Here is a 71,215-nt window from a genome sequence, read left to right as displayed (position 1 = left end):
TCAAATATTTACAATTTAACGATTATTTTATGAAATAAAGAGTTATTTATCAATATTTATATTTTAAAGGACATCATTTTATAAGAATAAACATCATTTCTTTGTTTATATGAATCATATTAAATTTTTAACATTTTTTCATAAAAAATAATAAATATTCTTTGTTATATGTAACAAAAATTCAAAAAATTTAAATTTTATTTCGTCGACACTTTCGATAACTAAGATCTAATTATTGTAATTATTAATGACATAAAACGATTCTTTTTCTTCAAAAAAAATAATTCGTTTCAATATGAATTTAATAATTTGGTGTACCGGTAGATAGAATTTGCCTTAAAAGAAAAAATGAAGAAAATAAAAGTCAAAATGGAAAAAAAATCTTCAATTTTTAATTTTTTTAGATAAAAAAAATAAAAATCCTTCCACTTGTTTCCCTCATTTTCAGCTTTGTCAGATTAATCTCAATCTGATACACTAGAATACAAAATACAAAGACAGCATCATCACCAAAGCACTAGAAAATCCCTGTTTGTTCAAAACTCAAAACCAAAAAGCGATTTTCAAAAAAGTACTTTTCCAATGCAGAAATCAGGTTACGGTTCAGATGGAATATACAGGTCCTTAAGACCTTCCCTTATCTTACCAAAAAATCCAAACCTCTCTCTCGTAACACACCTCTTCAACAAAGTCACTTCTTCCCCAAACAAAACCGCTCTTATAGATGCCGATTCTTCTCAAACACTAACCTTCGCTCAATTAAAATCCCTTACAATTAAACTCGCTCACTCTTTAATTAAAATCGGTTTAACCAAAAACGACGTCGTTCTCTTCCTCGCTCCTAATAGTTATCTCTACCCTGTTTTCTTCCTCGCCGTTGCTTCCATCGGTGCCGTCGCTTCCACCGTAAATCCACAATACACCACCGTTGAAGTTTCTAAACAAGCTAAAGATTCAAATCCGAAACTCATTATCACCGTCGCTGAATTATGGGAGAAAGTAAATCACCTCAATATCCCCGCCGTTTTTCTCAATTCCTCCGGCGTTGCAACGCCGGATACAGTTACGAGTTTCGAATCGTTTGTCAAACTCGGTGAATCAGCAACCGAATTTCCAAAAATTGACGTGAAACAAACCGATACGGCGGCGTTGTTGTATTCCTCGGGTACTACAGGTGTAAGCAAAGGAGTGATTCTAACTCACCAGAATTTCATTGCTTCTGCTGCAATGATTTCAATGGATGATGAATTGAACGGTGAAATCAACGATGTGTATCTCGTTGTTCTACCAATGTTTCATGTGTTTGGACTTGCGGTGATAACGTATTCGCAGCTTCAGAGAGGGAATGCGATTGTTTCGTTGAAGCGGTTTGAGTTTGAAGTGGTTTTGAAAACGATTGAGAAGTTTAGGGTTACGAGATTATGGATTGTGCCACCGATTGTACTCGCTCTAGCGAAACATGGTTTGGTTGATAAGTATGATCTTTCGAGTTTGAAGTATATTGGTTCTGGTGCTGCTCCTCTTGGGAAAGAGTTGATGGAAGAGTGTGCTAAGCGTTTTCCTCATGCTACTGTTTCTCAGGTCCATTCTCTTAAAAGTTAAATCATAAGTTTAAGATGGATTAATGTCATTGAATAGTTAGTTTTTGTATCGAAATTTAGGTAATTAATGCTTTGTTTGGCAAAAATAAATAAATAACGGATAGCTGATAAACTAGCTTAAGGCGAATGAGCTTATAGCGTACTATAAACTAGATTATAACATACTCTCTCCGTCTTGAAATATAAGCAAAAAAAAACTTATTTTCTTTGTCCCAAAATATAAGCAAAAAAGACAAATTTTTATTCTATTTAATCTCGTTTTTTAAAAAAAATCATCTTTTCCAATAAAAACTTTTTTCTTATTCTCATGAAATTAAATGCATTTAATTTTCTCTCTTTTATTTTTTCCCTAACCAATTGCTAATGAAAATTGTTTTTACATCTTCCATGAAACTTATTCCAAAGAAAACACAAAAAACTATGCTACAAATTCTTATGCTTTAGTTTTCTTAATAAGTGTGATTTTTGTTTTTTTTTTGCTTATAATTTAGGACGGAGGGAGTACATGCTAGCTTATAGCAGGTTAGCGGTTGAATTAGCTTGAAAATATAAAATGACATAAAAATAATATGTTTTTAATTGTTTTTTTTTCTTCTACCAGTAAGATGATATGGGTAAAATTGAGATTAAATGTTAAGCTATAAGCTTTAAGCAGTAAGCTAATTGAATTAGCTTATCAAAATAAGATATAAGGTAGTAAGAATAAGCTATAAGCTCATGAGAATAAAATGTTATTGGATGGGTCTTTTTTGTCATATGAATTTATAAGCTATAAATAATAAATCTGCCATTGCCAAACAAAACCTAAACTTCAAATAAATGCTTATGATACAAGTGCTTATGAATAAGTTATTTATTTCTATTACACAAGATAAAATAAAGTCAAATTGTTTTTGTATAATCTATGATGAATAATCCTTTTTCATAAGACATCTGAAACAGTATCACAAGTGTTTATGCTGATAGATATACTCATGCCATGCAAATCTTATTAGGCATTGATCCTACAATTTGAGAGGCTCAATTGGTGATGTACTCGATTGATTATTTTGTGCATCTATGGTTTTGGATAAAAAAAATTGATTTTGTTTTGTGCAATATTATGATTGGAAGTGATTTGAACATAAAATAAGCTAGTTATGTGTGATTTTTGTGGTTTCAGGGCTATGGTATGACTGAAACGTGTGGGATTGTTTCTGTGGAGAATACTAGAATGGGGATTCGGCATACTGGCTCAGCTGGAATGCTTGTTGCGGGAGTGGAAGCCCAAATTGTCAGTGTGGATACACTGAAGCCACTCCCTCCTGGACAGCTCGGGGAGATATGGGTGCGGGGTCCTAATATGATGCCAGGTACACTGCAATGTAGCATCTGTGCATGAAATTTCCTCCATATGAATAGGAAGTGGTTTGTTTTTTGGTACATTGCAAATGATAATTGAATTCCCTAGACTAGACAGGTTGAACATAACTGGAATAATATTTTACTCTGGTTCGATTCTTCCGATTTTGTTCTTAGCTGATTCAGCTTAACTTGGTCTGCTTTGACAACTCTTGTTCTAAATTACTTGTTTGACTTGTTTTGGGCAATTCTGCTGACAGAATCTATCCCTCTTTTGACAGAAATGCTAAGAGTTATATTGGCAAGATTAAGCATCAGATGTTTGAATAATAGTTCTGCTTAGTGCTTTGCCTTTTCTTCCTGATGTGCATAGATGCATGGTGTGATTAAATAACCTTGCTTCCATTCCATATTTTTGCCTTCTGAATGTAAAAAGTGTGACACAGCTGTTGATACATGTTATACTCATCCCCCGATGTTATCATCAATTGAATGATGCTTTTTCTCAAGTAGTTTGCTCGTGCTGCTATAGAGCTGGCATATAGAGCATTTAAGCTCTGTTTAGGAAATTCAATATATATTTACAAGTAATTTTCTTTTGAACACCGCATACGGATTTAACAGATATCAAATTTAAAATATATAAAAAAAAAATTAAAAAAAAATCAAAATATGTCACCACTGAAGTTTCTGTTTGAAGAAGATAAAGGCTTTGTTATTACCGGTGACTGGAAGGAGATTTCTTATGTGATGTATGGAAATGCATCCCAATGGCTTTGTGGTGTTTCCCATACTTTAAACTGTTTATAGTATGGCTGCGCTTCCTTTCTTTACTTCATATATAGTTTGTCATTGATTCATATTCTGTAGGCTCATTTTCAAAATGCAATTTATTGAACTAACACTTAATTTTTCAGGTTATTACAACAATCCACAGGCCTCAAGATTGACTATAGATAAAAAAGGGTGGGTACATACGGGAGATCTTGGATATTTTGATGAGGATGGAAATCTTTTTGTCGTTGACCGTATCAAAGAACTGATCAAGTATAAAGGGTTCCAGGTATGTAATTCGAATGCCATGTCAAATGATGATAGATGAATGTAAAATGTGTAACATGTCATACATACATGCCAATTTCAACTGAAATCACTGTCAGGTTTAATGTGATATTCTGGGATTGAGGTGCATTTAACATATGTTAAATACCAAACTAATTGTATCTGAAAGTCGAGTATTGTAACTTAAGACCAGCATAATATGTATGCTGCTCTGTTTGGTTAATTATTTTGTTTATAACCCTTGTGGTCATACTTGATGAAGAATATTTATGATCAGAAGCTGTAATCAGACTGAATTGTTTTCCATTTTCTTCATCACTGTCTTAGGTTGCACCAGCAGAACTTGAAGGTCTTCTTGTTTCTCATCCTGAAATACTTGATGCTGTTGTCATTCCGTAAGTCTCCCCTATATTATCGTTGTTCCATTTTACAAATGCATGAAACACATCGCATGTTTTCGATAATTGGGATTCTTAGTTAAGCTACTTCTGTTCTGTAGATTTCCTGATGCCGAAGCTGGTGAGGTTCCGGTTGCCTATGTTGTGCGATCACCCAATAGCTCACTAACCGAGGAAGATATCCAAAAGTTTATTGCTGATCAGGTAAGATAATGGACAAACTTGGTCTCTGACCTCTCATGACATTATGATAGTGATAAACTAACACAAAATCGCAAGAAAAAGCCAGTTAGGTAAAATTTAAAATTGGCATGAAATTCATACATAAGCCTTTTTAGCTTAACATAATCTTGTTTGCATGTTTCCACTGCTGGCCAATTATCTCATCTGACCTACTTGTCTCTGCGTTTTTTCGGCTGTCACTTATGTTTGTATTTGTTTGCAGGTAGCACCTTTCAAAAGACTGCGAAGGGTGACATTTATCAACACTGTTCCAAAAACAGCATCAGGAAAAATTCTGAGAAGAGAGCTTATTGACAAAGCACGATCCAAAATATAAGATCACATATCTTTTCTATTTCTAATCACAGTTTAAGGGTCCACTAAAAAGCCCATTTTAATAAGTTCTGTGATAGAACGCAAATTGTAAATCGTATAGGTATAATAAAAAGCAGAAGTTTGGACCACTGTGTGGAACAAAACAACTATTAATCAATTGAAGAGATTAATGAAAATTTGAATGACACTCGTGTGGTGAAGAAAATTATGGACCACTTTAAAATTTGATATTGTCGTGGTTATTGAACAGTCTCATGATTTAGAAGCCATGAATATTAAGGAGAACAAGAATATCTACAAGTTTATGAGAAATGACATCACATAGTCTTGTTCTTGTTCTCTAAACCCAAAGTAACTCAACGTATAAAATTAATTTTGACATATTAAAATGAGATCGAATATAAAAACTACTTTTAAAGGTAATATTTTTCTTTAAATTTATTGCTCATATCACATTCACATGGATTTCTTGTGCAATCTTTGTTGGAATTGTACAAAAATTATCAAGTAGTTTTACTAGATGATCATCAAATGACAATGCTCATGCACAAGATAGAGCATTTATCTCTTAGGTTATTTGCAGTACTTTTGATTGCATTTATGATTGTATCTCTTCTATAATCATTAAGCAATTGCCTTAAGCTTTTTTGAGTATAAAAATGTACCCAACCAACCATGAATATTTTCCTTTTAATGCATTTTTTTAATCAAATATAATTTTACAATATCAAATTTATGTGTGGGAAATCGTCAATTGTGTCTCTAAATTATAATACCTCTCTGATTTAGTCTCTACAATATTACAAACAAAAATTAGTATAAATTTTTTCATTTTGTCTATAAAGTAGTAAATTGTATTGAGTAAAAAGTATTTCATAATGAGTACTTATTATTTATAAATATTATTTTTAAGAGAATATGACAATTTATGGCTTTGTTTGGTTAGACCATCTTTCCGGAGAGTTTCACTTAACTGATTTTGGTTGGGTGACTTTGGTGCTTTTGTTTTTATTTTTTTGTCAAGTAGTTTAGTTGATAGAAATTCTGCATTTTAAGAAGAATAAGTGGGGTGTTCACTAAGCTAAATTCGAAGGAACTTGTGACTTTATTCTATCTCTCTTAATTAATTAGTCTCTTTTATCTAACTAATTTATTCTAATTCATCATTTAAATGCACTAAAATCATCAAAGTCACAAAATTTCAATGTCATCTAAGCGCAATCCCTTTTTAGATTATAATGGATAACATATAGTTAAACACTAATATGTAAGGGGTGGTCACGGATACTAGTAAACTCGCGAACCTGATCACCCAAACCTGCTCAACCCGCATTTTAAACAAATCAAATTAAATTGAGATCCTACTTGAACCAACCTATTCAAATTCAATGTTGTTTAGTTCGCATAGCGGGTTTGATATTTTAAATCCATGAACTCAACCCGTTTACATGCCTTTTAATGTATAAATTGTAAAGCATAATTCTTACCATAAATCTATTTTTTTTAATTACAATTATAGTTTTTATTAATTAAAAAAAAAAAAACAAAGTCTAAATCTAATTTAAGAGAATTCCTCCATTCATTTAAATTGAGAGATCTCTAGACCCTTTCACTTTTTTTTAGATAATATGCATTTATTTTTAGATTTAATTCAAATTGTAGAAGAATTTTTAAGCATTGAATAATGTGTTTTATTTCAATTGATCTTTCATTTGTGTTGACTCAAATTGCTCGATTGAATGATTTGTATCATGGTTTTTATCCCTCACTTCATCTTGCGTGATATCTTCCTTTATAATTTAATCTCTCGTTATGATCGTCTTCGTTCTCCATTGATAAAAGAAAAATTGGACTGCAAAGACGTGAGTCGTATTAGCAAGACTGTCATAGTGATTATGAAAAACAAACAAAAAAAACTCGCATAGTGTAGGAGAGAAAATCTTGTTACATAAATCCATTTATATTTACATTAACCTAGTGTAAAATTGTTGGTATTCTATTCTTGAGCCAAGAATCAAATCCACACTTAACTAGAATAGAATACAAGGAATAGTGGGGATTAGTTGAACGGCGTACGATTTTGAAAGAATAGCTGTACTAGAAGACAAATTATATACGACGAATATTAGCAATAGAATATAATTGACTACTCATTAGCTTGTTTCTAGTATGAAACACTTTTTTCCCCATCTGATTCTAAATTGAGTTGCACACATTTCTTTTTCTTTATTTGAATGGAGTTGCACATTTCTTTGATTAGCCCTAGATAATTGTTACTAGATCACGATTTTATATATAATTATCATTTAAAATAAAAGATTGCAATTTATAAGGTTTTTTAATTAATATCTTGCCAGATACTACGTACTAAACCAGTTCCATAATAAACTACTTGTTTCTTTTTGAAGGAATAATAAACTACATGTTTCATCATTTCATAAAGGATACAAAAAACGTAACAATAAATAAATATTGCAAATATGTCAATTATTATGAGATAAAGGAAGTAGTATGTTAGTTTGGGACGCAAATTCAACATCAAAATCTAATAACAATTTAGATATTCTGTATAATTCTAATTTTAGCATTTTTATCTAGTGAGCCAAGACTTGTCGATAAGTCACAATAATTTTGTCTCCATAACTTGCGTTCAAGTATACTTATGATTAATAACATTTAAAATGATGGTTAACTATATTGACTTAGTGATTAATGAATTACAACATCTTATTATATTTATTAATTATTTCATTAATATAATTAACAAAATATGTCTCCGTGAGCTTACCTCAGTTGATAGGAATATTGCATAATTTATGTAGAGGTCGGAGTCCGAACCCGGGACATCTCACTTCTCCACATATAATTGTGTGAGCTCTACTCACTAGACAACTAGAAGAAAAAAAATAATTAACAAAAGATTAAACTACATTAAACATCTAAATTATTGTTAAATATTATTTTTCAGTTGCTTCGAGATTGTTAATTTCTAAAATTTTAGAAGCTTCTAAAAAATGTTCAATTTTTTTTGGTAAAAAAATATGATCAAAATTCCAAACAAAACGTGGAAATCATTCTGACAAAGCGGCAATATTTTCAGTAGGTTACTTTTTTGAGGAAATTTATCAGTAGGTTACAACTTACAATTAAACCGTTCACATAAAAGCAGGAGCAATCAAACTAAAGTTATTAGGAAAAAGCTATTTACAGCAAAAACCTGTCTCATGATAATACCACGATCTGTACTGTATAAAGTTATCAGATAAATGTACCTTACACTATTTGTAGGGGTCGAGATTTAAATCTCAGATTCTTTACTTCCTTATATTTAAAATGTGTAAATCTATCTACTAAACTATTAAAAAAAAAAAAGAATAAAAAGTAAATTATCATGTGTTAACTGTGGTTCACTAATTTTAGGACATCATCAATGGGTTTTTTTATCGGTTAGGGACCACCACCTAATAGCTACCCCGATATTGAGATGAAAATAGTGGGAGGTTGTTAAGAAGGGGAAGCTATACGTACAAGACCCCTCTCTCTTCTCATTTTTAAGGGTATTATCTAAAAAACTTGTATTAAAAAAGTTGGTCGTAGCATTCAATGTAACGAGTTTAGGTTCTTTGAACATCATAAAGTTTTCGAGAAATGAGTCATATTTGTTAAGAAGCTAGGACTGTCCTTGAACATGCACAATTGCTTATACATTATACATACACAAACTATAGGCTGAGAAACAAACAAACAAACAAAAAACAAAAACTTTAGATCTTGAGAGAGTAATTTTCTCAACTTAGATCTAACTCTCTCCACCTTGTTGCACGTACCAATACCATACAGCTGTTATAGAGAATCCAAGTCCATTATATTGATGTTAAAAATGAGAGAGATCGATAAGTTATATATATTAGAGCAAAGCTAGTGATCTTACCCTTTGATCGGCGTCGGGGCAGCCAACAAGACTGGTTACATTACATTCGTACAAACAGCTTCAATGAAGTTTATCATAATAACCAACATGGCATTCATCTGCATATGCATCTGCACCTAGCCCTTGGTCCTTCCTCATACTAAATATTATAAATTTATTTTATTTTATATATAAAACAAATTAATTCACATGTTTATATGTTACAGACGCAGCCAGGGAAAGTGCAGGTGCAAATGCAGATAAAAGCTACATATTGGAATCAACATATTTATTTATGTGAATGAGTTCCACATGAATGAAGGGGATATATATATATATATATATATAGTGAGAAAAAGTTCAAAGGGATGTGAGAATGATTCATTACAAATCTCTAAAGATTTGGCACCAATTAAATGAGAGGCTAAAATATCTCGAAATATTATGGACCATTAATTCAATAAGACAATGGTCTTTCTGTATAGCATATGTCCAAATACTAGGAAAAGATTAAGTCGCTGTACCAACTAACCAAGGTTGTTCCAAGGTGTAAGCAGCATCTCGACCCTAGTTGAAAAGTTTTTTGGTTGTTTCTTTGATGATAAATTAATGTTAATTAATTGTTACCGTTGCTATTTTTGTTACTTAGAGCCTTGGTTTTTTTTTTTAAAATGAAGTATAAGTGATTATGTCTCACATCGATTAGAAATTGAGAAAACGTTTGATATATAAGAGAGAAGATTTATATACCTAATGTCTTAATGTTTTTGGTAATAGTGTGATGTCTCTCTTACCTAGACGTTTAATCCATTTTCGCTCCACAGACTCTCCGACAAATTTCTTATATCTCATTTTCAAGGTAGTAAACCAAAATACGACCAATTTGAGATAATTTTTGGGATAATTTAGACCGGACGTTATGACCGGATTCGAACCCCAACACATCTACCTTATGTGTGTGAGCTTACGATGACTATGTCATTTCGTCTATCTGCAAAAATCATATTTATTACATAAATATAATTTTAAGATTGATTTAAACAAATTGAAAATTAACTTTAATCGATTAATATATTTTACATATAGAGTTACTTTTGTCGGTTGATCACTCAGATATTTAATCTCTTTAATTATTTTATTTACTCTTGGTGTTCTTCTAACAAATTTTAGAAAGAACACTCCAAAAAGAAAAGAACAGAAAGAATAAGAAAGAGATATTTTAATAACTAATAGAAGATTGCTTTAGTAGTTGGGAATTTGGGATGATGATGTTAAAGCAGGGTGATAAGACCATTTTTAATCTTTGTCCTAGCGTGTGTCTAAAACACTTTTCTTATCTCAAAATGAGAAGCTTCAATACTTAACTTATATAAAAACTTGAAAATCCATTGCAAATATGGTAAAAATCATCGGTTCAATAAAAAACATGTTTAGTTTTATAAGTTTTATAACGAAGTATTTTGGACTGGTTAAAGAGTCAATCCTATAACAACATGTGGATAAAAACTTTTTGAGCAAAATGCAAATGTCTTGAGTGAGCATGCTAATTCCGGTGCACATCACTGCATTGAAGCACACCCCTGCACTTCCTGCACCGTACATGTGGCTTCCAACGACTCACTGATAAGACACCACATTTCACGGAAGTCGTTAGCATCTCCTTCTCCTATATAAGGGTGATTTCGCGTCACCCTCAAGGTACGATTCATTTCCTCCACACTTTTACACAATCAACATCATTTCTACACTAATTTGAACGTTGAAGTGCTAACGTGCCTACATTCACCTTTCGTTCCACCGTGAAGATCACACCGCCACCGTGCCGAAGAATCTCACCGCCACCATTGCCTTCGTCCGTTCATTGACAAATCACTAAATAAGTCTTGTCATTGGGAAAAATTAGTAAAGAGATGTGTTATATTAAGTCATGGATTAGGATTCCTGCTCTAAATATCACACGCAGTTGCACGCTATAACACATCTCAACCGTAGATATGAATTCAGTCGGTCCAGATTTAATCAAAGTTTCACAAAGTAAAATGATCTCATCCATCAATTTAAAATTGAATGGCCTGGATTAGTTACAGCACCCTGATGTAACAACAGGGAATCTGATTCCATCAAGTCATCTCTCTTTCTACAAATCTCACACAGTTATAATATTAAAATATTAACGTTTAATTATAATTTTGGCTACCATATTTTATTAAAGTCACAAATCGGAAACAAACATAAAAATAAATATCTCCATGAACTTAGTTCGGTTGATAAGGACAATGCATAATATATGCAAGTTCCGAAGTTCAAATTTCAGAAGGAAAAAAAGCATAAAAATAAATGGACCAAAAAGTTGTTATATTTTGTAAAACGAAAAAAAAAAAGCTATATATGTGAGTTTGATAAAATAAGGGACTAAAAAGACAATTATGTCAATTATTAAAATATAATAATAGAGTAATATGTTGATATATAATATACAAATATTTATTAGATATATTTAATAACATCTTTTATGTATCTCTTAAAAAAAAAAAACATCTTTTATGTATTGTGTTTGAAGATTTAAGCATTTATGAAGTATTATCATTAAAAAATTATGAATAAATTATGTTAATATGTGTGACTAAAATAAAATGGGTTTGTCAGTTGAAAATGCTCTAGAGATTTAATATTCAAAACAAACGTTGATATATATATTTAACCTAACATCTATCACTTTCACAATACAATAACATATTTATACAAGTTAAGAAGTTTAATATATCTTAAAATTGTACATTTTATATCTTAAATGATTTTAAATATTTATCTTTTCAATATAAATCTTGATATTTTATTAATTGTTAAGCTCCTTAATATATACCCTTATGATAGAAGTTAACATCACTCATAAGATATCAGTATTTTAATATGCAAATAATATACTCTTGAAAAAAGCATTAAGTATATTGATAATTTATTCATTAGGTTATTTTTTTATTACGTGTCACTTTGTGACTTTTACACATATTAAAAATTTTAATTAATTTAGTATGAAAAAAATTATGAATGATTTACGAAATTAACATTCTTTAAAGACGTGAGAAAGAGAAATAAAAAGAATTGAAAAATGATAAGTAATGAATAGTAAAAGTATGATTGAAAAACAACATTAACGTTTCATTTGAAAAACAACATTAACGTTTCATTGTTCTTTTAATGTAGCATATAATTTGTCGCAATTTATCGCAAGTATGTTTCCTTTAAATGACATAATAAAATGAAAAAGGATTGTTGTACACTCAAAACCATTTGACATCTCAAGAGAACACGAGATATAGAGATAAGATGTGATATCTTGTTGATGTGATAGAAAGAGAAAGATATAGAAAATATTAGATGTCAAATAGGTGTATGAAAATAAGGGTGTGTGGATACCATTGTTCTAATAAGGGTCTTGCTAATCATTGCCCTTATAGGAAACCAAAAGTGGTATACTTACATTGAATTCAACAATGTTTTGACTTTTAAAAAGTTAAATCCTTCACTTTTCAATTTTCCAATACAATGTTTCTATTTTTATCATCTTTACCAATAACCTAATGTCACTATTTAGCATTTTCCTTCTAATAAAATAGGGAATCAATAGTACCAAAAGCATCGAAAGGAAACCACTCTTAATAATTGCAAGACTGTTTCTTTTCACATTCTATGAGTTTTCCATGCGTCTTATGTAGTTTGAATTTTAGAATCTAATCTATATAAAAAACTATATAAAATCTCCAAAAGTAAGTTGAAATATTTTGAATTTTAAAATTTGAATAGAGCGTGCGACAAACTTATAGGATGGAAAAAATAATAGTCTAATTTATGATTTGAAGTTGGATTATGAGAAGATAAGATCTCACTTAAACTTTAAGTTTTGTCTTGTAATGGAAAAAGCTTGAAAGTGGTGTGCACCCGGCTGTCCGCCACAAACAAACTGGTCATAAGGCCACGTGATACAAACCATGTCAAGCACGTGGGATTGGATGATTCAACTAATAGAAAATTGACACGTAATATAAAGTACTATAGGCATCACTTGATATGAATATATGTCTGTTCTGCCTGTGAGTATTCGGTGGGTGTAAGTAAACAGTGAGGAAAACGACCCTTGCATTCCAAACAAGTACCATAATACAACGTTGCTTTCATATTTCTTGAAGTAGAATGGGGTCAATAATGTAACTCACTACACAACTTTAATCTTTGGTGTAGATAGTTATGTGTTAAAAAAAAACATTGAGCGGTTGAGATTGTCATTGGATCCTTTCCAATTAAATTTTCATGGGAGAGAATCATGGTTGGTAAAATTTAACTTAATGACAATATCATTATCGTTAGATTAAACATATATTCATAGTCGGAAAATGTACTTGTGTGTGTCAATGTGCTTAGTGGTATTACTACTTCGTCAAATAACAAGAATAAAATAAGTATTTTTTTTTGTGGTGTTCGGAATTCGAACCTTAGACCTTGTATATATTATGCATTGTCCTTACCAATTAAGTTAAGTTCAAGCAGACAAAAAAGTATTTAATTCAACAAAAAACATACATCTCAAAATTGTAAAATATAATTCAAAATGAGTTCTCTATATTAAGTTTTGTGAGTTAGTATGTGACACGCTTAATGGCACATCATTTTTGCATCATGATCTCACATCAATGTTAAGTTCTAACAACTAATTTGATTATGAAATTTAAGTTAACTCAATTAAGAAATTATTGGTTATTGCAATTTAGGATGGATTAATTTTTGACAAATTATTTCACGTGATACTTAAATTTCATAGGAAAATTAATCCTTAGTACCTATAGTGGTATCGACGTGACATTAACGAAAAATATCATATATTTATTTAATGTGTCACATCACGGTTTATAATGATAAAAATTTACAGAAAAATTACATACATAGATACTGTAATTTATAGAAATCAATGACTATTTTGACCGATGTTTATATTTTGGAGAAGTAATTCGCTTGCTCTACTCCAACTTAACCCTTTTTCCTTCTTTGATATATTTTTTAAAATTACTAAATACTCGTTAAAATGTTAGAATAATTAATATTAATGTGATAATTCAAAAATCTCAATAGAGACATTTTTTTTTGGTTACAAAAAGTCAGTAAAAGAAAAAAAAAAATGCTTAATGAAAGGCAATTTGCATATTTGCATCCACCGGAGGATAAAAGTCACCGTCAATGGTGGTTCATGAATAACTTCAAGTTTCACATCACTTGTAGGTTGTACCTCCCATTCTTGCTAAAAGTCAACAAAAGAATTATCTTCTCTAAGGTCGTTAATATATTGACAATCTCAATCATACTGCAATATACCCTTTGATAGCAATAACATAATTGTAAGACCACGATGAATATGAAAACCTCCTTTAACCAAGTCAAGACCTCAAAGAGGACCATAATAACACATTGTATACCTATATTATGTGTTCTAACTGTGGTGGAAACTGGTTAGGTCGTTTGACGGAGTCATACAATCTAGCCTATTTAAAGTTTAACTCAGCCCAGCTCATTTAATAAGAAGATTATGCTCAAATTTTTTACGGAACCTATGTAATTAAATAGGCTAGACTAATGCTTACAAAAAAGCTTATTAAATCTATCATACCGGTCTATTTCGCTTTTTATATATAATATCTCTTCTATTGTTAATATTATTGATATTTTTTAATAAATTCAATTCTTCATATGATTTGGTTATTTAGTAGCAAATATATTGATGTGATTAGACCTTCATAAGGCTTCGTTATCTAGTAGCAGACTTAATTGTGTTCTTTAGGCATTCATAAGATTTGACCTATTTATTAGAAGACTTATAGGTTTTTAAGCTTTTAAATAGGCTTTCAGGCTTCATCAAACTTTTAAAATGGTCGGACCAGGTCATAAAAATCAACCTATGACAAGTAATAGGTCAAACTCAGACATGTAGTTTTTGAAGTAGGTTAGACTCAGTCCTTACAAAATTCGGTCTGACCTCGCTCCTTTCCACCCCTAATTCCAACGCATTTGAAGACCATAGAACAAGTGACAGCAACATAAAAGGACATAATTTCATTGTAAATCATGCAATTTATAACAATGCTTCCAAAAAAAAAAAACATAAATGAAAGTGTCAACATGATCTCAAGGCATACAAACCTTAACTCCCACCGAATGAATTGTTGGAGGCTGTTATCACGATTTTCGGGTGTCAAGTCATTAATTAGGCTTGAACCTTTCAATCTTTGATATTCTCTATTTTTTCTTGGGAAGGGCAAAATTGAGAAAAAAACCCTTAGAGTCTAAGTTCGGGGGTCGTTTTCGCTACGGGAAGGTGTTAGGCACCCGGAACGATTATGGTATTCCATAAGAACCGTTCTCCTAAGTTTCTTTCTACGCTTTACTTTTATTGCCTACTTATTGAAAAAGAAGTTTTATTTGAGTGAAGAATGGGGGGAGAGAAGATGATTGAGACTTTATTTTATTTGGCTTGGAGGAGTTTTGACTCATTGCCTACATACCCTTTTAAGGGATCAAAACCAAACGTAGTTCATTCTCGAAAATTGTTTTTTCGTTTTTATTGGTTGATTTTAAGTTTGAAAAAAAAGAATTTTGAAGAATGGAGATGAGAGGCCTCAAGGGCATGAGATTTGGAAAATGTGAGGGGGAATTAGCTATTTTGCAAAATAAAGTCTAAGTATGATTAAAATTCATTAAGATTTTTACTTAAGAAAATAAAAGGAAAATGAGGAGTTTTGACTCCTATTTTGGAAAAAAGGTTTTCAAGTGAGGTTATTCACATTTTTTTTGGAAAAATGATTTTTGTCTAAGTGTTATAAAACCTAAGCATACATCCCCTAATCATGCATCTAGAATATCCATGTGGGGTGTGTGCATGTGTCGGTGCTTGTGTCGGTGTACATCACTTATAGTGTCCATAGTCCTTTACATCGAGTCCTAAATACATGCTATGGTCTTGCAAGAATTTAAAAGATGAATTTAAACTAGCCTAAAATATTACATAACCATTGGAAATACAAAAAATTGCAAGAAATAAAACCTAATCTAATAGAAATGAGAATGATGTGGTAAGATGCTATGAGATGAGTGAAACATGAGTCAACAATGTTAGCAAAACAAGATGAAAAATATAACATGAGTGATAGGAAAAAGCAATCAATTGAATATGAAATGAAATGGTAAAGAAATGATGAGAATAACCAAGACATAATGAGAAGAAAAGTTGCTTAAAATGCAAGAAACACGCAAATCATACCAAAACAGTAGCACAATCATAAAATCAACATCACATTTAACATAAAATTGCATGCTAATTGTTCATAACATGTGCCAAAATTTATGAAGAAAAATATGGCAAGAAATTCACAAAATTAGGCCAAAAAGAACAAATTAATCAAGAAAATAACACCTATATTTTTATCATTTTTTTAACATGTAAAAAGCATCACAAAAGTATCAGAAACATATCAATAAACACATAGAAATTTTAGGAATTTTTATGAGAAAATAAGAGCAAACAGGAGGTTCCCATAGCAAAAACAGGAGGTGCGCATAGCAAAAAAAATAAAAGAACGCAGAAACAAACAAACTGCAAGCCCAAGCCCATAACCCACGGATCTGGATGCACAGGGAGCGTTGGATTGATCCAGAAAGGGAAACCCTAGATCCAACGGCCAGGAATGAAGGGGATCGGACCGGTCTTGGACCGGTCCGGTTCACTGGCTTATATAAAGGTGTTGAGGCTGGTTTTTTTCATTTTTACCAATCCTTTCTCTCTCTTCTCTCGTCTTCTCTCACTAGGTTCTTGCTTCTCTCTTCTCGCCTTTGCCGGTTTCTGAAAGAAACGGCTGAGGAAGATGAAGATCGGTCGGAACCTTCAAGGTTCATCGGAATCTTCATCTTCTCCGGCGAGCAAACCCAGATTCTGACCTAAACCTCCAGAAACCTAAAATTTTTACCCCAATCGATTCGTCTCTCTATTCTAAGCATGATTTTGGCACTGGTTTTCGCATGCAAGGCTTGAATCTTTGTAGATCTACACTTTTTATTTACGGTTTTGAAAAATATTTTAGGTTTTCAATCTTTTTTGAAAGAAACTTTTGAAAACCCTTGGGATCTACATCGATTCGTTCTTGTTGATGCTTTTTGAGAAAGAAAAATGAGATTTAGGTTTTACCTGAGTTTTTCGATTCGAAGGTTCTTGATGAAGATTTTTCTGGAAATTTGATCTGGCTTTTGCTGTTGATTTGGCTTGAGAACCGAAAATAAATCGGTTATTTCACTGGTTTTCTCTCTTCATCTTCTTCGCCAGTTCGAATCTGCTTCTTTTCTTTCTCTTTTCTTCTCACGGATTCTCTGCGATCGTGCTTGGATTTGTCGCCAAACGGTGATGGATTCGCACTTGAATTGTAGAGATTTCAGTTCAATGATGATGATTCTTTGAAGAATCACTGAGAACTGAACAAATTTAGTGGAAATTGTTGATGAATTGTGATTCTGGAATTCTAGGGTTCATGAATGTTCTTGGTGTTCTTGGTGATTTTCTAAGTTTTGATCCAACTGACAAGAGAGAGAAAAAACTGATTCTGTTTTTGGTGATGTGGCGTGGAATGAATGGATCTGTTTGTGATTTCTGACAGTGTGTGTTATTTATAGCCTGCCATGTGTATTCCTGGACCAATGGGGCAATGCCACCTGTTTTTGGACCTAGGGACTTTCCTGCAAAAATAAGAGAAACGGAGGACTGAACTGCAATTAAAAAAGGACCTAAAAATGCAATTTTAAAAAGTTTTGGACTAAAATGCAAATTAAAATAAAATTGGATTAAAATTGGTAATTTGAAAAAACGTAAAGTGAAACAAAAAATAAAATCAACAAAAGGACTAAAACGAACCAATTACTGACATGAGGTATTTTAAAATACCTCCCTGTCGAAATTTTGACAGGAAAAGACCAAAATGCCCCTAGGGACTAAACTGACCCAAACTGACTCAGATGTAATTTTTGAAATGATTTTTTAAACAAAGACTCAACAATGATTTGTACAGACAAATTGAAAAGACTCAGAGGCAAACACAGGGACTAAAATGGGTTCCACTGCAGGAAATGACCAAAATACCCTTTTGTATGATTTTTTGAAATAAAATGCAAGAAAAGGTAATGCGATGTTTCTGAGAGAGTTTAAACGACTTGTAATGCAAGAAAAGACAGACAGAGGCAGTAAAATACGCTTGAAAAGAGAGTAAGGGTTCAGAGTAAAATAACAGAGAATTGACAAATATCAGTGTTAGAAAAGAAATTTGAACGAGTATTTTTAGGTCCAAAATCAGGATATAACAGAGGCCCTTGCTAATTATCTCATTTTTTATAAATATATACCACTGGTGTAATACTGACTTTTAATTTCAGATGGGGTGTACTATAAACTTTTAAAATTATATATTTGATCCTTTATATTTATTTCGGTTTTATGTTAGTCTTCTATATTTAAAAAGTTTTAAGTTGATTTTTTTTATCAATTTAAAATTGAGTTAACTTCGTCTAAAACGTTCCTATGACACCGCCCAAAAATATCCGCATGTGACTCTTTGTTTTTTTTTTTTTTTTTTATAAGGGATGTGACTCTTTGTTGGTTGGGCATGTATGTAATGTTTTATATGGAAATTCGATTAAAAGGATTAACTTACTTTAATAATGTTGGTAACTTAATAACAAACTTAAAGCCTAAAATAAATGTAAGAAATCAAACATACAATTTAACCAACTTAAAATTCTAGTTATTACTTTACCAAATATCATGTGAAGTGTTGTACAAGAACTCTTTTCCATTATTGAGACCTCTGCAAATTGAAAAATACCTCATTTTGAAATTCAAAATGGGTAAACTCAAATGCAAAAGAAGAAACCAAGGGGGTATATTTCAACACAAACTCTATCTCTTTTACAAAGAATAAACTTAGAAATATACAATAAGCTGTTCCATTTCTTTTAGTAGGGCTACAATCTTGTCTTAAGTGTGAGATAATTGTTTTAAAACAATATAGTCCAATCAATAAAAAGAAAATCAAATACCACATATACGAGAACTAAAATTGGCCACGGGACGTAAAATTTGAACATGAAAAATCGTTACAAATAAAAGTAACATAGTGTCACTTGAGTATAGCTAAGTTGATAAAAACGTAGCGGTACGTAGACCGTAGAGGTCAGAGTTCAAAACTTAGATTCCTCATTTATTCATTTTAAGAGGTGGATTATAGTAACTGAGCTACTTAACAAAAAAAAAAACATAGTAACCCATTAGAGTTTGCCTGGTTGTGTAAGCTTGAGATTTGAGAGTGTGCTCCTTCTCAAGGTCTCAAGTTCGATTCTCCCCGATTGAATTTGGATGGACTAATTTAGCTTCTTGAAAAAAAAAACAAAAAAAAACATAATGTAGCCCTAGAGTTGTCAAATATACCTGGCCCAACGAACTTGTATTTTACAGTAGGTTGGAGTTGGACTGCAAAAAAACATGACTAACTCTCGTTGGGTCAAGGGAATAAGCAATTTTGAAAGGGAGAAAAGTAATTTCCTTGATCTTAACCATTGGTTGGTTTATCCTTTATTGTTTTGGGTTTAGTCCTCTAGTTGTTTTTGTTTGTTTTTTTCTTCAGCCTTTTCTATAAGTAATGTTTTGTTTTCTTAATTCTCTTTGTTAAAAAAATATTGAAAACATATGGTTGCTCTTTTGGCCTCCACAAATTTACAGACCTTCTAAAGATAACTTTGAAACAATATTTTTTTTTTTGTTTTTAAAGACTTCGAAAGATATATTCCAAATTTATTTTTAAGGATAAAGAGCAAATAAAGGAGCCTAAAAAGCAAAACTTTGAAGAAAAAAATCAATTGTATCATTTTAGCCCAATCTGTTTGAATATCAAAAAACCATTTTTCTTTAAATAAACTATTCTTTTATTTGGGTTGACCATTATTTTGAAAATAAACTTTCCAATTTATTCAGCTCACTAAAAACCCTAACTCAGAATTTTAGTTACCAGTAATGCTAGTTTTTACGAAAGACAATTCTTCAAAACACACGACTGCGCTCTATTGAGCACCATGGGTGCAATGTTTGAAGATACAAATGAAGCAACCACCGAACTCAATGATTCCATCTTTCAAATTCTCTAAACTAAAAATAATAAACGTCAATTAAATTTTTTAATCCACATATAAGATTGCAGATATTGAAACAAAAGACAAAAATAGGATTTAAAAGAAATTTTGACTGGCTGTCTAGAGAAAAGCAGTTGTTAGCATGTAGAAGTAAAACATTGATACTTCTTTTAATCTTCTCATCGTAATAATGTAGGTATTGGGTGTATGCATTATTAGAGATGAGTATAGTCAATTTTTACTTGCTATTAAAATCGAGCTCACATAGTTTGAACATATCATTAGTAACTGTGCACTTTTTTTTTTTTTTTAATTTTTTATAAAAACTACTAAGCAGATGAGACCGCTCAACTTTTGTGTTAGAGCATACTCATCTTTAGCTTGTGTTTAAGTGTTTCTACATGTGTTCAACATAGAGCAATGCTAAACATGGTGGGTTAGTAGTAAAGATTGGAACACAATAAATGGTGGTGAGTGGAGATCATGCCACTTGTGTCGTGATTTCTTCGTTTTGTGTAATTTTACTGTGAATATCATTTTTCATTTAACATATTATCACTAATGAAATATTATAAATAACTTCGTAAAAAAAAGTACGATCAAATTTGTTTTTAAGGGAGGAACATTTGTTTGGTCATAACCATAAAAAGATTCATTTGAGTACAATCACACAATTGGGAAAAAGGTAAAATAAAAAAACACTTAAATAACATGTTATATCAAATGATTAGTACTTTTATCTTTTGATGCCTAAATGTATTTTATTTATAATTGTGTTTATATAAGTATTTCTTGTTTTCAAGGCTAAATATGCTTTTAGGTAATGCTAGTTCATCTGGTTTTTTTTTTAAGAAAAATGTTAACGAGTGTCTCTAGGACACTCTTTAAGTGCTTTAATTAATAAGTTCTTTATGAAAAATTATCTATTGAGTGTATTGAAAATTATAATAATTGATAATTTTAAAAGAATAATTGTTAAATTTGGTATGCTCAAAGAGTACTTAGGGACACTCGTTAACAAGACAATGTAGGGTGTGTTTGGTAAAAATGAGTTCTAAGTTAACTGATAACTGAAAAGCTAACTAATTAAAAATTAAAGTGTTTGGTAAAATTAGCTGTTGAAATGACTGATAAATATAAAATAACATAAAATTACATATTTGTTTATTTTTATTTATTTATAAATCACATATATGATTTTTTTCCTAATATATTTTTTTAATATTTCAAATTATTTTCATCTCCAAGATGATAAATGTGCTTTATGAACTCAATTGACATTCTATATTCAATAATTTTTTTTATTAACTTTATTTAACTAAACTAGCTTCACAATTTATTTATTATTATATTATATTATAATTAAAATTAAATACTACATTAATTAAAAGCAATGTCATAAAAAAAAAATTAACAGCAAAATAGAAAAAAGTATATCGTGTGGGTAGGGTAGGTTGGTTGCAGTAAACTATAAAAACATGGGAACATGGGTAGTTTATTTTTCTTTTATAAAATATTAAAATTAATATTTAACAAGGTTAAAATTGGAAAAAATTATAAATATAAGCTAAAAAGTTACTACCTCCGTCCCTAATTATAAGACTCTTTTGAAAAAAAAAATTGTCCCTTTTTATAAGACCCCTTTGCTATTTCCAACTACATTAATTATTTCTTTACATACATGCCCCTATTTATTATACATCTTTTTCTTCAATCAACAATAAATAACATGTTGAAAACATAAACCAACTCTCTCTTAAAGGATAAAATTGTAAAAACAATAGTAATTATAAACATATTTAATATAAATATCCATTATCTTAATTCCCGTTATTTTTTCAAAAGGGTCCTATAATTAGGGACGGAAGTAGTATTTGAAATAGTTTTTCAAAAAACGCTATAATCTCGTGAGAAAAACTTATTATCAAATACATCACGTTTTCATCAAGCTAGTCCAACAAACTATAAATTAGCTTAGTTATGTTACCAAAGCCGTAATCTCAGTTGTGAGCTTTATTTTGACATTATAGATTGTATTCATCCTTTAATTTCTAATTAAATTGATTAGAATTATCTTGTATAAAAAGAAAGAGGTTAAGAAGAAGTAGAAAACGTTGAAGGTTGAACGTGGACACGTGGTATATAGTGGGGTCCAGTCATATTCCCACAAATTCTTAACTCTCTGTAACCGTTCCGTTCCACTCCCTCTCCACCACCATCATCAATGTCTAAGGTTCAATAACTCGTTTTCTTATCTTCTTCTTTCATTTCACACTCGCGCATATCAAATTTCATCCATGTCGCAGAAGAAAAAGAACAACGCCCAAAACGACACCAAGCAAAACAATGAAACTCAGAAGAAGCACAACAACAACAACAACGAGAATAAGAATGAAACGCAGAAGAAGCAGAACAACAACACCAACAACATCATCAATAACAACAACAATAAGAAGAACGAGAATAATAAAAATAATGAAACGAAACCAACTAACGTCATTTTGAAGGTCGACATGCATTGTGAAGGTTGTTCTTCCAAAATCGTCAAATTCATCCAAGGTTTCGAAGGTTGCTACTTTTTCTCTCATTCCTAAATTATATTCATCAACATTTCCTATTTTTTAACTGTTTCATTAGTTTTTATTTACTTGTTTTTTTTTATTTTATGAACTGAAGCATTGAACCTTCTTATTGAAGGCTTCGAGAAACTTGATATTGGTAATGGCGGAAAGTTAACCGTCACCGGAACCGTCGATGCTGGAAAACTCAGAGATAACCTTACTATTAAAACGAAGAAGAAAGTTGACTTCATTTCTCCGGTTCCAAAAAAAGACAAGGAAAACAAATCCGAAAATGAGAACAAAAACAAACAGGAAGACAAAAAACCTAAAGAGGTAATTTTATTTTCTCTGTTCTATTATTTACATCTTTTATTCTAATTTAATATTTTTTTAGTTGTTAATTTATCTGGTTTAATTTATGGATGAACATGAAATTGGAATAGCCTCCTGTGACGACGGCGGTTTTGAAGTTGGAGCTGCATTGTCAAGGTTGTACTGAAAAGATTCGCAAAACTGTTTTGAAAACTAAAGGTGATTTATGTTATAGACTTATAATATTTTTTTGTAATTTATTTTAATTATTATTAAAAATGGTGTTGGTTGATGTTTTTTGGAATGAAATTTGGGTGTAGGTGTTCAGCATGTGACTATAGATAAGGAGAAAGAGATAGTGACTGTGAAGGGAACAATGGATATGAAAGTTTTAGTGGAGAAGTTAAAGAAGAGGTTTAAGAGGAAGGTTGAGGTGGTCCCTGCTAAGAAGGAAAAGGAGAAGGAGAAGGAGAAGGAGAATGAGAAAGTGAAAGAGAAAGGAGAGAATGATGGCGGTAACAAGAAGAATAATCAGAAAGGTGGTGAAGGTGGTGGAGGAGGAGGAAAGAAAAAGGGTGAGGGAAATGGTGGTGAAAACATTGCAAAAAAGGAGGTTTTGACACAACCTAGTTACGGTTATGGTAATGGTTATGGATATGGTGGTTTTTTTGGATTTGATGAAGGTTATAACTATGGACAAGTTCAAATGATGCATATGCAGGAAGCACCACAAATGTTTAGTGATGAAAATCCTAATGCTTGTTCTGTTATGTGACTTTGGGCACAAGCAAGGTTTTATTTTCTTTTTAATCTTTTTAGATTGGATAAGAAACAAGTAAATTTTGTGGTTGGTTAACCAATATTGCTTGTTAGGTTATAACAAATTTGAGACTCTGATACTATGATCCATGTGATGCATAAAACCATGCAACTTGTAATCACTACTTTGACTAATTTTCTATTGATTTTTTTTTGTAACATGGTTCCCCTTATTCAGACAGAACTTGTACTAATCAATTTGACTAATGTTAGTTTTGTAACATAAATTCCCCATGTAAAAAATAGGCTAAAATTTAGTTTTAGTCCCTGTAAAAAAAATTTGTTTTTTATCCCTGCACATTTTTTGACTATTTTCAAAAACAAAAATTTTTGCTGGGACCTTTTTTAAAAACAAAATATTTTGCAGGGACCAAAAACTACAAAATTGGTTCAATTATAATGTGTCACGTATGCAAATCATCACAAAAGTGGGGTCATGGACTATTTTCAAAAACAAAAAATTTTGCAGAGATGAAAAACAATATTTTTTTTTACAGGGACTAAAACCAAAACGAGACATATTTGCAGTGAATAAAACCATATTTTAGCCTAAAAAATAATTTGGCTCTTTTTTTGTAATTACATTTTAATTGCATTGAGGCAACAAGAATTCTGCTTCACTCTCACACGATGAATTTGCTCAGTGATTTGTCCCTACATATGAGAATAAAAGTCTAGAAGTCATAACTCAACTGACAAATGCCGAAATTGCAAGGCCGGACGTCGTGACCCTGGTTCGAACCTAAGACCTCGCAGTTGAGTGTGAGTTTAATTTTAGTGAATTATCACTTCTTCTAATGCAAAAATAAAATAAAAAAATAAGAAAAAGCAGAACAATCAAAGATATACAATGGCACGAAAATTGAAATCATACGAACACCCCTAGCCTCTAGGGCTTACTCCAACAACACGTTGTTCCAACCTTTCTATCTTGGATGTTGATTTCTAAAAAATACCATTTTTTTAGTTTGAGTTGCAACAACACTTTCGAAGAAACTTTCAACCTTAGAATTTTGTGGAAAATCGACGGTTGATTGACTAACAATACTACCATATTCATTCAATGCAAAGTTAGAATTATATATGCCCTCATTTGTGGAAGGATAACTTTCATATTACCATTGATATAAATTTTGTGCCATATCTTCAAGGAGGAATAATACATCTTATATGCTTTTATTCATCAAGAAACCTTTGGCAGATGCGTCCACCACCGTTAGCCTAGTTGTGTGAAGCAGTTCATTGTAGAAGATATGAATTATCAACCATTTTTAAACCCATGAGATAGCATAATATTTAAGAAAAATGGATAGATGGAAGTTCGGATTATCCATTTGCAAACCGAAAAATTGTCCTTTTTCTTGTAACATAATGAACAGTTCAAGGTTTTTTGCAAAATTGTTAGCTTCTACATTTGAATGAACAAAACTATAGTGTGGTTCCATAGCATAGGGAGAAGCACAATTTTGCAAAGCATGATCTTCATTAGTTTTCACAACTTTTATTGTTTTCTTCTTTGTAGATGGAATAATCTCTATCCCGGGAAGTTGCTTAACAATTTCCCAAAGAATACTATTTCTTAACATCCAAACAAGAAAATAATACAAAAGCACAAAATTAAAATAGGGGAAACAAATTAGTTTAATCAAGATAAAAAAAGTTATCAATATCAAAACTAGTACCGACCACGGTGCCAAAAACTTGATGAGCTCTCAAGCGCATGGTTTTATCGCGTAATAAAAAAGTATTGGTCCCAAAGAAACTGGTGTTGAGTACCGATTCACTTATCTAATATACAAAAACTTAGATTTGGGTTGAGGTTTTTTATTCTTAGAAAATATACAATTTAGGGTTAAATTAAAAGAGTTTGGTTATTAAGGTGATTTTTGAGGTTGGAGTGAGGTTGATCGGGGGGCAGTGGAAAGGGAGGAGAGACACTAAAGTCGGTTAGTGGGTGATTGTTAGTGGGTGTTGTGAGTTTTCAATGAAGTTTATCTATACTATATATGAAGAAAGTAGTCTGTTTCGAACTGGATTTTTTTTCCTTTTAATTGTACCCTTAAGCAAATTTGACCATAATAATGTTATTTTGTTGGTGTCATTGAAAAAGATAAGTATAGTTTGTTACAAATATAAGAATTTATAGATAAGTATATTGTCGGTATCGAAATGCAGATATTGATAAATTTACATTTAGACGTGTCATTTCTAAAATGGGTTTAAATATATGTGTGAAACTATTTCTCTTTTGTTTTAGATGATTATTTTAATTTAATATAGTTTTATAATATTTAAATTTATTTTAGTTTAATTGCGTTGACGAAATTATTTAGTTTTTTGTTTTCAAAATACCATCCTTTTCTTTTTAATTTATTGACATTAAATCACGTAATAAATTTTTCAAATAAAAATACGAACATTTATTGTAAAAAATACAAAGTCAATTCGACAAAATTACGATATAATATTTTTGTACCATTATCTTTATTATAAATAACTAGGTTGTTTACCATAGTATTGCTTCATATTTTCTTCCATGGATACTTCACTTTCTTTCACTCTTTCCCAAGAGGATTTTCTTCTGTTCCACAAATCGGACAGAGACCTCTACAATATCCTTGTCACCAACCTTTCTCGTGATCCATATAAGTCTGCACAGTTGCTTGCTATGTGGCTTTGGCTGGAAAGAGTTGGTTTTCATGATGTTGTGAAAAAGATTGTGTCTTTGCCTGTTATTTTGATCGATGAAATTGTTGTTGAATCAATGATGTGTCTCAGTTGTATTACCAACAACAATAACACTTCCCAAATCGAAAAATCATATTATGAAGAAAATGATATTCCACTTCTTCAAAGCCTGATGGACAAAGAAATCTCTCTAAAATTCTTTCTTGAGAATCGTGTGGAAGCAATTCGAGGGGTTGAGAAGACAGAAAAAGAAGTTTGTATGAGAGCATTGAGTGACATCATGCAACAGGCGATAATGAGAAACATGACACATAGAATGATGAATAACAACAATTTTTGGTTTGGTTCAATTGGACCGGCGAATCTGCAGTTCGGTCCAGTTAGGATTGATGGTGCAATTGTGCAACAACAAAACAACAACAATGAAGGAAGAGGAGGAGAAATCATACCGGCAGAAGATAGGACATTGTTTGTGACATTTTCGAAAGGGTGTCATGTTGAAGAATGGGAAGTTAAGAACTTTTTCACTATGGTTTATGGAGATTGTATTGAAGCTTTGTTTATGCAAAAAACTGCACCAAATGAACAAGCACTTTTCGCTAGAATTGTTTTACATAAGGTGGATACTATTGATATGATTCTGAGAGGGCATTCTAAAGCCAAATTTTTTATCAATGGAAAACATATATGGGCCCGTAAGTTTGTTCCAAAAAGAGTAAACATTAGCAAAACAATGTTTCCTGGAGAGACTTCTGGTTTTGGTTCTGGATTTGGGATGTAGAGGAAATTATATGATGTTTATGTTTCGTGTTGTCCTGTTTAAGGTGGTTTCTGAAGATGTTGTTTTCAATATTAATGTTCTCATGAATAAAATTATGTACTCATATTGATTTGCATGAATAAAATTGTTCGCTTAAAAAAAATCAATTACCTGATAATTATTAAGACACTAGCATCAAGATGAACACTAACTTGCATGTCTTTTCGCTTTTCTATTGTGATTAATTATATATTTATTATATCGCATTTGATTGTATTATTTTTTTTTGCATTTTATGATGAAGACGATGAAGGAATGATGAATGTTAATGTTTTTTCATAATATTTAACGGAATGGATTTATTTGGTGGACGGAGAAAACTTATAGGATCAAATTGAAACGAATATTAATTATGGGACCACCATCAAAACTCATAATTAGTTAAGGGACTAGTTATGTAATTTAGCCAATAAATAGCTAGATCAAAAAGGTGATTTTGAAAACTGAGGAATCATAACTTAATTTTTTGAAAATAAGGGAACCAAAAATGCATTTATTCCAAATATATTTGATCATAATAGATGTTGACATTGTGTTGGAACAAAATGTGTTTAACATTACCCTTTGAGAGTTTTGATGATAACAAGGTATTAAAAATTGTCAATTGGATATGCTAATATTTGTTCAAGTGTACATGACCATAGACAAAAATTTGATATCATTATTAGGTTCTGAAAGAGCAAATTAGGGGCTAAGGAATCAACAAAAAGGAAGCTTGAAGCATCTGAAGAGAAGTGCTCCTGAAAGTCAAAGTGCTCCTGAAGTGATGACGTCATCAGAAGCAAGTTCACCAGAAGCATTTCATCAGAAGCAAGATCACCAGAAGCTAAATTTCATCAGGAGATGCAAGACTTAGAGCTAAATTTCAATGGATTCAATCTCGTCCAAGCATTGCAAAAGACCAGAGGAGTGAAGCAACGACTATTTTGAAAGGATTTGAAAGCATTGGATGTTTGTTCTTTGAAGAGCGTTGACATAGTACAATTGTACGAAGTGTACAACCACTATCTCCAATACTTAGTTTGTGTCTCTGCTACAAGACAAGGATAACAGCTCTACCTGCAACAATGTTCCTACATACTGGGAATGAATTTGAAATTGATCCTTCATAGGACAATAACCATATCAGGCAAAAGATCATTGATGATTGATCAAAGTTTCAAACGACTCTATTTTGATGTGTTGGCAATTCACAACGTCTCTTTCACACCTCTATATAAAGGAGTGAATACTTAGAGAATGACAAGACTATACAACAATTTGAAAGCGCCAAAACTCTGCTAAAATTGTTCTGCATCAAAAGTTCACTTAGAATTTCTTATCAAAGTTCATATCTTAGAAATTCTAGAGTTTTAAAGAGTCTGTATCTGATTTGTATTGTGAACACTAGTGATTGTATATCAAGTGTTCAACCTCAAATAATTTTTTGTGTAATTCTGTTTGAATTCATAAGTCTCTTGCAGTTGTGCTTGAGCATTAGAAGTCTCTTGATTGTGTTCAGGAGCATATGAAGTCTCTTGCAGTTGTGCTTGAGCATTGGAAGTCTCTTGCTAGTTTTAGGAGTGAGCAGTTGTAATCAGATATTACATTTTAGTGAACTCTTATTGGAAGTGCAAGGGGGACAAGACTACTTCCGGTTTGTGGAAGGAACCTGTATAATTGCTTTGTGTCTTTATTCTTGATAGATATTTTTAGCAAGTGTACTAAAAACGTATCGAAGTAATAAAAAATATCGTTCCCACAAGGACTGTGTTAATCTCAATTTAGAAATAAAGTAAATATTTAGGATGTATAAATTATTTTGTTTATATTTTATTTGATTGCATAAAATTAAATAACATAAAATAAAGATTGAGTAAGAAAATATAGATTTGGTTAGAAAATATGAAGAGAGATGAGATCAGGTCTTTCGAATCATCTATGTTCCCCTAATTGGTATACTGCACCTATTCTTATGAATGATTTTCTAGTTCCACGATAGTTAACAAAATAGTCCTAATCAATCCCTTGAGTTAGGACCCTCTTCTCAAACTACAGCCCCTAATTTCTTAGGTGGTCTAATAATCTTTGAAGGTTTAAGCACGTTGACCTAATATTACTAACAAACGATTATCCATTCCTAGACTAACCCTGTTTATTAGAACAATTCAATTCTGTCTAAGTAGAAAGCTGTGGTCAGTAGTCATTCATTCTCACTAAATCTTGTTTATATTTGATCAGGATATAAAAAGCATTAAGAACAATTGAATTGAATAAAAACTAGATTGTCATTCACAATAAATAGAGTTTCAGAGCAACATGGTTCAATTAGGGTTACAAAGAATCATCTCAGACCTAATCTCTAAGAGATTTAGCTACTCATAATTGAGTTTACAAATAGCATAATCAATAGTGGAATCAAAACATACATGAATTGATAGAAGGTTGAAGAAATCGTCCTCCTAGCCGTCTTTAGGTCTCAAAATCGCACTTTGCTCACTCCAAATCGTAACCCTTGTTAGTGGAATAGACTTCAACTTAAATAGGCACATAATTCCGCCTAAAATCGTGCCACGATTTAAGTAAATCGTGGCACGATTCTCCTTGAATCGCAAATCACTGAATTAGGGTTTCCTCAGATCGTGCCACGATTATGCCACCGTGACACAATTTCTTCAATGTCGAAGCTTGATTTTGGTCTTCTAAAATCGTGTCACGTTTTTACCAAATCGTGACACGATTCTCTTCTTTGTATTTTCTTCAGTTTTCTACTCCTTTGCTGCATAAGTTGCCTTGTGAACTCCAATTTGTGATCAAAATACATATAAAAAGACTCTAAAAATAGCGAATGATTGACTGTCATCAATTCTCTCTCTGTGTTTTATGCGCTGCATTTAGTCTTGAACATCACTTCAGAAGCAGAACTCTATTTGCTTCTGATCAGTGTTTTCAGCTTAGGAGAAAACGAAGAAAAAACTAACACAATTCAACCCTCCTTCTTGTGTTTTTCTCACCTTCAATTGGTATCTAGAGTCTTGGTCTGTTGTCAAAACAATTAACAGTGTAACAGAAAAAAATCGGAGAAAAACATGTTTGGTGATGCATCTAGTATACTAAACATATTCTATAAACATAATTAATTTGAAGAAAAAAAAATACCAAACACATTTTTTATGGATTGAAATTGCTTCAGGCACTTGAAACGTGCATCCGGTGATATTGATGAGAGATTTTCATAGATGTCCAAAATTTATACTTTCTACAACCATAACTAATCCTCTTACGTAAGGGCAGTTTTAAGGCCCAGCGAGTCTGGGCATTTGCTCCGGCTCCGGTCCAATTTTTTTTTGTAATTTCTTATGTAAATTCCTCTGAATTTCTTATATAAACACCCTATAAATTTGACAATTTTTTTAAATTTTTTAATTATTTGCTTGCAATTTCTTATGTAAACCGCTATAAATATGTTGCAATTTTTTTTTTCCCAAACCTTATAATAATCTTGCTCCGCTACTGCTCTTACCCCTTAATGAAGCTAAATGTTGTTTTTTACTCCTTTCCACCATGGATGAAAAACATGATATTTACCCGTTCCCAGCACCACTTGAACTCCTATAATCCCAAGGATTAAATTTTGCACCGGCAATTGCACATTTCTACTACAAAATATTTGGGCTTTGAAAGACTAGTTGCTTGCCTGAATGCAGCTTCATACGTAGTATCTGCTTCATCGTCTGGTGAGAAATAATGGGGGCTTTCAGACAAATATTGATAAGACGGATATTGATTCCATTCAAATATCCACGACCTTCTGCTTGTTGGATAAGACCCAATAGACCCTCCCTACAAACAATGAAGACTTAGATACACTTTTGGTCCTCCTGTTTTTAAAAATTAGCTTTTCGGCCACCTATTTCAACTTTTTTGAGTTATGGTCCCTCCACTCCATTTTGAGGTCAATTTTGATGACATGGAAGCGCGCTTTGGTGGACACATTTAATATCCATGTCATTATTAATTTATTTTTTTCAATAATTATTAATTTATAAAAAAAATATATTAAACTAATATATTGAATTCTAGATGTGATTGAAAATGATAATTTATATATTTTTTATAAAAGATTTTAATTATTAAAATAATATACTCAACTAATACATGAGAAAATGATTAATTCATAAATAATAATTTTATTGAAACAATAATTTTATTTATTAGAATAATATATTATTTTACAAAATATTTTAATATTTAAAACATTTTATAAAATAATAATGAAAATATATCCACATAGTTGTTGTCATGTCATCAAAATTGACCACATGGGTGGGGCGAGGTGCACTAATTGTTGAATATGATCCAACTATACTATTTAATCAAATGGTTCACTTTAGAGATATCAGACTGTTGAGTTGTGATAAGAAATTAACGTTTAATAAAACCTTCAAAGATTACGAACTCACCTAACAGATTGGGGTTTGTAATCTTATAAGAGGGTTTTGAGTCAAGAGATTGATCAGATCTATTTTGTTAATTATCATGAGACGAAAAGAATAATTGTAGAGAATAGGTGCAATTTACTAAATGAAGAATAAATGATTCGAAAGACCTAATCATTTCTCTCTCAAAATCTTGACTAGTTTATTTACATTATGAAATTAATTTTATGATTATGAAACTGACTATTTGCCCTGTTGAACCCCCCGCCCTTTATACATTCGACATGATAATGAAATTGCTAAAGAGGAAATATAGCAGTCCCTTTGAAGAAGAATTTATAATTTTATTACTCTTATGCATTTTTAGTACATTTGCTAAAAGTTGATCAGGACAAAAAAAAATCTGTTTTTTAAAATTGGGGGATCATAACTTAATTTTTTTTTTTTTTTTTTTAAAATAGGGGGTCAAAATGCATTTAATACAATAATGAACAAATAGGGGGACAATAGGTCTCCATGTTGTTTTCTTCTCTCAGGGGTGATAGGGTCAATCATTTTATTATTTACAATTATTAAGTAGTCAACAGACGACACACATCATAATCTATTGTATCTATCGATGAGAGAACCCCATTTTCAACATAGTCTCCTTTAGATAGAGCCAATCAATTTGGTCATTAGCTTTACTAATAACTAGCTTAAGAGCTACACTAAAATCATTACCCTGCGTCTTGGCTTTCATACAATGGAAAATCTCGATGACCACCATAACATTAGCTAAAATATAACGTTATGACACAAAAGCATATTGACTATCAAATATGTACTTATGGAGCACATTCTTTAATTCAAAAGAATCTCATACAACACATTGCAAAGAGCTATAAGTCTCTAATCCTTTATCGTCTTTTGCTCTTGTCCCTTGGGAATAAGTAATATATTCTTTGAATTAAGTGACAGGAATTGGCCATTATTGAGCCACAAGCAACATTCTTGAAAGATAACTAGAATATACAGATTCCAGAAGTGATGATAAAAACTTGGATTGCATTGAAAATACTGCCTCTTTGAATTCTTTTATTTGAAAAGATACGGGAAGCTGCATATTATCTGATTCATCAATGGCCCTATTGATTACAATAACCATCGGTTCACGAACACTAACCTATTCTTAGAACAATTCCTCAAAACTACTCTTTAGCTATATAGTTACCCGCACACCACCAAAGTCTTCCAAATAAGAGATATAGTTCACCTTCTTCATTGACTTGGCTGAAGCATGATTTTTATATTTTTTTTATTTTTATATTAAGAGATATAGATATACCAATGGGTTTTAAGAGAATGAAACTAAGAAGATTTGTGCATCCGCCTTGGTCACAACATCGAACCAAATTACTACGACACTCTTCAATCTCGATCGGTTTTCAGTTTGCTTTAGCGAGTCTTTCTCCAATAGACCAAGTTATCTGCATAAACCTCCAACAGTTTTGTCTGTGTTGCCTTGCCTTGCCAACTTCCACGAACCACATCATTCAACCTAGATTCAACGCACCACGCATTTTCAAGTTTGAACTTGAGACGTCATCTACTAGGTCTCACAACAATACATAGTCACGAGAACACGTTTTTCAGTCCCAAACATGATTTTAACCATTTCATAGATGTTTGGATAACTTGCAAAATCAAACCTCTAAACCGCATATCTAGTCCTAAATGTGAGTTGTTTCAAATTTACAAATTGAAACTTCCACAACGACATAAAATCAAGAGCTTTTATTGAGGTGATGATATGATGTGAAATTGGAATGTACGTAAGAGGTATATAAAAATGGATGTGTTTACCTATCTTTTTTCTAAAATCAATTTTAGAATTTTAATGTTTTGTAAGAAGTTTACATACCATATTACCCATATCTCATTCTCCAATTTTCCTACACATAAGATACTCTTTTTTTTTCCCTGTGACAACGATGTTCCTTGTTCTTGTTCTTACTTGTACATTTTGTCTACAACATTCCATTCTTAATTTTCTTCCCACAATTTCTACCAAACATAAAAAGTAACTGAACTTGGTGGGGACACGTGTAAGCTGACACCTCAATATACCAAACCAAACCTCACCACCTCAACAAAAACAGAGAAATCTGAAAATAAAAAAACCGAACTCCTCATCACCACTTTACAAAGATCTATACCTTTTTTCTCACGTTGCAAATTCCAGGTTCGCATGTTTTATAGCTTTTTTCCGCTTAATTCAAACGCGCGTTTAGAAATTCCTACATGATCATTAAGTCGAAATTGTTTGTTTCCATGCAGAGTGATATTAGGGATTGAAAATGGTTTCTGAAGCCAGCAAGAAAAAAGCTGCTCAGAAGAAGGCTGCCGCCGCTGCAAAGAGAGGAGGGAAGGTTGCCGCCGTGTCATCGAAAAAGGCGGTGGATAGTGTTGCTAACGGAATTGGGGATATTCAGATATCTGATCGGACATGCACTGGTGTTCTATGTTCTCATCCTCTTTCTCGGGATATTCGGGTTGGTAACTCATCATCGTGTTATTCATTAGTTTCATTTTGGTTAATTTATCTTTAATTAATTGTTATTACAAAAGCTGGTTAGAATGATTAATCTGAGTTTCGGTAGTTATTGTTCGGTGTTTTGGTTTTGTTGATTTGTTCTTTATTAGTTAAATGAATCAATGAAAGTGATTAATTAGTATAACTTTTGAGATTGAACAGTAAAATAATGCAGCAGTTGATTTGGAAGAAAGATAAAAATTCATTTCCAAAGAGTGAAATCATTTAGGCCCTGATTAGATAAACATCTTCATTTGCAGATTATAGCATAAGCACTTATAAAAAGCTATTTTTGTAACACGATAAAGAAAGTCAAATTGTTTTCTTATTGCCATTCAAAAAAAAAAAAAGGCTTCTCTTTTAAGGTATTGACTGTTTTCATAATCTATTCCGGAGAGCTTATGCATATGTCATAAGCTGTTTTCATAAGTTCTTCCAAACAGGTTTATAAGTGCTTATGTTAGTAGATAAACTCAAGTAAGTCAATCCATCAGGCCCTTTCTGGTAACTTTTGAAACCTAGTTCTGATTATTATGACTGAAATTAGACCATGAAAAATAATTTGAAGTGTTTAGATCAAAATCAATTTTTGTATTAGGTTCATCTAATGAGTTTAGTTTGAGTATTTTTCCTTGTGTCCTTCAAATTTCAGCATAATTCTTGTCTTGGTTTTTCAATTGAAAATGATCTGGCTTACTTGTGTATTGAACATATATTGCATTGTATCTCTGGAAGAAAGAGAGAACTGGATATTATACCCAGATTCTCAATTAATTATTAATCCATATTTTCGGACACTGGCATAAACATTCTCATTTTAGATAGTAGTCTTACTTCTAAATTATTGTAGCTAGCGTGGGTGCGTGCATGTATTTGAACACCTAGTCAAGCAGTTGGGCTGGTAGCAATGGCATTCTACCATGTAGCCCATGTCAAAATCTCTGTTTATGAATCCTTCAGAGGTAGGTAATATTTCAGTATTGAGCAATCAAAAGGATATTTCTGCCATATAAATAATACAGTTAATTGTCAATGCATTTAAAATTATCAATGTTGTATTCTATTGACGTTTTGGTTTATGCTGCGATTACAGATAGAATCTTTATCAGTTACTTTCCATGGACATGATCTAATAGTTGATTCTGAGTTGGAGCTAAATTATGGAAGGTTTGTCAATTGTCATCCATATTTATATCTTCTGACTTGTGAATAGGATGTTATCATTTCTTACTGTAATATTTGTTGGTGATTGTGTTTTCTTTAACTTATTTTCAGACGTTATGGTTTGCTTGGATTGAACGGCTGTGGAAAATCTACGCTACTTACAGCAATAGGTTGCCGTGAGCTTCCTATTCCAGACCACATGGATATTTATCACCTTAGCCGGGAAATTGAAGCCTCTGACATGTCTGCGTTGGAGGCTGTCATTAGTTGTGATGAGGAAAGGTTGAAATTGGAGAAAGAAGCTGAAATTCTGGGGGCACAGGTATGTTTTAAGTACTTTGACATCTTAACTTTTACGCCCACAGTTGTTTTGTGTTTACAGATGACTCCACACCTTATTTATTTATGTTCCAGGAAGATGGCGGTGGTGAAGCACTTGAACGAGTTTTTGAACGGCTGGAAGCTATGGATGCATCAACTGCCGAAAAGCGTGCTGCTGAAATTTTATTTGGTCTTGGTTTCAACAAGCAGATGCAGGCAAAGAAGACACGTGATTTTTCTGGTGGATGGAGAATGAGGATTGCTTTAGCACGAGCCCTGTTTATGAACCCAACCATTCTTCTACTTGATGAACCAACCAATCACCTTGGTATCCCTCTTCCCCGAAAAGAGTAACTCTTTTATTTGTTACTAAATGATCATTTTTACCTTGTCATGTTTTATGCATTGATTTGCATGCGATGATTTTCTTTGCGAGCAGACTCGTGTTTTTTAATTGAAGGTCACATGGGTTCTTTATATGTTGTTTCAATTATGCCTATCAAGTAGAAGACATGGATAATATTGAACCCTTCTAGTTCTAGGTTGTTCGTTGGGTAGGCCTCTATGTTGCTTTGAGTAAAGTTTTCTTGGTGTATGCTTTGATAAAACATCTGGCAGGATTTCATCAAGTTCTGAGAATATGTCTTTTGATGCTTTGTATCATCATGGGCTGTGCTGTGCTTTGGATGCTGGTTCCAGTCGCTTGCATCTTCTATTTCTTTGATCATTATTTGTATTGTGTCTCTGCTTTCTACATTTACATCTCATTTTATGGAGGTCACATTTTTCTTAAGACTTCTTACTCTGATATAGTCTTGGGTAGTTATCGGTGTCACCTTTTAGTTATGATGATGCTTTCAGACTAAATTCAATGTATTGGCTTTCTCTGTTTCCCTTCATATCTTGCATTGTTTTTTGCTATTTATTTTCATAGCATCTGTCTGTCCTTATAGTCTAATCTTTGATCGTATAGCATAACTGGGTTCATTTTTTTTTTAAAATAAATATTTGCAGATTTGGAAGCATGTGTGTGGCTGGAGGAGAATTTGAAGAAGTTTGACCGTATTTTGGTTGTGATTTCACACTCCCAAGATTTCCTTAATGGTGTCTGCACAAATATCATCCACATGCAAAACAAAAAGCTGAAGTTCTATACTGGTAATTATGATCAATATGTTCAGACACGTGCTGAACTGGAAGAGAACCAGATGAAGCAGTACAGGTGGGAGCAGGAGCAGATTGCCTCAATGAAGGAATACATTGCACGATTTGGCCATGGATCAGCAAAACTAGCTCGCCAAGCTCAGAGTAAAGAGAAGACTCTTGCAAAAATGGAGCGTGGTGGACTTACAGAGAAGGTGGTAAGAGACAAAATTTTAGTTTTCCGCTTTGTTGATGTGGGGAAACTTCCCCCACCTGTTCTCCAGTTTGTGGAGGTGACATTTGGCTACACTCCTGATAATCTCATCTACAAGAACATCGATTTCGGGGTCGATTTAGACTCCAGGATTGCTCTGGTTGGACCCAATGGAGCTGGGAAGAGCACGTTCCTGAAGCTTATGACAGGTGATTTGGTTCCCTTAGATGGCATGGTTCGTCGCCATAATCACCTTCGCATTGCACAATTTCACCAGCACTTGACTGAGAAACTAGACTTGGAACTGTCTGCTCTCCAGTTTATGATAAAAGAGTACCCTGGAAATGAGGAAGAAAAGATGAGAGCAGCCATTGGGAAGTTTGGATTGTCGGGTAAAGCACAGGTGATGCCTATGAGAAATTTATCAGATGGACAAAGGAGTCGCGTGATTTTTGCATGGTTAGCCTATAGACAGCCGCACTTGCTACTATTAGATGAGCCAACTAATCATTTAGATATCGAGACAATCGACTCGTTAGCCGAGGCATTGAATGAATGGGATGGTGGCATGGTTCTAGTCAGTCATGATTTTAGGCTCATAAATCAGGTGGCCCATGAGATATGGGTGTGTGCTGATCAAACAGTGACCAGATGGGAAGGTGATATTATGGATTTCAAGCTGCACCTAAAGGAAAAGGCAGGTTTATCTGACTGAAAAGATAGCTTCCGTGATGTGCAGTGTTGTCCAATATGTCACAATTATGAACTTATATTACAATGTAGGTATGTGGTGCTAGCTCCTTGAGCTGGATTTCTCTCATGGTGATTATAATCAAATTAAATGGTGGAGAATTAGACATAGAAATCACCGGCTTAATTATTTTTTGAGCTGAGAAGTCCTTCACCTCTGTAATATTTTTGTTTTTAATTATTTATGGTGCTTGTCAATTTAGTTGTACACGACTTGTTATAAAATTATATGTTATACTCAGTACTTGTTTCCTCTGGCTCCTTACTCCATATGGGAGTGATTGATTTGTTTACATGATCGCATGAAACTGGTATTTTCTTATTTGGTCAATATGCTAGGATAAAGATGCACTACTTAGACCAAAATACTAGGTCATTATGGGATTCAAATTCGTTAACAATTATTGTGAGAGTAAGGGAAACTTTTTTTGAATTTAACTTTTTAGGAAGTGATAGAGATATGAAATGTTTTGAAGCTTCAAATGAACTTAATATATCTCTGCTAATAAACAACAAAAATGTTTTATGGACATCAAATCTTCCCTACATATGTGATATCACATGCAAAATTCTGATTAATTCAGCCATGTTAATAGTTATTTATATCACGTTTTTTTTGTTGTTGAAAGAATCGTGGGATTAATTATGCAGTTTAATTAAGTGAATTAAATTAATCAATTTACTTAATTGAATTAGCCATGTATTTGAGGCTATGTTTGGATACAAAAGGAAAGAAAGTAAGAGGAAAGATTGTTAAAGGAATGAAAGTGAAGAGAAAGTGAATGGAAAGTGAGATGATTATTTTGGTTGTTTATTAGGAGTGAAAGTGGTGAGAAAGTGAGAGGAAAGAAAGGTATGTAAACAAGAAAATGACAAAGCTACCCTCAAAGAAAAATAAAATTTCCAATACATTAATATACATATTTTTACAAGAGTTTGATTAAAATAATATTTTGATTAAAATTAAAATAAACATTAAATTATAATGTAAGTTAAGTATTAAAGAGTATCACATTTTATTTTTGTTAAAAAAAGGGTATAATAGGTTTAAATAAGAGTTTAGTGTCACAATTTAAATGGAAGAAAAAACTATCAAGTTGTTGTTATTTTTTAAAATTTGATGGGCATTTATGACATTTCATCCAAAAAGTAAACCTTCCTTCCACTTTCCGTCCAATTTAGTAGTGATTATATTTTGAGTGGGTCCCAACATAAAACTTTCTTTCCTTGTCTTATTGCTGGTAAACCAAGCAATGGAAGAGAGAATATTCTTCAACCTTTCTCTCCTTCCTCTTTCTTTCCTTATAGTTTCTCAGAAACCAAACATAGCCTGAATGTGACTATCTAGTGTAGAAAAAAACAATTGGCAGTTCAGTTCTCAAAAACATGTAATCAGTAGTCACAACTCACAACACAACTCCCGTAAATTAAGCAAGGGTGTCCCTAATTATTAAATATATGATATCACTTTTCAATCATTTGGATGCGAAGAAAGGGCCAAAAAGTGCAATTCGTTAAGAAATATTTCTTTATCCAAATAAAGCAAAAAATACTCTAAAACAATGGATCAGTTTGAAGTTTGTCTGAATTTCAGTTTTAGTTTCTGATTAAGGCAATCTAACCAATGTTTGATCAAGAAATTTTAAAAAATATATTACTAAAGTTATTGTAAAACAAATTACACTAAAGATTATATTTTTAAGACTACTACTACTAGTTTTGCATTTCATGAAAAAAAAAATCAGGTATAGCTTTTTTTTTTTTCTGGTAAATTCATCTATCGATTTTTAATAGAAAAAAAATTAGACGTTAATTAAATCCATTTACAAATGAAAACGATGGAAATGAAAAAAGGGTCTGTTAAACAAGCAAAGAAAAACATATTGCAAATTATTTTTATGTATCGATCTTTTAACATTTATCATATTTCAATGTTTGCCTTAAGAATTTAAAAATTTATATCTAAAATACTATAAACACTTTCGTTTTGATCTGATAAACACTTTCTTTATTGTTTTAATAAACATAGTTGGATTTTATCAAATAAATAAACAAACATAGTGGCGAATAGAATTTAATTTGCACATCTACCAACACAAAAAGAATTTGTTTTGCCCATTCCAAATTAAAATTAAAACTTAAGCCTAAAATTATAAATCGAACTTATTTTAAATTAGTAAGCATGGCTGTAGTTAGATGATGATGATGATGATAAATTGCAAATTTGAGATCTAAAATTTTGTTTATACAATATTTAATTTAAACTTACTAAACATATTTTAGTCGTGAGTGGAGTTTAATTAATTTGTACATCCCAAACTAAAATTCATTTAGTGTGTGGGGGAATTATACCTCCAACATACATACAATCAGTTTGGATGAATTTAGGGATATCCTCATTCTAATATTAGATTAATTCTTTAAAGTATTGAGATTTATTTAAGGGATTGAACATTTTCCGAGTTTTTTTTTATTCAAACTTTTTCAAATTGTATTATGCACTCTTCATCATTAATTAGATGTACTTTCATATGGATTAATGAACTAAATAACTTATGATTTCAATATAAATTACTAACATATTTCCTATAGCATATATGCATGTCATTGATTATTTATCAATAATTTGAAAAACCATGAAGTTATTGGAGGAATTGCATGTTGTAGCAGTTAATTTCAGCACCTCCCTCTTGTTTTTGCCATTGCTGTTGCAACATCTTGTGAAGTTCACTTGGCTTGCAAGGAATGGTTAGTGCACCTTCATGATCAAAACCATATTCTTCTTCTGTTTTCTCTAATAGCCTCACAAATGTTGGATTAGTTAAACAACTTAATGGTAACACAAATCTCTTTGCTTCTTCTTCCTTCCTACCCTTAGCAATCACAGCAAAATGTCCTTCCTTTACATCCTCAGGCACATAGGTTGATGTTGATTTGTTTCTCCCTATTACTATTTTCTTCTGTAGCTTCTCAATGAGCTTCACAATGCCACCTCCACCATTCTTTTTGTTGATGCTTCTCACACTGAACACGGCCATGACACTTGACAAATGCAACTCTTTTGTTTATTTGAGAGGTAGAATTTTTTTTTGAGGAATGAGTTAGAATTGTTGAGTGTTTGAGCTCTTTACCATCTACTTATAGACACACTTGTAGTGTACAACTTGTAATGTTGTGCTCATAAGACTAGTGGTGAACTCCATAAAAGATTATTTTGTGGGTTCCATTAAAACGCATCATCTTAAAATAATTAATTCATTTTTTTTACCCTAATGGTGTGGTCTTAAAAAACTAATAGTGGGTCCTACAATTTATACAAAAAATATATATTTTATTTACTTTTAATGGCATTAATTCATCTTTTCATCTATTTTTTTTTTTACAAAAAGCTTTGATAAATATGTAGGATAAATTACTTTAGAAGGATGCGATGATTACATGCTGTGTGCTGACATTGTTTAATGATTTTTAAATGAGTAAATCCCCTCCCCTCAAAGATGGTTGAATTACACTCCCCTCACCTCTTATGTTAAAATATACACTCTCCTCCCTTGAAAAGTAAAATTTATACTACCTCCCCTATAAGATGCTTGAATTACATCCCCCTCCCTTAATAATTAAATATGGACTACACTTTAATCTATTTTAACATAAATAAATATTTTTATAATATATATTAATTTTGAATCACCATTTAAAAAATATAATTCCGTTTTTTTATAATCTAAATGTCAATGACAATTAAATTTAAATCTTTTGTTATTAATTTTATAATTTAGAGCATAAATTCACTTTTAAATAACCATACTTAATCGACTTTTGTAATTTTTTTTAAATATTTTAATTTTATTTTGGATTGTTTCATATTTTATAACAGGGTTTAAAACTATATGTTAATGAAATTGTGAATAAAAAGTAAATTTTAACTTAAGAGGGGAGGGCAATGTAATTCAAGTTTCTCTCAATGATGGGGAGTGAAATATTTTCTAATATGTTTTGAATAGAAGGGGAGGGGAGTGTATATTTTAACATAAAAGGAAAGGAGAATGTAATTCAAGCATCTTTGAGAAAAGGGAAATGTAATTTACTCTTTTTAAATTATAGCTGGCGAACAATGAGAAAAGTATCTTCCGTTAATAGTGCTCTAAAGTCGTCACAAAGGTAGGACTACAAAGACAAATTATGTCTCCAAAAGCATAGTAATTTTACTCAGTAAAAAGACTTTATATTCTACCATTTTTTTTAAATTCGAATTAATAAAATTTTATCGAAAATTAATATTATCTTAATTTGATTAATTTTATTATTCATCAAAGAAAAATGGATTCTAGTAATTTAATAAATAAATTTGTATAAAATATTTGAAAAGTAATTTTTAGGGTTAAATATGTTTTTGGTCCCTAGAAATATACCAACTTTTCGTTTTAGTCCCTCTAAAGTTTTCCTTCAACTTTTAGTCTCCCAAAAATTTTCCATCTTCACTTTTGGTTCATCTTTTAAAGTAAACTCATATGTATAATTCATATTTTTTAATAAATTTTTTTAGAAAAATTCATAATATTATAAGAATCTCTCCCAAAAAACATTAGAATTTTTTCACAATACATGAATTTATTATGAATTTTTATATTTTTGATGGTTAAAAATTCATATTTAATTTTAGGGACAAAAAACATATTTAACCCTAATTTTTATAGAGACTAAAATGGAAAGTTGGTATATTTATAGGGACAAAAAAACATATTTAACCCTAATTTTTAAACAAAGATTTAGTAATTTCACTAGAATATCTTTTTGGCATTTAGAAGTGCTTCATCTTAAAATTAGTTTTAGGCTTCCATACGTGTTTGACCCGTGTTATTAAAAGGTCTTAGTCGATAAGGCTACTTGAAGTTCACACCGACACAAACACAAACATTTGACATAGACCGACATGTTATCAAAAATATTTTTAAAAAGTAAATAAGTTGAATGTAATCACATATATCAGTATCATATATCGATACATGTTGAACATCAAACACACTTTATGTCGGTTCTACATGTAAATCGTTGAATGTGAATAATAACGTTTATAAAAAACTTGATAAAAAAAAGGGTTGAAGTGGTAATTTGGGGAAGGGGGAGACCAAGGCATGTGAGTGCAGTGTCTACGAGCTTTCATACTACGAAACGTCCCTTTTAAAGTATTGTCTAGTCATGTCTCCCTCCAACTCTCTTATTAAATCCATCTCTATAGGTCCATTCCTATCTTCTCTTGCCAAACTCTTCTTCTTATATGCCATGCCTTAATTGACTTCAATTCGGAAACGACATTACATAACGTCTAGACCTTTTTATGCTTATCTTTTTATACTATTATTAGTTAGAGCATGAGTGATATAGATCATCAGCAAGTGCCACAATAGTTTGAAAGAATTTAAATTCTGGAAGGCACAGTTGGTGGAAATTTAAGAAATACAGTACATCAAGAGTTGGATGAATGTATTTCATAGAGAGGACGGCATGTGAGTGATCATTTGCACCGAGATGAATGTGTTTATCATTTCTTATAACTCTAACGGTGCATTTGATATGTTAAAAAACAAGGGACCAAACAAAGACAACTTCAGTTATAGTGTTTGATTTTAAAACTGTTTCTAGGATTGAACAAATTAGAGGGGACAAAAACTAAATTTTTTGTCCCTCACTAAACCACAACATAACTTTTTTTAGAGGTACAAGTTGTCTAAAATACCGTGACATTTTATCCACCAAGCATTGAGACAAAAAGATGTTTAATACCTTAAAAATCTTTCATGTGTTGTTCTGTCTTCTACTGTTACGTGATTACTAACTTTTTACCATATCAAACACGCTCTTAGATAGACTAAAGTTTGTAGGAAGATACATGATTTGAGGGTTACAATCTTGTAATCTTATTTGAGATAATGAAACATTCAATATGTGTTTTTTCAGTGACAAGAGATGCTAAACTGGTAAATTTTTGTGCTAGCTATTGTCTTCTCTATAGTATAGTATACTCGTGCGTTTCATCAAAGATTCTTGATGTATAGATAAATTCGAACGAGTAACTAACGTGAGTAACTTATTAACTAATGGAATAGCGTAAAAAACAAACTAAAAGTACTAATTCAGCAATCTCTATTATTTACCCATAAGCTGTTAGGTGATATTACCACAAGTCCACAATCAGCTTGAACTACAAGAAATTGAAGCAATTAATGCGAATAAATCCTAAAAATAGCATGAGGAACTGCTAAAATATCAATAGAAAAATGGCTAGACAGAGTAATAAGTAATCACTTGACCAATCTTACTCGAAATCGTTTCCAGCCGTACTCTTTGTCCTAGCATATAATACAAGCACTTTTTGGGGTCCATCCATCCAAAAGGTAATCTCTGAACACTGATATTTTGACATCGAAAATGACATTGTATAAAATACATCCTGAATAAGTGTTGGTTTTATTCGAGAGAACAAAAAAGTACCAAATACCACGTCGGCTGTCGGTTTAAGATGTCCAAAAAGCGTTTCTATAAGTATTTAATGTCGCAGCCCCCACCCACAACAAAACACCTTTAAAGGGGGTCATGTGTTGGATGCCCTACATTGAGCAAGTGTTCCTTAGTAGTCCCTCTCACTCAGTCTTCAGGTCATATATACATCAGCATACCGCAAACAAAAATGTCTCAATTTTGAAACCAATAACTGGGAAGATGAGTCATTCATGAGCTGCAGCTACTGTTAGTGTTGGATCAACAATGCAACTCTAGATATTTAGCTTTGGTCCACCTGTCAACAGATATATCTACTCCACTCCAGCTGCCTCAGATATTTATCAGCTCAAATGTTGAAAGTCAAGAGAATTCACTAGAAGAACTAGTCAACATTATGCCTGCCTGAGCTACTCAATTATCTCTATCTACAGCACAGTTGATCAAAGTTACTAACAGAAATATAGATACATCTGAAATGTGAACTTATCATGGTCAAAAATACTACTCTTCATTGTTTCAAGGTTACCATTGTTAGAGTTCATCGAGCGGCTGTTTCTTGACTAACATGATGTTTGGATGTTGAAAAGTAAATGTGAAAACATCCAGGGTCGCCAAAGGCTTGGAGACATTAAAAATTGAAAAGTACTGTAAGTGTGAAAATTTAAGACAATAAAAACTCCTTTAGAAAAAGTGACTAAATAATGAATATTTCTTGCATAATTTAAAATTGTTGGATCTATGACGTGCAGATATACAACATGACCTTAAGAAATGAAAATTACTATATGTGTGAAAATTGAAGACATTAAAAATTCCTTTAGAACAAGTGAACTAGTGTTCAACAGCTCTCCTCTCTCATGGCCTGATACATGGCTTAAAAAAAACTGGAAAATTGTCACTCCTATCCTGCATACAGTATGCTATTTGCAGGGTATCAACCCTTTAAAAGAAAACATCAAAACACTTGTATACCTATCATTTCTGTCTAAAGATACAATCCTAACTATCTACACCAAACCTAACTGTCATGTATCGTTGCATAGGTTAATTACAATCTGACCTCTTCTGCCAAAACACTGCCCAGCCAGGAAGCATATCTGCAGAACCACATCATTGCTCTTAAAGGCAACTTGCTCTTGTGAGAGAGCTGTGCCTATAAACAGAGAAGACTATAGAAAAAAAGTGGTATAAATGCGTTGTCAAGTTGCGCCGTGTAGGCCTCCAACAAACCACTTACAGTCACAGCTAGAAAGAGAGAGAACCAATGCTGCAAAAAGTTATTAACAAGGTGTCAAAGAAGAACTCAGTAATCTAAGGAACAGACACTCTAGAGTACTAGCAAGCTTTTATCCATTTCATTTTATCAACGGTAAATGGCAATTTTTTGTTCTTCCCCCCTTATTAAATGAGACGCTAAAGATGAAACTGCATCTTACTGTCCTTGGAATATACAACTTGGCAGTATGCTATAGGCTTAATTTTTCCATTCCTTTCTCTCCCCTCTGAGGAAGGGATATAGGAGATATTGAAATGAATAGCATATGAAAAAAGATGAGGGTTGGGGAAAAAGAGTGCAAGTACTTCCTTGCGACACAATACATGGAACCTAAAGTCTGACCTAACTCCTCATGCAGCAGATGGCTTGTATGCATGAATCTAGGTGAGCAATGCTTGTCTACTACATTCTAAACTTATTGGTTTAAAAAATTGTTTGATGTCAACGGTAACAAAAATAACTGTATAAAGCTTTGGTACTAATATGAAACCGAGCTATGTGGAACCAGAATACCGTGGGACTTGTTTATATGTAGAGTGGCGGAAGACCTGAACTAAGATATCAAGTTCCTTTGATATCAACACCAAAACAAATAATATCACTTTATTACTAGAGTTTGGTAACACCCACAATTAACCAAGAGAGAGAGAGAAGAGAGAGGACCTGAGTGAAAATGTATCCAGTTGATGCTATGAGTGGAAGGAGTAAAGAGCAAGCAGCTAGTACAGACGTTATACCAGCTGCAGTACCTTCAACTGTTTTCTCTGGCAAAGAGAGAAAGCTACATTAACATGATGGAATAGACAACACTGATAAAAATCATATAACGAAAATACTCACTGCCAGTTTTGCTCCACCTCAAAACACCATACTTGTGCCCAACCATTGATGCCTAAACAAAAAAATCGAAACTCAATTACTATCAACTACCAAGATACGCAACCATCAAGAGAACAGCTCCTTTTAACATTTCTGGATTAAAAAAAATCTATAATAAAAACATGTTTTTAATGCTTTTCTTTAGTCTCTGACTTCACCACCTCAGACAAAATGGTAATATGGTATCCACACATCCTCATTTCTCAATGTAGCCCTGTTAGAAATTAATCAATTTACTTCTACATGGGAACTGTTTAGAGTTAAAGAAAATAGTACGAATTCTCGCAAAAAGTTTTCATACATTATTAGTATTCATGAAAAATCATATATTGATTCCCCAAAGTGGGAGTAAATTACTTTCACCAAAATTGCCACATCATAGATTGATTTAGGTTCTTGCATATACGGTTCAAACATTGTTGACTGATCCAAAATAGTTACAGCTACACACTGCATTTAACCTTGTGCACTAAGATACAATTCATCTGTTTCCTTTTTAATAGAAGAAAAAATCCATCAGTTGGTTAATTGAAATGGCCCCGAAGTTCAGCAGTTGTATACAGTACACCCCCCCTCTAGAGAGAGAGAGAGAGAGGACTCACCATTGTATCTCCAATTCCTAGGCTCAAAATTCCCGCAAAAGGGGCAAGAGGTCGATCATTGTACCCAGATGACATCCAAATAGGGAGAGCACATCCAAGCAAGAGTGAGAAGTGGCTGAGCAATAGGAAATTTTGTCATGAAAGAGAACTAAATGAAGCTGTGTATCATAAACACTGCTTCATAATATGGGCTATATTGAAAACTGAAAAGAGCATAATACCTGACAATGAGAAGATCAGAGTCACGGTGATCGGTGAATGCATTCATAAATTGATTTATTGGTTGTCCAAAGGGCCAGATTCTCCATACCTAAGTAAGACAATGTCAACAAAAAAGCAACTAGGAAAACTTTGTATACTAATCAGCCTGCTCGGAATCATTTGAATTCGTGGGCAGTAATATTAGAAATTTTAGCTTTTGGGTAATGAAAAGAAGACAATGACTCAGCTTGTGAAGTTCATTTTCAACAAGTCATAGCTGGGCAAAAAGTATATGCAGTATGCATCAGCATCCAATGGTTGCAATAAGAAATGAGACTGTACTAGTATTCTATTGATAACATTGAACAATGCTATTATTGGATTTAAATGATCACATTCAAATAATCATAAGTTTAAAATGATTCAACAAATTTTCATGAAATCAGAAATCTAGTTTAATGGCATATCTCTATGGAAATTGTTCCAGCAGGTTGCAATGTCTCCCAATTACATGCTTTATACCTCATATATCCTTTTGCTATCAATACATGGACTACTGTAAATACCTCTCACAGGACCCACTCAGATTAACTGTTCTTGGCCGCATAAATATAAATGCATAATAACATGGTAGGTCATTTCTTTCATAGCAATTTTTCAAACTGATGTATATTGAATTTAAACATTGATTCCTTATGGATTGTTATCGATAAAATCAACAATAAACAATGAAACACAAAACAACCTTTTTAAAGTATGATCTCATCAATATTAAGCTGAATGCATTCCAAGATACTTACTCGAATAATTTCTAATATTAAGAAAACCGCCAATGCTGCACCGAAAGCTAGATCGAGAAATTTTGGCTGAAAGCAATAAAAAAGTGAGCATTATAGCCAACACACATTAGCATAATTGATCAATATAAAACATATACCGACACAAGTAATGCCCTCTCTATAATGCCAGGGTCAAGGAAAAAATATTTATGTTTTTGTACACATCATACGGCTCAATTATTCCTTTTGCTTTTATATTTCTTAACCATACAATGAAAACTAACTTTTAAATAGCGTTCATAAAATAATATATTAATGAATCAGTTATCACTGGAAACAGCCTCTTGTGTAAAAAACTGGGTAAGGCTACGTACAATACACCAAATGGTGGGACCCTTTCCTGGACCCTGCGTATGTGGGAGCTTTAGTGCACCGGGTTGCCCTTTGCCCCTTTAATAAATCAGTTATCACATGACTTGCATGTTTCAATTATTACATACAACAATCTATAATTTGTATAAACCATATAAAAAAATCCCAATTATTTATTATTAATTGCAAAAAGTAAAAAGTATACAATAATTTTAAAAATAAAATTAGGAATTTTTAAAATATTCATAAAAAAATAATAATGACAAATTAGAGATTGTCATATGCATCAATCAACAAGTACAGGGCTTGTGATGAATAGTTTTTATTTAGTACTCACAAGTTTCAGAAATTTGAACTAAATGGCCTTTCATCGAGATTCAAAGTAAATGGTGGCTATACAAAATGAGGTAAAGTCTAGGGAGTGTTCATACATTTTTTACCTGCTTTCAATTATAGTAAACACAAGGCACTGGAATTTAAGGAAAAAGAAAATAGAAAATAGGTACACAGTAGCACAATCCACTCAATACCACTAAATAGCAAACAATCATTTAGTCTCCTAAATTACCTGGAAGATAAGGGCAGGCGAAAACATCAAGACAGCTATCAGATGGTAGTATTTCCGCAAAAGAATCCTCTCAATCTTACTGTTCTTAGAGATCTTGTAGAATCGCAAAACAGAAATAGAAATTATACACATCCAATAGATACATAACGACAGTCTCTTGGATGGCTCTGAGAAAACAAAGGAAAGCACCCTGCAATGAGATGTTTAAAAATATAAAAAATATAGTTATCTAACAAAACAGTATAATGATAAAGTAAAAAACAATGGTTTTATGCTTACAAAAAAAATATTTGAACATGAGACTATCATCATGGCTATAATTGGGTATTTTAACAAGCCCACTAGACTTGGCTTAGCAACTGAACTATCTGAATAAGACACAGTTTCTTCTATTGCTATTTCTCTCCATAAAATATGGATCCATGATACGGATAAAACTCATATGAGTGTGCGGTCAACATAAAAAGCCACATTATTGGCTTCTATAGTTTGTTAAAAAAACGAACCGTATTTGGAGAATTATATTCTGACTTAAGATTCTCACATTACCATCTTTATAAGAGAAGTCTATATTAGCTGGAAATGCACATGCTTGAATAAGTTAAATCTACATAGGTATGTGAATACAGTGTAACCAGATGCTACAATGAACATGCCGCAGTTTCTAGTGGAATTAACAACTTATGTTGCCTTATCCTATAAGATGTATGTATCAGAGCTGCCAGCAAGAAATACGTTGAATCCTGCTCGATTCATTCATAGTCAAAAAACTACTTTCCAAACATCCTGTTATTACCACTTCCATAGTATTTCAGATCATATCTGAAAACATCAGTAACTGGTAGCTAACAAAATTATCAGATATTGATGGCATACCAGAAAAAGGGATGCATATCAAACTTCTGTACGAACTGCATCCATAATGGTACAACCACAATGAGGACGAATCCAAGGGAAGCAATAAATATAAGGGATCTCCAAATCTCATAGTATCTTCTTTGCTCAGAATAAGTTGTATTTATAAAGCACTCCCATATTTGGAGAGTATACTTCAAAGTTATTGGATATAGCAGAAGACCAAGCACAATCCCCTGCAGAAGCAGCAGATAAGTTTAGCTGATCTAGTTACACCAGTAACAGAAAAATCATAACCTAAGGACCAATACCTGAATTATAATGTTTATCTCACTTCGCTTTATTTCATCTGCAGTAATCAACTCTGATGACACCAATAGTCCACATAGCTGTTTAAACATTGTAATCACCAATAACATATATGTATACTATTTATCATGAAAAAAATTGTGTTAAAAACCACTAACCTTTTTTATAGTAAGCAACAGCATATCACCAAAATAGAGAACTATACCAGCAGTCACCAAAAATGCTTCCCCTGGAATCAAGGAGAAACCATGATAAATAAAAGAGCTGACAAATTAAACACCCCTAATCAACCATGTAATTTTTCTAAGATATAATAATCTGGTGGCAGTAATGTATGATCCATATTTCAGATAAGGGTGAAAAATGAATCCAGCTACCGACGAAAGAACAGCAAAACAAAAATCAACTAACAATTTGAAGAAACCCTGTTTATAAACAATGATGCTTTTGTTGGGTTGGGTCTTCTTCATTGGTGGTGCTATAAAGCGCTCACACCAATTCAAGGGTTCAAGGAAGGGCTGAATCTATTGTAGGCAGCCTTTAACAGAGAATATGGTCATCGATTTTAAAATGAAAAAAGAGGAAAAGAGCGGGGAAAAGGAGAAAGTGTGATATGATTGAAGAGACGGAAAAGGTTGTTCAAAAACTTCCTTTCCTTCAGTGAATTTCTGTTGATGATCTTGCTTGAAACTGTGGACTTTACATCTGCATGGCTGGATTTTCAGTGAATTTCCGTTGTTCAAATATGCCTATTGCATGTTGAAGCTTACATACTCACTCTTTCTGAACAGATTTGCTGATTTTAATTGATATGTTGGGACCACATGAAGCAGGTTTTTTTTTCTGGTCGAACCATGAAGCAGGTTTTTTTTTCTGGTCGAACCATGAAGCAGGTTAAGTAAAATAAGAAGTGCACTTGCCTTACATGGTTAATTGACAAGTTCCTAACATAAAGTTTCTGCTTGTTACTTGAAACTTGAAATCACAACAAAAAAAAAAGTATTTATACCCAATTTCTTTAACTTGTAGTGCCATATCAGTTGTGACGATAGTAAAACCCGGAACACACAAAAGAATAACCGGTGTATAAGAAAGACGTACCAATGGAAGCACAAGACGGAAAAGTTCTCATGAAATGCTGAATTAGTTTGACAGATGCCAATCCATGAAAAAAGACCCATGAAAGCTTCAGTGCAGGGTGCAAGCCTAAAAAGAAAGAAGCAATAACAGTTTAATCAGAACACGTATTCCTCAACTATTGGCCTGTTTGGATTGCCTTATTTGAGCTTATCTATTGACATAAGCACTTGTGAGACTTTTAATCTCTAGATCTTTCTTATAGTTTTTCTAGGTCTATCTCTACCTCCAGTGATCTAACTATCTATTGACATAGCATGCATCTAAAAGTCTTCTCTCTACATGCACAAACCACCTAACTCTAGTTTCCACCATTTTTTCTACTATAAGTGCTAACCCAACCTCTCTCTCTAATGTTGTCATTTCTAATCTTATCTTGTCTAGTCTTACACCACATCTAGTGAAACATCCTCATCTCAGCTACAAAAACAATTTGACTTTATTTTATCTTTTGTTATGGAAATAGCTTATAATAAGGTCTTATATATCATAACTCTTATGCTATAAGCTGCAAATTAAGCTGGTTATTCAAACAGGGGCTATATATAACATAAGCATAAGTATAAGGCATATGATTCAACAATCCAAAAAACAAACTTACCAATCTGAGACGTAGTCAAAAGTGCGACAACACAAAGCACAGCTTGAGACAAAACAAAAGCAAAGCTTAACCTTGCACCCCAATGAGAATGCTTTATAGTGAAAGCAAGGAATAAAAGCACACTGAAGACGCTGGCAGATGTTGCCCAGTATTGCAATGTCAAATATTCAATCTCTACACATTCAAATTTCACACAAATCACAAATTCGCAATTAATAATCTTAAATGCTAAATCTCAAAAAACCCTAAAAATGGAAGCAACATGCATAAATCAAAGGGAATTGCAATAAACCTTGAGGTTGAAGTTGTTGAAGCGAGAATCCACGCGAAGATTGAATCAATTTGGAGAGAATGAGAGAAGGGAGAGTGATTGCACCGAGTAGAATTCCAGAGGAAGCACCAGGTCTGAAATGAATTGATATCAATTAACCGATGAATGAATCGATAGAGAGAGATAGAGGAGGGGTAGAATATACCTGGTGCGGAGAGAGAAAGGAGAAACGGAGGAATCGACGGAGATCTCGAGGAAGAAGGAAGCGATGGCGAGAAGAGAGAGGGAAACGCCGTGGGAGAGGAGAGAGAAAGGAAGAGAGTAGAGAATTGTAGAAATGAAGAAGAGAACGATGAGTCTCTCGCCGTTGAAAAACGATGTCGTCATGGAAAATGTTCTAAACCAGAATTGGGTTTTACGCGGGAAGATGAAGCTAACTATAGAAAGAAGAAGAAGGTTGTTGGACTCTCATTTTTTCTCATACCAAACTCATTTTGTCAATTCCCAGTCAAATTAATTCACGCGTTCTGTTCTGCTGCTTTCACACATCCATTATGTATTATCATAGTATCAGATTAGAAGACTTCTAACCAAAAAAAAAAAAAAAAACATCAGATTAGAAGACTGGTGGCATTTAGTCTGGGAATGAGAAGTTTTTTTCCACCATGGAAAAGCTCCCATTTCCAGGACAGCTGTCAGTTGAAAACTTGTTGGAGAGAAAAAATAAAAAATTGAAAAAAAAATTTTAATTTTTTTTTTTTTCTAGTGTACCTCCTCTGTTTGTTGTTGCTTCACTTCACCTCACTTCCATTCATTCAATTCCTTCGACCCTCTTCTCCAACCTTCTCTCCAACAGCTAAAACCAATATTCAACATATCCATGGATGAACACCATCTTCATTGTTGAACGATCAATCTTCAAACAACAACCAATATTCTCCCTCGACAATGTTCTCCATCGGCACATCCATGGATAAACGCCACCAGATCTTACACTGATAAGTTGTTGTGAGTTTCTGGTTCATCTGTTTCGTCACCGCGTTTCATGTTTTTCAGGAGTGATTTGTTTCCCTTTCTTTGTTCTTTAATTAGAAACTATTTAATTTCACTTTTTTTTTTTTTTTTTATATTAAGTTCAATTGAAATTGCTTGCTTGGTATTGTTTCTTTGTTCTGATTATGCTGTGGAACGATTTATGTGAATTTATTTACATAAATCTGGTGGCGTTGCAAAGATGCATGAGGATCTAGATTTCCAATAAAATCTATGAATTAAATTGATGGATTTTTTTATTGTTTTTTGTTTGTTCTGATTGCACCCCCCGTTTACTTTCGCATACTCCAAAACAAAATTCAGTTTTATTATGTCATATTTTTCCTTCTATTTCCTTCTACCTTCTTTCATTCATTAATGCCAAGAGCCTGTAACCGGAAGACGACCACCGCACTACAACTTCTCCGACATTTTTTTTTTTTTTTTGAATCGGACCACCTCACTTCATCTTCTTCGACGACAAGGTTCCAAGTTCCGGCAATCTAAATAAGGGTATTATTGATAAACCAATAATTAATGTTGCATTGAAACTTGAAAGTGACAACTAAAGTGAAACAAAATTATTCTCCAAAATGGACAAGTATTATGAAACGGAGGGAGTAGTAAGTAATTTTTTCAAGAACATAATTAATCATCATGTTATTTCAAATGTGATAGTCATTTTAGTAAGTCATTTTAATAAATTAATTAATTAAAGTCACACTTAATAAATGTTAACAACATGATCCATGGTTAATCAAAATCTAAACTCTCCCCAAAACCGAAAGAATCTTACACCTAAACCAATTTTAAAAATGATCCATGGATAATCAAAATCTAAACTTTTCCCATAACCGAAAGAATCTTACACCTAAACCAATTTTAAGAATGATCCATGGATAATCAAAATCTAAACTCTTCCCAAAACAAAAAGAATCCTAAATCTAAACCTATTTTAAAAATTATCAATGGATTCGTCACACATAGTTAAAGACAATAAATTTAACTTTATGTCACATATTAAATAATTCACATCTATTAATTTTACGTCAAACATTATTTTAAATTTTAATATCATTTTAAAAACCTATTAATTAAACTACCAAAAAAGACCTATTAATTTCTTCTCTAATTATATTTGGTAGTGTTGTTAGCAACTACACAGGCCTAGCCGAAAATGTTATTTACGACAAAAAGGCCCAAAACAAAATGGCAGGCCCATGATTTATAACTAAGAAATCAGAAACTATTGTTTAATGAGAAGGTGGGGACCACGCTTTCTGTTCACCGTACCTGCCAACAATTTCCAGCAAGTTGCAGGTAACAAATCCTAGCCATCCAATTAAAAAACAATTATATCCATGGTTCTGGTTCAACTTTCCCATGAAGGGAAAGAAGTTTCCTTTCCCATTTAGGACTTTTGTCAAAAAACTAAAGTAGGAATATTCTCTCTCCTAAGTCCTACCTCTCATATATACCTCTACTCTGTAATTTTGTTTAATCTACTTATAATTTTTGGATGCATAATTACTTTACGTATGTATCTAACTATATATGGTGTTATGTCAATTAATAAATATAAAATCATGAGTTTTCATATTTATTAAGTGGTTAACAACTTTTCTTATAAAATTTAAATTTGTTCTTGTTTGTCCTAAATAAATAATTTTAAAATAATGTTTGATTATGATTTGCAACTAACTCAAAATTTGACTTTAGTGTAATGGAAATGGATTCCAATATAGTTTTCTTTTTAAAAAAAATAATAAAGAGTTGGATAAAGGTAACTTTGAGTTTATGATATTCCTACTTTTTTTTTTCTTTTGAAGAAGGTAAACTAACCCCTCAAGTTGACATCAGAGAGAATCGAACCTAAGACCTTGAGGAGGACTAGGTCAACCCAAGTGGGTTGGCCTTCTTACTTAATTAACCTTACTCAAATCAGAATAGATTATGAATAAGTTGAATTTGAGTTTACCGAAATAGAAATAGACTTTGAAAAATTTGAATTGAACTTTACTTAAATATAATTACATTTGGCAATTTAAATTTTAGAGAGGGTTAGAAGTATGAGACTATGAGAGTTATGTTCGTATTGTTGTTTGTTTGAAGGGAATTGGCCGGGAGAGAAGATGGTGTGAGTGAGTTATGAGAGAAGAATTGGCCGGGAGAGAAGATGGTGTGAGTGAGTTATGAGAGAAGTGTACAACTTCTGTTGGTGCAGCGTAGAGTTTTTTTTTTTCGGAAGCAGCAAAAAAAATTATTTATTAATTAAGAAACGCACAAGATGTGCAAGAAACAACACAAAGAGTACTATAAAATATAGCCTGTAGCCAAATTATACCCATGTATTAATCAAACTCCACCTCTAACACCGAGGAGCAAACCGATCTCCTTATATCAGCACCAAATCAGACTAGCAACACGCTTAAAAGCAGGAACTATGATAGTAGAGACATTCTATGCAGCCTGACCTTAAATTTCCACAACAATCAAAAAGATTCTATAACACTGTAACCAACACAGATGCATCCTCTTCAGTCCGAACAGAAAATCGCAACCCCAAAACCAAACATAAAGGATTGAAGAAACACAGGAACATTTTCTACATAAATCTATGCACCCCCAAACATTCCAAAGGATTAGCAAGCCACTGACTAATGGAAAAATTAAAACCTGTCGGTCTTGATTGAATGATTCTCCAAGATATAACTTTATATTCATCTGCATCCCTCTCCCAATCAATATCAGCCTTTGTAAAAACCATTGCGTTCCAAGCATTCCAAATGGACGATATAATTGAAACCATTGAGATGCTCAAACTCCGAGCCATTTCAACGTCTCACTCCAAATCGATGCCAAAATAGGACAATTAAAAAATATATGGTTCACAGTCTCAAGCCTACCGCAACCTCCAACACAATATAACGATTAATTCAGCCTCACACCTCTACGGTTAAGATTATCGAATAGCCTCCAAACTAGTGCCGCCAATCTCAACGAAATCAGCTGGTTCCACACATCTTTAGTCCACACCACTTCCTCGTCATAGCTCTCACTTAAATAGAAATAAGCTTCCTTAACAGTGTACACTGACTCCCCCACTTCCATCGATCCTCCCCTTCTACCGAGTTGATCGCCCCTAGAATCAAGCTTTCACAAACCTCTGCTAACTCTTCCTCCCATCAAAACAACCTTCTTCGCCAACTCCACTTCACATGCTTAATCTCCCCCTCCTTTACAACCATCTCTGCCACTGAACTCTCTTTACTCACCGCAACATCAAAGAGTCTAGAAAACTGACACCTTAATATTTCTCGGATCCAACCAAATTATCTAGTGGTCTCCTACTTCTTTTCTTAAATTTTCATCAAACCAACCTACCCCACTCCCACCCGGTAACCTAACAGAATCTAGCAAATCTCTCCACCAGAAAGAGCTATTCTTATTTATCATCTCCTACATATTTTTTTATTAAGAACCAATTTCCATAAAGAATCAGTTTCTACCTTTGCTCTCCACCACCACTTACCCGGAAGGTGCAGCGTAGAGTTAAAAGCTAGAAAAACTAAATCAATTTTTTTTAAGGCAACATCTAGCTGATTGTTTAAAAACAGTTCAAACTAAATCAATTTTTTTTATAGAAAACGCTAAATCAAGAATATAATGCTTTTGTATGGAAATGATATAATGCTTTATCTTTAAATGAATTTAACTTAAATGTTTCGAGACAAAAATTTAAACCAGGCAACAAAAGGGAGACGATTGATAGTACCACCTACCACTCACCTTGATTACTTTTTGACATATGTTTCAGTAATCAACAATTTCAAAAAACTTCAACTTGTTTCGAAGTTTTAACCCAAAAGTCATATTATTTATCTCCTAAACAAAATGCTCCTACATTATTTTATTTATTTTTTGTTTGGAGGAAATCTCCTACATGATATCAGTAATTATATATAATAACCATATGCAGTATCATCACCAAGGCACCAACCATTGGCAATATGATTGAGTTGTACCAAAGTCTGTTAGAGCCAACCAAATTTCCTGCATATGTATAAGTCTAGTTCCAAGTTCTTACCGCCCAAATGAAGCCTCAATAAGTTTTCTTTCCCTTGTTTGATTTCCATATCTTAACTAAATGGGAAACTCCCTCCTTCAACGAAGCCTTCCTTCCTTCCTTAAAATTCCAGAGTTCCGGTACTGGGTACCTACCACTAGGGTTGTACTCATTTAACTCCTTCAGAGCTGTAGCTACTGCATCATGCACCTTATCCCCAACTCATCCTTCAAACTTTTCAGCTTTTCATCTTCTCCATCTAAAATTTCCTGTGTGATATATCTAACATATATTAGATCATGGTTTATGCAGTTCATAGCAGGGAAACAAATATGCCAAATAAGTGCTAGCAACAGAAAGTTCCAGTAAATAGGTCCCTACACAATACCAATTACCATGCTTTCTAATTATTATGAAATGCTGCATTATATGTTTTAGCCATTTAGGGGATAAATATATCCAACAGAGTTTCTTAATAGAACTGTTGAGAAAAAATATTAACTTTAACGAACAAACATAATCCGTGAAGTCATTGTACCTTGGAGTTCCCTTCTTTATCGGTTACAACTTTGAACGGATGCCAGCTTGGATCTTTAACACAGTCATCCCACTTTGAGCACCACTCGATTGCTTTCATTTTCCCTGCCTCTGAAAGTTTTCTCTTAGTAGCTGCTTTCTCATTCATTTCATCAGAAATTTTTCTCTTAGCTGCTTCCAGAAATGGCTTAATATCAACTTCACCCATCCTTTTCACAGAAATTATGACTTGAGCGGTGTTCTTTGGGCAGCCAATCCACTGTGAACAAGGAAAAAATAACTACTTAGACAAAACAAATAATGAAATCATGGCAACAAAGCAACAGCAACAAACTACCTGAACTTATTTTGCTTGAAGTTTAGGCATCAGATACCTTATGATTAAACCAGTATGAAACAATATGACAAATTAACTAAAAATGTAAAAAGAAAATATGCTCTTTTCATAGACCTGACCCGACTCTACCAATTTTCACCTAAAATGTAAAACTATGTATTACAATCATCAACTTTGGACACAAACAACTGGATAGCTAATAGACAGTTGAAACAAGCAACCACGTGATTCACATGAAAGGATGATGCGTTGAGAAATTGTAATTCCTTAGATATAGAAACTGGGATGAAAACACCGAATGTTTTGCATTGGCCATTGTAAATACATGTGAACAAGACACTGTCTTCCAAGCAACTTACATAAGATTCCAACAACATGATTTGAATGTTTGCAAAATAGGACACTCTTCTATAAGTATTATATAAACAGCTGTATGTCAATTAAAAAATATAAATGACCCTACATTTCTGCTTAAGTTTTACAGGGAAATTTATACAAATAAAAAATCTATCCTGACTTTGTAAAAGGCTAGTTACGGAAGACATTTTGAAGTTGATTTTCAGAGTATTAGATGAGTTTTTAGCCAAAAGACATACTAACATTAACATTACAATATTAATATTTATATGCCGAGGAAGATACATACACTTATTAACTTTTTGCGGGCATCTTGCAATTCGTCATTAGTTTTGCGTTCCTGAACAACCAGTGTTTGTTGAAGATCTTCCACGTTCTCCAATTCCTCTTCCTTTTCCTGCAGCTCCATTCTGATTGCTTCCAATTTTTTCTTCTCATCTGGATCAGTCTCTCCAATGTGATTCATTACCTGGAAAGCTCCTTTCAGCTGTTCTATCTCCAATTCCAATGCTTGTTTTGCATCCAGTCCTCTCTCCAGGTCATGAATTTTCTTGTGAAGTTTCTCCTTTTCTTTCTGCAACATCCAACCAAAAGAGTCCTCAAAACCTAAGTATATACATGAAACTGAATTAAAAACTGTCGATAATAGGAAAATGAAATGCGTGCCTTATGTTCTTCCGCCAAATACATCATTTTTTCATCAGCTTTTTGTTGCTCTGTTATTGCCATCTCATTCTGTAAACAACAAGATGAAGAACAGTTTTAATCCGTCATAAGTTATTAAAAAATAAGAGGAATTGGTGTACGTAATTTGATCCAAAAGACCAAATGGTCCATAGAGTAAGGAATGATAACAACACTTTTTGTGATTGGTCCATTTTTAAAGAAGCCAATTTAGTTCTCCTGTAAATTGATCACTTTCAAAGAAATGTGTTAAAATTTTAGAAACAGACTATCAGGAAAAAGTGTGTTTAAGAGAGGGTTAAAACTTAAAAGGAGAGAATTATTCATCTAGCATTGCTACCATAAATTCAAAGAGCCAAAATACATTACATGTTTCTTCTCAAAATATAGCTTGGTTCTCTCATTGTGATTATCTGCTTGACGCTTCTGTAGATCCTTCTCACGGGACATAAGTTCATTCCTCCGAGCTTCCAGTTCCAGCCTGGATTTTTCATGATCCTTAGATACTTTCTCCTGATACTCGCATTCAACCTGCCGCATCTTGCTGATTTCTAATGAAACAATATGAAACAGACTCAGCTACCATGAAATATTAACAAATCATATCAGTTATATATCATTCCAAAATGCAATAGAATGTAAGCTACACCAAAATGATAGGTGTAGTAGTAAAAACGATAGTGTTTCACCTCTAAATCGATGAGACGGAATACCGATATTAATTAGAACAATTCATTTTAACTATCAACATACCCTTATTGAAATGTTCAAGCATCATCTCTTTTTGTTCCATTGCTTTCCTTAGGGACACATTCGCCTCATCGTATTTGCTTGCTGTCTGTTCCAATTCCTCGGTCTTCCGCTTTAAGGTATTTTCCAAACCAGAGACAAGCTTCTTCGCTTTCCTATTGTCCTCGGCTTCTTTTCCAGAAACCGTTTTCAAATCCCCTTTTTCCTGGAGGTGTTTGCCAACTATATCCTTGACATTATAGTCATCACGGCGTGCCATCCAGCCAAATAGTCTATCTCCTCGCTCCTGCTCCCATAAACCCAAGTAATCCCTCTTACCACAGTGCTCTGCTTGAAATCCCCTTTCTAACATCATAGCATTGTGGAAACCATCCCACTCTCTTCCAAATTCAACAATTGCAAAGGGTGTTTGTCCTTGATGGTTCCACGGCGCAGTAACTTTCATCGGATGAAACCCTTTCATGATCAGCTCCTCCTTAATTTGTTTATGATTCTTCCCATAATACTTTCTGCTTTTTGGGTTAAAATCAGTAACAATATTTTTCAAAATGACCATCCATGGCCATACAAACAACTCATCATCAAAGTTCACACTATCCAACTGACCCTTAGCGACATTCATAACAAGTGACTTCTCATTAGCAATACTCAAATTAACTGACTTATCACTAGCAATACTAACATCATGTGACTTATCATTGGCAATACTAACAGCAGGCGACTTATCTTTACCAACTTTGACATCGCCGTAGCTTTCAATATACATTTCCAGAGCTGAATGCTTAATTAGCAATATCTTTAACCGTCTCATGCGAGTCACCCACAATTCTGGATGCATGTCTCAATAGCTCACTCAAAGAGTAGTAGTCCTTGTTGTAGCAAAATGGACAGCGATACGTCGAATCAGATATTATGAGCTTGTCCTTGTAGTAATCATCTTTCAAATCTTTGTAATATCTGCGCTTGTAGTACTCCAAATCAGATTCATGAGTCTGTTCTGATTTTCGGTACATCTGAAAATGAAAATCATAAAATTAATTCCAAAGAAGTTGCTAAACAAATAGCTGCTACATACAGTAACTAAAATGAAGCCATGAAAAAGTAAAATACAAACTAGACGATTTAATTTATTACTAGTGTATGATTAAAACGATAACATTATTATTGTCCTTATGCTTTTTAATCAGTATAAATTTTGAACCAGTGTGAAACAATATGAAAAATTAACAAAAAATGTAAGAAGAAAATATATTCTTTTCGTAGACCTCGCCTGATTCTATCGATTTGCACCTAAAATGCGAAATATTATGCATTAAAATGATCGTCTTTGGACACAAACAACTGGATAGCAAATGGAGAGTTGAAACAGGACACCAAATGATTCGCATTAAAATGAGAATCATAAAACCAAGTCCAAAGAAAGAGCAACACAAACAAAGAGATACAAACAGTAAACTAAAAATAAGCCACGGAAAATAAAGTAAAAACAAAATGGTTATTAACCTAGAAGTTATTGTGGGAAATAATCGATTATGGAGCAGATTAGAGTATACAATGACTAAAATGACGCTATGAAAAAGTAAAGTAAAAAATAAATGATTATTAAGCTAGGTGATAACATTGTCATCGATTTAAGATATTCTAAAATGAAAAATATGATTATGAAGCAGATTGAAGTAAAAATACACAATATAACGTAGAAATTAAAGTAAAAATACTCAAATAGCTACATACAACAATGAAAAATCAAAGTAAAAACTAGTTTATTCGATTATTAAGCTAAACCATAACAACGTCATTGTTGTTACGCTGAAAAGGAAGAAATATGCGATTATGAGGCAGATTCAAGTACAAATTCGCAGTATAAATGAAACACTATGAATAAAAATCTGTTATCTTAATAGAGCAAGCCTGATTCTACCAATTTTGACATAAAATGTAAAACATTATGAATTAAAATCATAATCTTTGGACACAAACAGTTAATAATCAGAATCATAAAATCAAATCCAAAGAAAGAGCTACACAAACACAGAGATACAAACAAACAGTAACTAAAAATAAGCTCAAAGTAAAAAGTAGATATTGTTAAGCTGAAAATTATACTAATAAATAAGTGATTCTGAAGTAGATGAGTATTAAGCTGAAGTGAAAAAAGTGATTATGAATGAAACAGACTAAGTTATGGAGTTACCTTGTGCTAGAAGAATGTGTTTCAGAGGGAGAATTCGACGGAGAAAATGGATTTTGTGTGTGAGAGGGAAGATGAAGAATGTTGAAGCCCTAGAAATCACTAGAAGAAATGAGAATGAAAATGAAAATATTCTTGTGTGATTGGTAGTAATAATATATAGAAAAACTCGTACACCAAAAGAAAGAAGAAAACGGTATCGTTTGGGTGAGAGGGTTTTTGAATTTGTCATGATTTGTGACGTACGAATACGAACCACGAATTTGGTGGGTTTGCACTGCCGGTGTTTGTGTGCGCAGCGCAGATAAATGAATTGGTGACCCAGCTGTTTGTTTCAAACTCACTCGTACTGTACACTATGAACACAGCAACTATTCTATGCTGCTGTACTTATGGTAATATATGTGAAATTCTCCCATCAGAATATGACACGTGAAAATTAAAACATTAAAAGCAATTGGATCACATTATTTATGTTAGGAAAATGCTAGATCAAGTGAAGAACCATTTCGCGGTAATTTTACGACATGAGTTGGCGCCAAATTCAAAAGTATAATGATTTTGAAATTTAATACTACCACTCGCGCGCTTTACGACATGAGTTGGCGCTAAATTCAAAAGTATAACGATTTTGAAATTTAATACTACCAATCGTGCGCTTTCGTGAGCAGCTCGTGAATAAGAGTTCGCTTGAATCAAAAAGGAAATGCGACCAATTTTACAATTTAACATTAAAGATGTTCAACCAATAATCACACGCGTTCATCCAATCAATAATTCAACACCAAAAATATTCAAACAAGAATCAAACATGTTCGTTCACCCCATCAACATTATTTTATTAAAATTCACTTTCACCACCAAAATTACCTCAGAGAAAATGAGATTAGTTTTCAAGACTCTCATGTTTGCCCAACTTTTTTCTCCAAAGATATCATCAGCAAATTACAAATGAGATATACACGTTGTATTTGACTAACCAACCTTATAACTAGAAAATAAATTTGCATGCACTATACCATTCAACATAAGATTCAATCATTCAACATCAAACAAAAAAGAAAATGAGATAGTGGACCATCTTGGTGCAAACTTCCTTCCAAATTTAATTCATCAGTAGGGTTGTCATTCACAAGAACCGATGTTGTTTTAGTACTCACACTTCCATATTATATTTGTGTCATACGGGAAAACTCATCTTCCCCATTACGACGTCTAAATACTTCCAATCAATCTAATTGTACACCTTCTTAAAATCAACTTTAAACTATAATAATTCTTTTTTCAATTTATGGGCTTCATCCACCACTTCGTTAGCAATAAGAATTTCATCTAGTATTTGCTTTGCCTCCCTTTGATAAAGGTAAATTGAGAATCAGAGATCATGTTACCAATAACCTTTCTTAATATATTGGTTAAAACCCTGAGCAACACTTTGTACAAACATCTAATAAGAGAAATGGATCTAAAATCCAACAAGCACTAATGGTTCCTATAAACGTACAATTCAATATGAAAGGTTATGTCGGCCTTTTGTTAACGTCCTAAATTATTTGAAGTATTTAAATTACTCTTTGTCCTAAATAAATAAATAATTGTCGAGCTTGGTAACAAAATTTTGTAACCTAAGTAGAGGTATTGAGATGTTGGAAGGTCCCTTGATGTGTGCCAAAAAAAAAAACTTATAAATAATGTTTGATGGTAACTTTCAACAAGCTCAAAATTTGACTTTAATGAAATGAAAATGGACTCCAATATAGTTTTTTTCAACAAAAGATTATGATAAAGTTAACTTTGAGTTTATGGTGTTCCTACAAATTCAAATTTAACCTTACTGAAATAGATTACGACAATGTTGAATTTGAGTTTACGAAATAAACATATATTTTGAGAAATTCAAATTAAACTTTACTTGAATAGTATTACATTCAACAGGTTAAATCTTGGAAGGGGTCAGAAGTGAGAGAGTAATGTTCTTAATGTTGTGTGTTGCTCGAAGAGAAAATTGGCCGAAAGAAAAGATGGTGCGAGTGAGTTACAAAAGAAGTGTACAACTTCTGTTTGATGCAACGTAGAGTTTGATATTATCCATCTATTAAATTAGAATAGAGTTTGATACTATAAATCAATCAAACTCTACTCTAATTTAATATATGGATAATGTCTTCTGCTCTCAAACAAAAAGTCACGGCCCTTTAAAGCAACTACAAATTAGCCTAAATATTTTTTCCTCCATGTTAAATTGATTTAACACCTAATTTTCATGTTATCCAAAAGTGCTGATGTCAAGTTGCCCCTGGTATAAGACATGTCACAATACTAGTAAAGTAACAATTTGGTACGCATATGCAACACGTTCGACAGATATAGATAAAAGAAAGAGCCACTTCAACAAAACAAATGGACAAACCTATAGAGGATCATGCCCCATCACCAGTATCATACCTTCATAACAAATTTCAATGCATCTAGATTTGGCTACGTCATAAACCAATTATTTAACAACACAACTAAGGTGGGGTTTAGTATGGGAAAGAGAACTTCTTTCCCATAATGGGAAAGTTTAACCACAATCATTGATTTAATAGTTTTTTAATTGGATGGCTTAGATCTATCACTTGTTAATTGTTATAACTTTTTGATGTTATATGGTGGACAAAAAAACCGACCCCACCATTAATTAAATAACAATTTATAATTTGATTTATTAATTTTTTTCAACTTTCTTCATCTTCTTCCCTCCTCCTCTTCTCCATCTTCATCACCATCTTCATAAATTCATCAACATCAAACCCACTCTTCATAGACCCACTCTTCATCATTCTTCACTATCATCACTACAAATTGTATATCCACTATTCATCATCAAGATCCATGGGAAGTAGGGTGTCTCACACTTGCAGCTATTCACTTAACATTATTATTACTTTTATTTTTGTCACTGTCAATTCTTAAACTTTCATTTCCTCTCACACTACAAAATAATTTTATGTTTTATTTTATTTAAAAAACGAGGGAGAAAAAAAAGAGAAGATATGGCCGCCTATTAAGTTTCCAGCACGGTGGTGCCACTCAAAACTGGGTTCACCAAAAAAATGACCAAAATGGGTATGGAGAATATAGATGACAAAAAAAAACATAACCAAGGAACCAAAACCTCCAAAACCAAAAAGAGGGAACTAAGATGGAGAGAAGTGGGTGGTTGGGGTTTTTGAAATATCTCCAATATAAAAATATTTTAGTGGTTTTTATAGAGAAAAATGAAAGGAATTTAATGGTGATAAACTGATAATTTCACAGTCAAGGGAGGCTGAACAGAGGTGCAGAGACCAATTGAAGGTGTTGGTAACAGCAGAAAAGACAAACAACATTAAAAAATGAATATCATTTTTTTTATTTTTCTTTCTGAAACAGGTTGCCCACTGACAGGTGTCCTGAAAAAGGGAGCTTTCCCATGGTGGGAAAAAACTCCCTATCCACAACTAAACAAACAAGTAGCTTTCAGAACTATATTCTCAACTATCAGCAACAAGATTGAATTGAAAATAAAAAAATAAAAAATTATGGACAAAGATCAAGAGATATATAAAGAAATCTCATTTCTTCTTCATTAGTCTAAAGATAAATTCACAAAACTAAAGTTCACAGCCAAAACTCGATCAAAAGGAATTATACAATGTAAAATGACTAACAAAAGTTCCTATCAACTTGTATCTGTTGTATCCCTATTATTACACTTGAAACTTTTAAGTAGGGATATTTTTTTCCCTACGAATAAAAATAATAAAATAAACACAAAAATTCGATAACCTATCGCCATAAGAAACAAAACCAACAGATTTTTCCACTTCGAACCACTGTCGGGGGAGATATTGTACACATTTTGAAGAGCTAGAAACCCGGATATCGACCTTACTTGCCCAACTGGAAAGGAGGTGCCCAGGTACTCATTCTCCAATAGCCCCTAAGAGAGATCAAAACAAATAAATCATTTCACTAAATGCCCATTAAGAAATAAATCTGAACCATCTGCAAATTATTCACTCAGTTTTGTTTTTGTCCAAACAATAGGTATAATCACTGCAGGTAGTATAATTTTTTTGACACATTTGTCTGATTAAATTTCATAATGATGTCATGTCACGATTTTTTTTTTACTAATACATATACACAACAAGATGATTGGATGTTTGTGAAAAACTATTTTATATTGTCAATGCATCGTAATTGAATTCTACAAACAATTATTTACCTGAATAGAGTATGTATGAAAGGCTATATAGGACATTGGATACATCCACACTGGCCCTGGCAAAGTACTTCGAATTCTAAAATAGCCAGCTGAAAGCATCATGACCACCTGAAATGGCGTACATATGTGTGAGTACTTTGTTCAGGAAATGCCTAAAAGCTTTAATGTAACCACGTGCAATGAAAATATTGACTGTTAGTAGAAAATCGTCTAACTATTATTATCGTCAGTGTAAAGACGCACATATCAGAGGTTTGTTGTCAGTGTAAAACTATTTTTGCTGACACTATCAAAATTAAACTCTTAAAATAAATGGACGGCAGAACTCACATGTATGCATAAGAGTGTCAAGACACTCCAGAAAACATCTTGCCACAAAGTAGCAACAACTAGCATAATTCCTTCATTCAGTAACAGAGTCATGAAAAAATTCAGCACGAAGTACATTAACAAGCTAAACTGATCTTCCAGCCCTACTAGGAAGTAGAAGACTAGACTTGACGTAATGGAGATGAGAAAAAGAAACGGAATGCTGGACAAGAGCTGCGCGAGTAAAAATACAAATGTACTTGAATGCTGATTTGATTCTTCACAAGCATATACCTGCAGAAGAGTAAATCATTCAACTTCATCAATCTTTCACAGATTACAGGATGAAACTAGCAAAATTATAATCTAACCACTAAAATAAGACGTCTATTACTACAAGGCCATCTGGGATAAACAATTCAATTAAGCGAATTGAAGGCAAACAATAATGTTTATTGCATGCATAAAAAGGACATGAAGGCAAACAAATAAATTGCTACGAAGTTGAAAAAGCAAAAAATTACCTTGATTTCTTTCATAAGTGCAGGCACCCTGGCAATGCTTAGAAGGGAACAGAATGACACAAATGCAAAAATTGCTGCAACTCTTGCCTGCAATTTAAAGCATGATAAAGTTTAATTTATTGTTACAACTTACAAGCATATCTACAATTGTTGGTATATATAAATGAAGTTTAAACTATATGAGATATATATCGAAAAACATAATGTGATTGTCATATCAAGACTCACCGAAACAGAATACAGAGAATGCCCTAGACCGGAAAATACAGTACCAATGCACAGTGTGAGGAGCATGTAAAGAACAAGATGCAGCCAGTAATATTTCCATTCCCTTGACACAACTAATAAAGATCTCCATGTCAAAACAGCTACCCGAGTAGCATTGCTAGCTTTCCCTTTGCTTTTCAGAGCTGGACCTTCCTGGAAAATCAATAATGTTTTAAAAAGACTCTAAACTTAATAATTTATAAAAACCAACATAAAAGATAGCTCTGCATGGGAAACATGTAATATGATATTTGTGAAGGAGGAGACTTATGGAGCAATTTCAAATCCACATTAACAGAAGTTCTAACTTGTATAATGGCTATAAGATACCTTCTCGGTTAGTTTCAGAATCATTGTTTCAACAGAAGCTGCATCTGCAGATGACTTATAAGTTGCTTCAAGTGTTCGTATAGCAACAGCAGTGTCCATGTTTACGGAAGAAAAATCTCCATTGTCATCCTATTAGGATGAAAACAGGATGAAAACATTAATAAATAGCATAACATTTGAAAAAGTTTAATCTATTAAAATTAATAAAGCAATGAGACGTAAATTTAAAGAAGTTTAATCTATTAGCATTAACATAGCAATTAGCACACAGTCATCAATCTACTAGAAACAATTACCTGCCAGTTTTTACACATAGCAATTATCCTGTCAAAATCTGTATTAATTGCGCGTAGAAAATGATCAGAAGGACTTTGCATGATTGGACAAGGAAATCCAGCATTTGAGAAGTGCTGTAAGAATATTAAAAATACAACAGTCAACAGTAAGATATGTAATCCATTTACTAGCAGAGTTGGTTTAGCCAAAAAAAGGAAAGTTCTTGACAAAGTCATAACTATTCTACGGTTGTTTTTAACTGAAGGAAAGTGGACTTTATACTATTGTATTTGTAAAGAAAACAGTACTACTTAACTCATCCGAAATTAAATTTATGCGGAGGGGAAGGAAGGTATAGAAGATACATTACCTGCAAGCAAGCTAGTGTTTCTCCGAAGAACAACGTATTTCCATTCGAAAGCAGACAAATACGGTCAAAAAGACCAAAGACTTCTGTGCTACTCTGGTAGATGGTTATGATAAGAGTGCAACCAGTACTTGCAAGTCTCCTCAATGTAACCATCATCAAAAGTGCCGAGACACTTCAATAAAATAGATAAAGGATGTCAACGAAAATTGCTCTAAAAAAGGAATGCTGTCAAGAAACTACTAGAGGATAATTACAGAAAAATGAATTGAAAAAATAAAAAATAAACACCTGTCCAAGTGATAAAGAGGTTCGTCTAGAAATAAAATACGTGGTCTCATCACAAGCTCCCTAGCAATGCTAACAAGCCTTCTCTCACCACTAGGAAGTCCTTTCATATAACAATGTCCACCTATAAGTTTATTTGCATGATCACCTAAAGACATTGCATGTATAGCATCCTCAACCACACTCTTTTTCTGACAAAAGAAACCAGGAAGTTGCAGCAAGGCTGAATAATACAGAAACTCGCGAACAGTGAGGGATCCAATCAGAGTGGTTTCTCTATCTACATAACCCTGCAAGTTAAGAAACAAATATTTATATACATATACTTTTAAACTTACACATTCATTTTTCTCATATTATTATCAATAAACAATATGAAAGCATGGTTTTGAAAGATAAGCAGATTAAGTTCAATGAGATTGGTGACTATAAACATGACATAATGGAAATTCAGATATTAAACAATCAATGAGGCACTGAACTCACGTATGATCCATATGGCATTTGCGATTTCGCCCCGTTCACAAACACTTCACCATACATCCTAGCTGAAGGATGCAATCTTCCTGAGGTAAAGAGAAAGATCCATTTTAGCTTTGATTACCTAAATACAAATGTGAATATCTTTTGAGATGTTTAGTAAAAAGGAACAAAGAAAACGTTCTTAGAGACCTGCAATGGCTCGTAATAAGGTAGATTTCCCTGATTTAGCCGGCCCCATAATTACAGTCAGTGTACCAGGTAATGCATAACCGGTTGAACTCTTAATAACCTTATCAGAGTATTTCCTTTTTCCCTTTATAGTAACAGTCAAATCTTTCCAGGCAACAGAAGCTCCGGCAATTTTGCGTGGAATGACTGCACCATCCGGTATATGCGGGGAAGGCAGGGAACCGCTATTGAGCTTTGAGAGTGAGGGTGAAGCCGGTGTTGTTGCAGCATTAATAGAGTCACCTCCTTCGTCAGCTCTAACATCAATATCAGTAGTATCATCCCACTCAGGTGAATCCTCAAATGAGATCGGTTGCCTTAGTGAACCGGGTTTACGCAGGTAGAAAAAGTTGCTTGACGGTACCCTACTCGCCGGACTACTAGCCGATGATGATGAAGACCTATAATTATCCGACTGAGATTGTATTTCTTCCATGATCTTCAACTTTTCCCACTTAAATCATCTAAATTTATACATCATTTTACAAGTAGCAGAATCCTCTTGATGCATGCTAATTGAACTATGCGGTCAAATCCTATAGCACATTTCACTCTCTATCAACACCCTGCAGTGCAAATCACAGATCAAAATTTAAAAAAAAATAAAATGGAAAAGGGACAATATTTAAGGCCAAGTAACAAAATTTCATCTAAATCTCATACATGAAACAAAAAACAGACTACACAATGTCAATGTTCAAAATGCATGTATACAAGGTAACACTAACTTCTAATAATGATCATTAAAAATGCAAAAAAGCATAAACATTAAAAAAAAATGTAAAAATAAATAAAAAAGACCTAAACAAGTAAAAGGGGTATCAAGGGTTTGGTACATGTCTTACACAAAACCCATATTTGTTTTCTATTAAAAAAAAAAAATGGAAAAATAACCGAAAAATCAAATCTTGTACACAAGATTTCCTTTTCCATTTAAACATCCCTTGCTTTCAATCAACTATACCTTATACACCTCTTTCACAAACCAAACTACTAGTATTATTCATTTATACACCTCTTTCACACTAACCATATAGAAAATAAATAAACAAAAATACTGAGAAAAATGAAGATTCTTGTTTGTTTTACTACTAAGTTGAGCTGAAAAACCAACACAAACCCCAAAAAAAGCACCAACTTGAATGAAAACCAATGAATAAGAATGGTAAGAAATAGAAAGAAGATAAAGAGGAAATGACAAGGGACATACCTGGATCTATGGAGAAAAGTGATATTGAGAGAGTGAAAGAGAAAGAAGAAATGTGTGAGGAAGAAGCTGAAAGACACAAACCTGTGGTTTTGTAAGTGTTTTTTGGAAGAGTTAATGATTTGACCCGTTGAAACCGGGTTTTTTGTAGTGTCTGTCTCACACTTTCTCTTTATTATTATTATACTATCTTCTTTTCTTTTTCTCTTTTCTATTTTTTCTCCTTCTTGTCTTTTCTTTTTTAGTGAGGATTTAATAGAGTATGTTTTTGTTTTCTCTTTTTTTTGCTTTTTTGTTAAGACAAATAATGTTAAGGATGTTTGATGTAATGATGGTGGCTCCAAGTGCCAGCAAGACAGTTCAAGCTACAACAGCCATTGAGTGATTGCCACCTTTGATGCAAACTTTCTATAATTTGATTTGATCTTCGGAAAATGTACCACTTACTCTCTCCGTTCTAAAATATAAGTAAATTTGATTTTTTAGGTTCATTCAATTAATGATGTATGTGGTTCATAT

General features: G+C 32.7%; 8 protein-coding genes and 1 pseudogene across 9 annotated transcripts; 4 read left to right on the top strand and 5 right to left on the bottom strand.

Moving 5' to 3' along the window:
* Positions 1 to 461: 461 nt before the first annotated feature.
* Positions 462 to 5,183, top strand: LOC25487863 (4-coumarate--CoA ligase-like 7). Its single transcript, XM_013609908.3, has 6 exons — positions 462 to 1,581; positions 2,764 to 2,953; positions 3,860 to 4,005; positions 4,332 to 4,399; positions 4,504 to 4,606; positions 4,848 to 5,183. The coding sequence occupies exons 1-6, from the start codon at positions 583 to 585 to the stop codon at positions 4,959 to 4,961; spliced, it is 1,620 nt and encodes a 539-aa protein (XP_013465362.1). The 5' UTR covers positions 462 to 582; the 3' UTR covers positions 4,962 to 5,183.
* A 17,058-nt stretch (positions 5,184 to 22,241) lies between these two features.
* Positions 22,242 to 23,884, top strand: LOC25487861 (heavy metal-associated isoprenylated plant protein 3). Its single transcript, XM_013609906.3, has 4 exons — positions 22,242 to 22,643; positions 22,773 to 22,969; positions 23,080 to 23,167; positions 23,269 to 23,884. The coding sequence occupies exons 1-4, from the start codon at positions 22,373 to 22,375 to the stop codon at positions 23,721 to 23,723; spliced, it is 1,011 nt and encodes a 336-aa protein (XP_013465360.3). The 5' UTR covers positions 22,242 to 22,372; the 3' UTR covers positions 23,724 to 23,884.
* A 2,419-nt stretch (positions 23,885 to 26,303) lies between these two features.
* On the top strand, positions 26,304 to 27,350 carry LOC25487860 (uncharacterized). The gene has a single exon (XM_013609905.2). It carries the CDS (start codon positions 26,304 to 26,306, stop codon positions 27,234 to 27,236), a length of 933 nt encoding a protein of 310 aa, XP_013465359.1. The 3' UTR covers positions 27,237 to 27,350.
* Positions 27,351 to 33,740: 6,390 nt separating this feature from the next.
* Positions 33,741 to 38,117, top strand: LOC25487858 (ABC transporter F family member 1). 2 transcript variants are annotated; one of them, XM_013609901.3, is made up of 6 exons: positions 33,741 to 33,917; positions 34,013 to 34,227; positions 35,362 to 35,435; positions 35,544 to 35,754; positions 35,847 to 36,081; positions 36,768 to 38,117. In XM_013609901.3, the coding sequence occupies exons 2-6, from the start codon at positions 34,033 to 34,035 to the stop codon at positions 37,823 to 37,825; spliced, it is 1,773 nt and encodes a 590-aa protein (XP_013465355.1). In that variant the 5' UTR covers positions 33,741 to 33,917; positions 34,013 to 34,032; the 3' UTR covers positions 37,826 to 38,117. The 2 variants fall into 2 exon arrangements, with proteins under 2 accessions (XP_013465355.1, XP_024632541.1); XM_024776773.2 differs by lacking the exon at positions 33,741 to 33,917 and adding an exon at positions 35,119 to 35,230 and having other exon boundaries at positions 34,088 to 34,227.
* A 2,234-nt stretch (positions 38,118 to 40,351) lies between these two features.
* LOC25487857 (auxin-responsive protein SAUR50) lies at positions 40,352 to 40,993 on the bottom strand. Its single transcript, XM_013609900.3, has one exon. It carries the CDS (start codon positions 40,896 to 40,898, stop codon positions 40,503 to 40,505), a length of 396 nt encoding a protein of 131 aa, XP_013465354.1. The 5' UTR covers positions 40,899 to 40,993; the 3' UTR covers positions 40,352 to 40,502.
* Positions 40,994 to 44,247: 3,254 nt separating this feature from the next.
* Positions 44,248 to 53,434, bottom strand: LOC25487856 (dolichol kinase EVAN). Its single transcript, XM_024776744.2, has 15 exons — positions 52,983 to 53,434; positions 52,417 to 52,794; positions 52,233 to 52,345; positions 51,941 to 52,114; positions 51,304 to 51,408; positions 50,361 to 50,431; positions 50,205 to 50,282; positions 49,915 to 50,129; positions 49,039 to 49,228; positions 48,120 to 48,185; positions 47,340 to 47,428; positions 47,119 to 47,233; positions 46,478 to 46,529; positions 46,301 to 46,401; positions 44,248 to 45,628 (listed from the first exon to the last, which is right to left on the bottom strand). Exons 2-15 carry the CDS (start codon positions 52,596 to 52,598, stop codon positions 45,515 to 45,517), a joined length of 1,665 nt encoding a protein of 554 aa, XP_024632512.1. The 5' UTR covers positions 52,599 to 52,794; positions 52,983 to 53,434; the 3' UTR covers positions 44,248 to 45,514.
* A 3,696-nt stretch (positions 53,435 to 57,130) lies between these two features.
* On the bottom strand, positions 57,131 to 59,791 carry LOC25487855 (factor of DNA methylation 4-like; annotated as a pseudogene).
* Positions 59,561 to 60,740, bottom strand: LOC112416089 (factor of DNA methylation 4). The gene is made up of 2 exons (XM_024776395.2): positions 59,978 to 60,740; positions 59,561 to 59,775 (listed from the first exon to the last, which is right to left on the bottom strand). The coding sequence occupies exons 1-2, from the start codon at positions 60,738 to 60,740 to the stop codon at positions 59,561 to 59,563; spliced, it is 978 nt and encodes a 325-aa protein (XP_024632163.2).
* A 5,011-nt stretch (positions 60,741 to 65,751) lies between these two features.
* On the bottom strand, positions 65,752 to 70,856 carry LOC25487854 (ABC transporter G family member 3). The gene is made up of 12 exons (XM_013609895.3): positions 70,700 to 70,856; positions 69,451 to 70,055; positions 69,265 to 69,344; positions 68,782 to 69,068; positions 68,494 to 68,665; positions 68,144 to 68,257; positions 67,848 to 67,976; positions 67,479 to 67,670; positions 67,251 to 67,337; positions 66,748 to 67,020; positions 66,418 to 66,525; positions 65,752 to 66,129 (listed from the first exon to the last, which is right to left on the bottom strand). Exons 2-12 carry the CDS (start codon positions 69,923 to 69,925, stop codon positions 65,869 to 65,871), a joined length of 2,178 nt encoding a protein of 725 aa, XP_013465349.1. The 5' UTR covers positions 69,926 to 70,055; positions 70,700 to 70,856; the 3' UTR covers positions 65,752 to 65,868.
* Between the last annotated feature and the right edge of the window lie 359 nt (positions 70,857 to 71,215).

Source organism: Medicago truncatula, chromosome 2 (assembly GCF_003473485.1).
Source record: "Medicago truncatula cultivar Jemalong A17 chromosome 2, MtrunA17r5.0-ANR, whole genome shotgun sequence".
NCBI classification, from domain to species: Eukaryota; Viridiplantae; Streptophyta; class Magnoliopsida; order Fabales; family Fabaceae; genus Medicago; species Medicago truncatula.
This window is presented reverse-complemented; position numbering and strand designations above follow the sequence as displayed.

Bases quoted from the DNA above. Each gene is read 5' to 3' on its own strand.
- LOC25487863 (XM_013609908.3), top strand. From the start codon at position 583: ATGCAGAAATCAGGTTACGGTTCAGATGGAATATACAGGTCCTTAAGA. The intron at 4,006-4,331 runs GTATGTAATTCG...TCACTGTCTTAG, and splicing joins TCAAGTATAAAGGGTTCCAG to GTTGCACCAGCAGAACTTGA. The intron at 4,400-4,503 runs GTAAGTCTCCCC...TCTGTTCTGTAG, and splicing joins CTTGATGCTGTTGTCATTCC to ATTTCCTGATGCCGAAGCTG.
- LOC112416089 (XM_024776395.2), bottom strand. From the start codon at position 60,740: ATGTATATTGAAAGCTACGGCGATGTCAAAGTTGGTAAAGATAAGTCG. The intron at 59,776-59,977 runs GTATGTTGATAG...TTGTTTCATTAG, and splicing joins GCTTGAACATTTCAATAAGG to AAATCAGCAAGATGCGGCAG.
- LOC25487858 (XM_013609901.3), top strand. From the start codon at position 34,033: ATGGTTTCTGAAGCCAGCAAGAAAAAAGCTGCTCAGAAGAAGGCTGCC. The intron at 34,228-35,361 runs GTTGGTAACTCA...CTGCGATTACAG, and splicing joins CTCTTTCTCGGGATATTCGG to ATAGAATCTTTATCAGTTAC. The intron at 36,082-36,767 runs GTATCCCTCTTC...AAATATTTGCAG, and splicing joins TGAACCAACCAATCACCTTG to ATTTGGAAGCATGTGTGTGG.
- LOC25487854 (XM_013609895.3), bottom strand. From the start codon at position 69,925: ATGGAAGAAATACAATCTCAGTCGGATAATTATAGGTCTTCATCATCA. The intron at 68,258-68,493 runs GTAATGTATCTT...ATATTCTTACAG, and splicing joins AAACACTAGCTTGCTTGCAG to CACTTCTCAAATGCTGGATT. The intron at 67,671-67,847 runs GTATCTTATAGC...TTGATTTTCCAG, and splicing joins TTCTGAAACTAACCGAGAAG to GAAGGTCCAGCTCTGAAAAG.
- LOC25487860 (XM_013609905.2), top strand. From the start codon at position 26,304: ATGGATACTTCACTTTCTTTCACTCTTTCCCAAGAGGATTTTCTTCTG.
- LOC25487857 (XM_013609900.3), bottom strand. From the start codon at position 40,898: ATGGCCGTGTTCAGTGTGAGAAGCATCAACAAAAAGAATGGTGGAGGT.
- LOC25487861 (XM_013609906.3), top strand. From the start codon at position 22,373: ATGTCGCAGAAGAAAAAGAACAACGCCCAAAACGACACCAAGCAAAAC. The intron at 22,644-22,772 runs GTTGCTACTTTT...TTCTTATTGAAG, and splicing joins ATTCATCCAAGGTTTCGAAG to GCTTCGAGAAACTTGATATT. The intron at 22,970-23,079 runs GTAATTTTATTT...AAATTGGAATAG, and splicing joins AAGACAAAAAACCTAAAGAG to CCTCCTGTGACGACGGCGGT.
- LOC25487856 (XM_024776744.2), bottom strand. From the start codon at position 52,598: ATGACGACATCGTTTTTCAACGGCGAGAGACTCATCGTTCTCTTCTTC. The intron at 51,409-51,940 runs GTAAGTTTGTTT...CTTTCTTTTTAG, and splicing joins TTTGACTACGTCTCAGATTG to GCTTGCACCCTGCACTGAAG. The intron at 50,130-50,204 runs GTATTGGTCCTT...CTGCTTCTGCAG, and splicing joins AGATAAACATTATAATTCAG to GGGATTGTGCTTGGTCTTCT.